This window comes from Nannobrachium achirus (assembly GCF_963921795.1).
Source record: "Nannobrachium achirus genome assembly, chromosome: 10".
Taxonomy (NCBI): domain Eukaryota; kingdom Metazoa; phylum Chordata; class Actinopteri; order Myctophiformes; family Myctophidae; genus Nannobrachium; species Nannobrachium achirus.
In genome coordinates this window covers 18,906,383-18,978,471 of record NC_137819.1, presented here as the reverse complement: position 1 = coordinate 18,978,471, position 72,089 = coordinate 18,906,383, and the positions used below count along the sequence as shown (strand labels likewise).

Here is a 72,089-nt window from a genome sequence, read left to right as displayed (position 1 = left end):
ATAGTATACCTCAAGTAAAAGAAGAGTGCAATTCAAGCGCACTGCAGGTAAAAGAGTAGTGTACATTAAGTTCACGCACAGTTTGTTTTGAGTATATAAATGGTACGATTCAAGTTTAAAAGTAGTGCAGTTCAAGTATGACCATAGTATACCTCAAGTATAAGAAAAGAGCAATTAAAGTGCACTGCAGGTAAAAGAGTAGTGAACATTAAGTTCATGCACAGTATGTGTTGAGTATATAAATGGTATACCTCGAGTATGGAAATAGTGCAGTTCAAATATAAACACAGTTTACGTCAAGTATAAGACAAGTGCACAGCAAGTAAAAGAGTAGTGTACATTAAGTTCACGCATAGTATGTTTTGAGTATATAAATGGTATACCTCGAGTATGAAAATAGTGCAGTTCAAATATAAACGTAGTATACGTCAAATATAAAACAAGTGCAGTTCAAGTAAAAGAGTAGTTTTAATTAAGTACACGCATAGTATGTGTTGAGTATATAAATGGTATACTTCAAGTTTTAAAGTAGTGCAGTTCAAGTATGACCATAGTATACCTCAAGTAAAAGAAGAGTGCAATTCAAGTGCACTGCAGGTAAAAGAGTAGTGTACATTAAGTTCACGCACAGTATGTTTTGAGTATATAAATGGTATGATTCAAGTTTAAAAGTAGTGCAGTTCAAGTATGACCATAGTATACCTCAAGTATAAGAAAAGAGCAATTAAAGTGCACTGCAGGTAAAAGAGTAGTGAACATTAAGTTCACGCACAGTATGTGTTGAGTATATAAATGGTATACTTCGAGTATAGAAATAGTGCAGTTCAAATATACACATAGTATATGTCAAGTATAAGCTAAGTGCAATTCAAGTACAATGCAAGTAAAAGAGTAGTGTCCATTAAGTTCACGCCTAGTATGTTTTGAGTATATAACTGGAATACTTCAAGTATAAGAAACGTTCAATTCAAGTACACTGCAGGTAAAATAGTAGTGTACATTAAGTTCACGCATAGTATGTTTTGAGTATATAAATGGTATACTTCAAGTTTAAAAGTAGTGCAGTTCAAGTATGACCATAGTATACCTCAAGTATAAGAATAGTGCAATTCAAGTAAAAGAGTGGTGTCCATGAAGTTCACGCATAGTATGTTTTGAGTATATAACTGGTATGGTTCAAGTTCAAAAGTAGTGCAGTTCAAGTATGACCATAGTATACCTCAAGTAAAAGAAGAGTGCAATTCAAGTGCACTGCAAGTAAAAGAGTAGTGTACATTAAAATCACGCATAGTATGTTTTGAGTATATAAATGGCATACCTCGAGTATGAAAATAGTGCAGTTCAAATGTAAACGTAGTTTACGTCAAGTATAAGACAAGTGCACTGCAAGTAAAAGAGTAGTGTAAGTTAAGTTCACGCATAGTATGTTTTGAGTATATAACTGGTATGGTTCAAGTTTAAAAGTAGTGCAGTTCAAGTATGACCATAGTATACCTCAAGTAAATGAAAAGTGCAATTCAAGTGCACTGCAAGTAACAGAGTAGTGTACACTAAATTCACGCATAGTATGTTTTGAGTATATAAATGGTGTACTTCAAGTTTAAAAGTAGTGCAGTTCAATTATGACCATAGTATACCTCAAGTAAAAGAAAAGTGCCATTCAAGTATGACCAAAGTCTTCCTCAAGTAAATGAAAAGTGCAATTCAAGTGCACTGCAAGTAAAAGAGTAGTGTACATCAAGTATGTTTTGAGTATATAAATGGTATACTTCAAGTTTAAAATGAATTTAATTCAAATATAAACGTAGTATACGTCAAGTATAAGAATAGTGCAATTCAAGTAAAAGAGTAGTGTCCATTAATAATAATAATAATAATAAAACTTTATTTGTATAGCACCTTTCATGACATGAAATGCAGCTCAAAGTGCTTTACAGAGCATAAAATGAAGCACACGTGCTTAACAGAGAAAAAGTAAAATAGAAATAAAAAATACATAAAAAAGAGATAAGTAAAATGATTACAATAAAGCAAGAAAAAATAAAAGCATAGAACATTGAAGAACAATTTCAGAGCCGTGCGGACGTCAATAGCAGCATAGGGATTAAAAAATTTAGCTAAAAGCAAGAGTAAAGAAATAGGTCTTGAGCTGTGCTTTAAAGCTATCCACCGAGGCTGCCTGTCTTAGGTGTAGTGGTAGTTTATTCCAAGCTGTCGGTCCATAGAAGCAGAAAGCTGCTTCACCATATTTTTTATATGTCATTGTTGGCACCTCAAGTAGGTCTGCACTAGAGGACCTGAGTGGGCGGGTTGGAACATATCTATGCAGGCAGTTATAGAGGTACGAAGGTGCCAGACCATTTAGAGCTTTATAAACAAGTAAAATAATTTTAAAATCAATCCTAAAAACAACCGGGAGCCAGTGTAGCGACGCTAAAACTGGAGTAATATGTTCTCTTATCTTAGTTTTTGTTAAAACTCTGGCTGCTGCATTTTGAACAAGTTGTAATCTGTCAGTTGTTTTCTTTGGCAGACCAGAGAGAAGTGCGTTGCAGTAATCAAGCCGAGAGAAAACAAAAGCGTGGATCAGCGTTTTTGCATCGTTCAGCGACAGATAGGCTCTAATTCGCGCAATATTTCTAAGGTGAAAGAAGGCAATCTTCGTGACATGATTAATGTGTGTATTAAAATTTAATTCAGCATCAATGATCACCCCCAGGTTCTTAACAGAGGTGTTATTTTCTTTAGCCAGGTTACCAAGTCTATTTATTATTGATTCTCTCTGGGCAGTAGAACCTATTATGAGAACTTCTGTCTTGTCCTCATTTAGCTTGAGAAAGTTCTCACTCATCCAGCATTTTATGCTGGACACGCACGTCAGCAATGGGTCTAGAGCACAGGGGTCGTCCGTAGCCACCGAAAGGTACAACTGGGTGTCATCAGCATAGAAATGGAAATTCACACCGTGAGCGGAAATAAGTTCTCCCAGCGGCAGTATATAGAGGGAGAATAATAAAGGACCAAGAATCGAGCCCTGTGGAATACCAGAGCAGATGTTGTGTTTGTTTGACTCGAAGTCAGCTAGATTAACAGAGTAGCTTCTGCCTGTCAGATAAGAGCAAAACCAGGACAGAGCTGTACCTGACAGTCCTACCCAGTGTTCGAGACGTTGTATTAGAATTGTATGGTCAATTGTGTCAAAAGCCGCCGATTGGTCCAGCAGTAGGAGAACGGACACATCTTTGTTATCAGCAGCCACCCTAAGATCATTAATAACTTTTAAAAGTGCAGTTTCTGTGCTGTGTCCTTTCCTGAAGCCGGATTGGAATTTGTTGTGCACCTTATTGTTCTGCAGAAACACATCCAATTGATGAAAGATAATTTTTTCTAGGACCTTGCCCAGAAAAGGCAAATTAGAGATGGGTCGATAATTATCCAGCACGGACGGGTCAAGGTTGGGTTTTTTGAGTAAGGGTTTAACTACAGCCGTTTTCAGTGAGTCTGGAAAGACACCTGATTGTATAGAGCTGTTTACTATTTTTAGGATATCTTCAATAACACAGTCTACAACCTCTTTAAGAAACGGCGTCGGTATTGCATCCAGCGAGCAAGAAGACGATGTCATTTGCGATATGGTTTTACGAAGTTCCTCTTCATCAATTGCACAAAATGATACTAGGCTCCCCCTAGATTTATCGATGCTTTTACACATGGCACCATTAACCGCATTTGCATTTGTGACAGTATTATTCGCAATACCAGCTCGAATGTTAACAATTTTGTTGTCAAAGAAGGATGCAAACTCATTACACTTTGCTTTAGAGGCAGGGAGTGACTGCTTGTAGGACTGGGGGGGGTTTAAAAGGCGTTCAATGGTAGAGAATAAGACCCTAGCATTGTTCTTATTCTCATTAATAATTCCGGAAAAATAGGCCTGCCTAGCCAGACGCATGGTTTTATTATAGGTGGCTGTTGACGCCTTAAATATCTGTAGGTGGATAGTTAATTTATTTTTTCTCCAAGCTCGCTCTGCTCTGCGGCATTGTTTTTTGAGTGAACGTATATGATCGTTTATCCAGGGTGTTACTTTGGAATTATATTTCTTTTTAGTTTTCATAGGAGCCACTATATCCAGAGCTGACTCCAATTTAAGATTAAAACGTTGAACCATATCATTTACTGAGGGAATATCAGGAAGGCGGGGTGCACACGCAAGAAGGCTGGCAAACTCTTCTGCTGCCGAGGAACCGAAAAATCTCTTTTTTATAGTATATTCTCTATTGTTTTTTTCTAGATCAGAGACAGTCATATTAAAACACAGTAAATAGTGGTCTGATAAATCAGGCTTAGCGATAATCCTGTCCATAGAAATATTTAGCCCTTTAGAGATCACAAGATCAAGGGTGTGGCCTTGATTGTGGGTTGGCCCGGTAACATGCTGATCAAAATCAAGGGAATGCAGTAACTGTAAGAAACTCATAGCTGTAAGATCAGTAACAGTGTCCACATGCAAGTTAGTATCACCAGCAATAAGGGTTCTCTCATAGTCCGTGGAACAGATAGATAGAAGTTCAGATATTTCTGTAAGAAATAAGGCTTTGCTACATTTTGGTGGGCGATATATCGTAATCATTAGAACAGAGGATTGACTCTCAAATAAGTTAGCTTGATATTCAAAGGATGAAAAACTTCCAAAGGACAGGCACTTGAATTTAAAAATGTCAGAGAAAATGTATGCCAAGCCTCCGCCTCTTTTTCCTTCGCGCACTGATTGAATAAAGTGATAGTTTGGTGGGCAGGCGACGCCAAGTGCAAAAGCTCCATCGTTGCCCAGCCATGTCTCTGTTAAAAAGATTATATCTAATTTCTCTTCACAGATTATATCATTTACAGAGGAGGACTTGTTTAAAAGTGACCTGATGTTAAAAAGTGCCAGGTTTATTTTATGACATTTTACTGTACTATAGCCCCTACAGGGAATGTAAGTTAAGTTAGCTAAATTAGCAGAGCCACTGCTTATCCTGGACTCTCTATTTGAAATTACAGTAGAAATGTTGTGAGCCTGCTTAATAAAAGCGCTTGAAGGAGCATCGGGTCCAGATACGTTAGTTGCTGGGTATAATGGACCCAGCTGACATCAACGGCTAAACGTATTGTCCAGCTGGGAGGCCTGGGTCTTCTGTCGTTGTGGTCGTGGAGGGATGGGTGGGGGCGAAAGCACCCAGGCCACAGATTTCTGGGGCACGGCCGGGGCAATTTCAGGCGTTTTCAGGGATGGTGGTTGTGGTGCCGGGCGTTTGTCCTGTGGTGGTTTTGCCGCCGGGCCATTGACCGTGTGTCTGGCCGGGGTCATTTTTAACGCAGTGTTAATGAGTTCATTCATTCCATTCGTGAATTCTAGGAGAGGCATTGGAGATAGGGAGAAAGAGGAGGATTGGGGTGATGGGGCGGTTGTACCCGCCCCCTCCTCTTCCTCTGTCAACTCTCCGTTGTCAGTTGCCAGTTCACTTTGCTCACTGTTCGGGCCAGCCACGGCTGAAGCAGGGAATCCACAAAACTCTTCTTCATTACTGTCCTCTTCGAACATTTCCCTGAGTGACTCCAACTCTGCATTCATTCGTCTACTCCACTCTTCAGCGGAGATGTTGTCCATATTCAGTTCCTCGTCAGGGAGGGCAGGGACAACAACGGTAGCTCCTCCGTTCACCAAGGCCGTTCCCCCCTCGGCCGAGGGGGGCAGTTCAGTAACCATACTGTCATGCTCGTCAGGGAGGGCAGGGACAACGGAAGCTCCTCCGTTCGCCATAATCAGTTCCTCGTCAGGGAGGGCAGGGACCAAGGCCGTTCCCCCCTCGGCCGAGGGGGGCAGTTCAGTAACCATAACACTATCTCTTGTTATGGATTCTTCGTGGGTTGCAGATAAGAGTTGTTCATCACAATCTGTTGTTTTGGATTGCTGTGTTCTGGCCAAGGCCAGAGCATGGAGAACATTCTGCAAAAATATCTTTGCTCCTAGCTTATTTAGTTGCCGTTCATCAGCAAATAGGTGTCTTCTGTCGAAGAAAAAACTGAAGTTGTCAATAAAATGCACATTTTTGTCGGTGCATGCAGCTAAAAGCCATTTGCTCAGAGAGAACAGTCTGCTGAAATTCTCGTCTGTGCCTCTCATAGGCGTCCACGCATAGTATGTTTTGAGTATATAACCGTTATACTTCAAGTATGAAATAGTACTGTTCAAATGTAAACGTAGTACAATTCAAGTACACTGCAGGTAAAAGAGTAGTGTACATTAAGTTCATGCATAGTATGTTCCGACTATATAAATGATATACTTCAAGTATGAAAAAAGTGCTGTTCAAATATAAACGTAGTATACCTTATGTATAAGAAAAGTGCAATTCAAGTACACTAGAGGTAAAAGAGTAGTGCACATTAAGTTCATGCATAGTATAGTTTGAGTATATAAATGGTATACTTCAAGGTTACAAGTAGTGCAGTTCATATGACCTTAGTATACCTCAAGTACAATAAAAGTGCTATTCAAGTACACTGCAGGTAAAAGAGTAGTGTACATTAAGTTCACGCATAGTATGTTTTACGTATATAAATGGTATACTTCAAATTTAAATGTAGTGCAGTTCAGGTATGACCATAGTATACCTCTTGTATAAGAGAAGTGCAATTCAAGTAAATAAGTAGTGTACTTAAGTATACATCTGAGTATATGAATGGTTTATTTTAAGTAAGGGAATAGCACAATTCTAGTGTATGAATACAATAATTTAAGTATACTCATATATACTTCATGTATACTTTAAGTAAACTTGGAGTTTACTCGAGTATACTCAAAAGTGGGCCAATTCAGATTACTTTTAGTACGGTAGGTATACTGTAAGTATACTAACTAGTACACTAACTAGTACATTTGTTAGTATACTACTTGTACATAAATATCAGTATACTTGTACTTAAAGTATACTTAAGAAATATACTCAAAGTTGACTTAGAAAAGTAAACTTGAAGTTTACTACTTTTTGGTAAGGGAAAGACTGGCCAGTCCATTGATTCAAAACAGTCCTGTAAAATAAAATCAGACTCTTCTGACCAGCACTGGACTGTTTTTATCATCGGTGGCGTCTGTTTGATCTTCTGTTTATAGGCAGGCAGGAGAAACACAAACAAATTATCAGAGTTACCAAAAGCTGGGCGCACCAGTGATTTGTATGCATGTTTTATAGATGTGTAGCAGTGGTCCAATATTTTGTCAAGCCGAGTATTTACTGTAACATGCTGGTACAGTTTGGTGATTCAGTGATTCAGTGTTGCTTATTAGTCGTGTATAACTCTTTACACACAAGCTCTGTGTTAGCTTTAGGATGAATGTAATATTATTTGCACACAGCAAATAATATTACAGATGAAAATTCTCTCTGTGAAAAGTATGGTCTACAGATTTTGTTTGTTCTACTTTATTGGTTAAAATCAGGGGTTTCAGTTCATGTAATTGTATTCTGTGTATCTACATTTTTAATCTAATTAATTACAGGGTGGCCTGTTGCTGCGTTGTCAGGGTGGCCTGTCTGCTGCGTTGTCTGGCTGACAACGCTTGCCTTCAGCTCATTATATTTTTGGTCACCAACAGTGTTGTCATACATCTTACTGACTGGCTTTGACATTGTGTGCATTTCTGTGGTGTCTTTCTGCTGCTTCTCGGTCCTCAGAGCTCTGAAACAGCCTGGACCAGGAGAGGGACAGAGGGACAGTGGGGAGGGAAACAACATGAAGAGAAGGGCTTTTAGAATCATTCTGATCAGCTTGATAGTAATGGTAATTACTACAATGAGCTATATTCCTTATGTTCTGTCTATTAGACTACTGAATTATTTGAGCCCAGTTGCTATTTACACCACATATACAATAGCCATGATGTCAGTGTTTGCTCATCCTTTGCTATACATCCACAAAGCTGGGAAACTGCTGTGTTTCGGGGGGCTCTGAAAGCGGTGCCATGCAATTATTCTGTTCTTTATTCCCACGTCCTGTTTGTCCGGGCCCCATTTATCCCTAACCCTAACCCAAACCTCAAACTAACCTAATTGTCAGAATAATGGGAATTTTAAAAGCAGCATAGATCACTTACCCGACCTGTGTCAAATGTAATATTTTAAATCTAATCGAAAATGTTCCCTGTGTTAGAGAAACGTAGCCTTTTAAAGTTATTCAGCTATTTGTCATGTTGTAATGGAATTATTCTTCGTGTAGGCCTAGAGAAAACTGCATTTTGAAAATTACAATATAAATATATATTATTGTTCATCATACATTTTTGATTGTATTCATGTAAACAAATTGTTTAATGTGCGTGTTTAATAATTTGTAAAAGTGTACTCCTCAAGTTGACTCTTTTAGCATTATCTGAAATGATTGTTTGTGAAAATGTAACCATCAGATCCTCTGTGTGTATTGGTCAGAGGTGTGATCAAATGCTTGTAGCTTTCAGGTGGTTAAATTTAGACATGGGTTTGATGTGGTTGAACTACCGGTACTTCACTTTATTTAAGAGTTAGTGTCGTGTTTGGTACAGAATCCACCAAGCCTGACACCAATTAATAGCATTTCCCTTTATCAATGATGCGATGGCCCCATAGAAATAGGTTATATGCACAGCATCCATATTGGAAAGAAATTAGCCCTTTTCTTTTGCAAAGTTTGGCATGGGTAGGGGCAACGGTGGCAGAGATATGAGTAGGGCAAATGTGTGACGTGACGTGTGACAGACAGACCGACAGACTGACAGACAGACAGACAGCTGGTGGAGGTTTTGATAGTAACTGCGACCTGACGGTCGCAATAAGTGAATGGCACAGCCTATCCCTAGAATGTCTGTGATCATTTCATATACACTTGAAGAATATTCCATAAACACAGCCATAGATCTGTCCTATTGCACAGCGTTTAGCAGAGAATCTCCGTGGCGCTAAAGCGCTGCACGTTACTTCTGTACTCACCCAATAATGAATTCCTCAGCCTTGGAGACAGACATTGTCCTCTAGTTTTATATCCTGTTGAAGGTTCTGGCTGAAAACGTGTATTTAGTCAAATATCTCCACTTTTCCACAAGCTTTCCACACGGACAACATTCTGTCCGGGCGAGGGGCAATTCTATTCAGTTTCTGTAAACCTGTTATTGTTAATAAATGTATTGTTTCCTTTAGTTGTATGTCGTCATTTAAGTTAATCATGTGCTGCTGTCATGTTTTCCCCTATAGACCACAAAAAGGGGTCGTAACAAATGCTGCCTGTTGGATTAACATCCACTGTCTAAATAATTCAACCTTTCCGCAGAATATGAATGCTGGGGTTCAAGTGTTTAAAATGCATGCTGGAGTCAGGCCTGTATTGTATATGATGTAATGCCTCTCAGTACTGTGTAGTATCATCTGTATGCCAGGTGGTACAAAATATTGGGAAGCGGTAATGAAACACATTATGAAAAACAAAAACTATCAGACTTATTGACCTCAGACATTACACGTCAGTGCAAGCCTTTTTGGTGAAAAGGGGGGACTGGTGTGCATATCATTCCTGTGAACTTTGATGACGACGACAACAACAACTCAAATGAGCCTTGCTTCAGTTCCAACATGTTGATGTCAGGGATGAGTTTTGCATTGAAAAAACATTGTGGCTTCTGCATCATGGAGCTGCTGCACATTAAACATCATTTGAATGTCAGTTTATTTGTATAACATCTTTAAACAACAAAGCAATTCAAATTGCAATTAAGCAATAGGGTGTGAGTGACATACGGATGACCCTTGCTGCATCACTGCGTGTCACTCCCCTCTCTCTCCCCATTTCCTGTCACACTACAAAAATCTAAAAATCACAGGCAAAAAAAAGGTGGATCCCAACTTTTTAGAGGAAACAGTTTCGGCATTGATATCCATCCCAAAAGAATGGTTTGGGGGTCTGGCATGAGAATAGTCACACCGTTTTGAGGCGCTCCGTTGCTCTGAACAGTTCAATACTGCACCCCACCCCCATCAGTGGCCAACTACACACAGGAATGTGGTGCAGGTTAATCTGCGAGACATTCAATGTACAATCTGTTCTTAGTGGTATATCTATTCAGTCAGTGCACATTGACTAACCAGTGCAAGCTGGTTAGTCACACTCTCATTAAAGGCTACATGGGTGTATGATAAACAAATGATCACAGCGTCGTTGTTGCCGGAAGTTATCAAGCCAAGGGCAAAGTGTGCATAATGACTGTACGGGTGATTGAATACATTTTCATGGAATAACCATCAAAAGCTATTTGAAAATGCTTATATGTGCAGGTGTACAACAGGGAACACAGTTGAAGGAGGAGGAGGGGAAGAGTAGCTGCTGCTCAGGTAGTAGCTAATGGGGATCTAAACAAAATAAACAATAAAGGAATGGTTAGAGGAGGTAAAGCAGAGAGGACATCATTTGGAGGATGTGACATCAGGTAGACAGAGACTGTCTGAAGAAGAGACTTCACCAAAACACTCAACTCAGAGACACTCTGCTGGCATCCAAAACGTGAGATCACTTTAACCTTGTGTTCTTTGTTAAAATAATTGTTTTCTGAAGAACGTTGAGAAAGGTTTTTAACATGTTTTGGTGGTGTCATTGTCATATTTATTCAACTGCACTCAAATCCAGACATTATGTCTTGCTCTCCTGAACAGGTTACAGGGCGAACACAGAACCTTAGGATGAATGGCACACTGGGAAATGGTACCAACTCCTCCATCCCCTTCATATCCCCAGTAGATGACACCTTTCTGACGCTACGAACTGCTATCAACTCTATCTACCTCATCATGGTTTTCCCCCTCAACAGCTACGTTGTGTGGCTGATCCTGAGTGGAGCTGGTGGGACGATAGCCTCCGAGTTCTTTTATCTCAACTTGACTGCATCTCTGATCATCTTTTCCCTGACCTCTGGCTCCTACTTTGCATGGTTCTTCACAGGCATCTTGGTTTTTGACATGATATGTGTCTTTGCTTTTTTATTTTTTTCTTCTCTGTTCCATGGTTCCATTGTTGTATCTGTGTGGAGCGTTACATAGCAGTGGTTCACCCTGTGGTATTTCTCAGGTACAAAGCTCTTCGGTACAAGGTGGCCTGTTGCTGTGTTGTCTGGCTGATGGTGCTTGCCTTCAGCTCATTATATTTCTGGTCACAAACAGTGTTGTCATACATCTTACTGGGCTTTTGCATCGTGTGCATTTCTGTGATGTTTTTCTGCTGCTTCTCGGTCCTCAGAGCTCTGAAACAGCCTGGACCAGGAGAAGGACAGAGGGACAGTGGGGAGGGAAACAACATGAAGAGAAGGGCTTTTAGAATCATTCTGATCAGCTTGATAGTAATGGTACTGACTACACTGAGCTATATTCCTTATGTTCTGTCTACGCTACTGAGCAGCCGAGTTGCTATTTACATCACATATATAATAGCCATGATGCCAGTGTTTGTTCATCCTTTGCTCTACATCCACAAAGCTGGGAAACTGCCTTGCTTCAAGGGAATCTGAAAGATGGAGATATATCTTGCCAGACCTGTGTGTAATGTTATATTTTAGATCTTATCTAAAGCCTTTGCTGTGTTAGAGAAACATATTAAAGTTATTCAGCAATTTGAAATGTTGTTTCTTGAATTACTCATGATAGGTGATTCTAATTACAATAATTATATATTATTTTGAATCATAGTAGTATTTTTTATACATTAAATCATTGTTTCTCAGGCTAAATGCATGCATGTTTAATAATTACAAGTAAAGTGTACAAATCTAAAAATGATCACTCCTGAAGTTGACCTCTTATAACATGTGATTTGAAACGACTTTATCTGAAATTATTGACAGTGAATATTGAACCATCAGATCATCTGTTTTCTGTCTATTAATCTGGGGTCGATCAAATGGTATATCTTGCAGGTGGTAGACATGGGTTTCATGTGTGTTTTTTTTTTACTTCACTTCATTTCAAGGTTTACTGTAGCGTTTGGTTCAGGATCCACCAAGCCATGCTCTGACACCAGTTTTGTGATGGAACATCACACAGCAACGGTGGACATTATGTTACTGTGTATTGTCTGAAATGTACAGAGAACCAAACATAGCAAGACAACTAACATCACAAACTAACTCACTAGTTATATGAATACTGAAATGATCAACATAGATGGATTTATCTTGGAAGTGAAACATTGTTTGAAGTTTCCCATTGGGGAAATAGTGTTTCAACAAATGGTTGATCTTCCCTGGTTGTGGTGAAAGTGCCACCCTGCTATATATATATATATATATATATATATATATATATATATATATATATATATATATATATATATATACTATATAATGTATATATACTAGCTCCAATGAGTCTTGCTTCCGTGCAAACATGTTGATGTCGGGGGCAGGATTTGCATGGTCAAAGCTGCATGCCTGCTTGTTGTTTTAACAGGTAGGCTGTGAATAGGTGGTTTTTGCATCATAGACCACCACACCAGTAATTATTTGACCAATCTGGGAACCCATCGTTAAATGAAAAACAGCCCCCTCTCTATTTTGTTCAGAGAATCTGCCTTGAGAGATTATGTTTTGATGTACATAGTGACAAAACAAAAAAACGGCACACTCACAGCAAGTTTATTTTATTTTATTTTTAGCACATTTCAACTGACTAACCAGTGCAAGACGTACTCCTAATACATGGCAAATACAGGTCACATTGATTGATTGATTGATTGATTGATTGATTGATGTGTTACCCATGTTCTAACTACACTACTGGTTATATTCATACATAATACCCACAATGTCAGGGTTTGTTCATTTACTCCTCTCTCTACATCCACAAAGATGGTAAACTGCCATGCTTCAAGGGGCTCTGAAAGCAGGATAGACCTCTTTACCAGATCTGTGCAATAGCATGTTTTAAATATAACCTAAACATTCCACAGCGAGGAAGCTGCAGGTGTTGACCTTTTTGCCTTCGTGCTTCCGCCTGTGGTCAGAAGAGAAAGCTAATTTGGAGGTGTACAGTACTCTGTAGAGACCCTTCAAGGTGTGATTGGCTATTGGTGTTGATTCATTCCTCAACACAGGGCAAATAAAGGCTATATGGGTGTGGGATAAACAAATTATTGGCACGTTGAAGTGGCCTGAGATTATCCAAGCAAGGGCCGGCGCTGATGAAACCCAGCCAAAGTTTTGACAAGGACTGTCAACCTGGAAAATAATGGATTCAATATGTAAATGCATATTTGTGTAGGTGTACAACAAGCAATACAGTGGAAGCAGGAGCAGAGAAGGGAATGATTAGAGGAGGTAACGCAGAGAGGACATCATTTAGACGAGAATATGTGGCATCAGGAAGACAGCAATCTGGGAACCCATCGGCAGAATAGGCGACTCATTTTGATTTGGGAGCTCAGAATCTGTATTTGAGAGATTAGGAAGACAGTGACTGTCTGAAGAAGAGACTTTACAAAAACACCCAACTCAGAGATCTGAGACACTGCTGGCATCCAAAAACGTGAGATGACTTTAACCTTGTGTTCATATTTCATTAGGATAGTTGTTGTTTTCAGAGGAATGTTGAAGAGTTGTTTAACATGTCTGGTTGTGTCATTACCGGTAATCGCATTCAAATCCAGTCATTATGTCTTGCTCTTCTGAACAGGTTACAGGAGAAACAAAGAGTCTTAAGATGAATGACACACTGGGAAATGGCACCAACTCCTCCATCCACTTCATATGCCCAGCAGACATCGCAGATCCGGTGCTACAAACTGCTATGAACTCTATCTGCCTCATCCTGGCTTTCCCCATCAACATACACTGTGTGGCTGATCCTGACTGGAGCTGGTGGGACGATTGCCTCAGAGTTCTTTTATCTCAACCTGTCGGCATCTGTGATCTTTGTTTCACTGACCTCTGTCTTCTACTTTGCATGGCTCTTCACACGCAACTGCAATTTTGTAATGGTTCATTACTTTGCCAATGATTTTGTCCTCTTCTCTGTTCCATCGTTCCATTGTTGTATCTGTGTGGAGCGTTACATAGCGGTGGTTCACCCTGTGGTATTTCTCAGATACAAAGCTCTTCGGTACAAGTTGGCCTGTTGCTGCGTTGTCTGGCTGATGGTGCTTGCCTTCAGCCTTGAATTCTCACTTGATTCTTCAATAGAACTTGAGTTTATCTGTTACATCATACTGGGCTTTGACATTGTGTGCATTTCTGTGGTGTCTTTCTGTTGCTTCTCGGTCCTTAGAGCTCTGAAACAGCCTGGACCAGGAGAAGGACAGAGGGACAGTGGGGAGGGAAACAACATGAAGAGAAGGGCTTTTAGAATCATTCTGATCAGCTTGATAGTTATGGTACTATCTACACTGAGCTATATTCCCTTTGTTCTAACCCTACTACAGATGTATTCCAACCCAGTTGCTAATAACATCACATATGCAATAGCTGCTATATCAGTGTTTGTTCATCCTTTGCTCTACATCCACAAAGTCGGGAAACTGCCGTGCCTCAAGGGGCTCTGAAAGAAGGAGAGATCTCTTACCAGACCTGTGTGTAATGTATATTTTAAATCTAATCTAAAACATTCACTGTGTTAGACTTATTAAAGTTATTCAGCTATGTGTTATGTTGTTGTTAATTGAACTGTATTTTGACTATTACAGTACAATGTAATAATGACCAGGAGGACAGAGGGACAGTGGGGAGGGAAACAACATGAAGAGAAGGGCTTTTAGAATCATTCTGATCAGCTTGATAGTAATGTTACTGACTACACTGAGCTATATTATGTTCTGTCTACAATACTGAGCAGCCCAGTTGCTATTTACATCACATATATAATAGCCATGATGCCTGAGTGTGTTCATCCTTTGCTGTACATCCACAAAGCTGGGAAACTGCTTTGCTTCAAGGGAATCTGAAAGATGGAGATATCTCTTGCCAGACCTGTGTCTGAGTAGAACTAATCTAAAGCATTTGCTGTGTTAGAGAAACGTGTTAAAGTTATTCAGCAATTTGAAATGTTGTTGTTTATTGAATTACTCATGGTAGAGAAAACTGTATTTTCATAGGTGATAAAGGTGATTCTAATTGCAATAATAGGCTGGCTGGATGCATGCATGTTTATTAATTACAAGCACACAAATCTAAAATGATCACTCCAGAAGTTGATTCTTATATAATTTTCTGAAATGATTGGCAGTGAATATTGCACCATCAGATCATCTGTTTTCTGTCTATTGATCTGGGGTTGATCAAATGGTTATATAAATGGTTAAGATTAGACATGGGTTCAATGTGGTTTAATTACTTCACTTCATTTCAGAGTTTACTGTAGCATTTGATACAGGATCCACCAAGCCATGCTCTGACACCAGTTAATATAATTTCATTTTTGGTAGAAAGCTGTTCATGAACTCAATGTAATCCATTCATTTTTATGATTCATACATATTGTGATGGAACATCACACAGCAACAGTGGAAAATAAAAATATGAACATTATGTTACTGTGTATTGTCTGACATGTACAGAGAACCAAACATATCAAGACAACTAACATCAAAACTAGCTCAATAGTTATATGAATACTGAAATTATCAACATAGCTGAAATTATCTTGGGAGAGAAACATTGTTTGGAATTTCCCATTGTCTGAATCAACATGAAAAGGGTGCTGCTGAGTGCAGGTCTTTGCCAGATTGTGTGGCCTACCCAGGACTATGTCAGTGTGAGTCGTGGGTTGCAGCCGGCGGGGATGCAAGGAAGCTTTGGGGGAAATAGTGTTTCAACAAATGGTTGACCTTTTCGCATTTGTGGTGAAAGTGCCGCCCTGCTATATATGGAGCTGCTGCTGTGGTGTCATATGTTGTGGTGACAACAATAATAACAACAACTCCAATCAGTCTTGCTTCCGTGCAAACATGTTGATGTCGAGGGCATAATTTTGCATGGTCAAAGCTGCATGCCTGCTTGTTGTTTTAACAGGTAGGCTGTGAATAGGTGGTTTCTGCATCATAGAGCACCACACCAGTCATTATTTGATCAATCTGGGAGCCCATCGTCAAATTAAAACCAGCGCCCTCTCTATTTTGTTCTACTGCACAGCATCAGAGAATCTGTCTTGAGAGATTTATCTTTGATATACACTGTGACAAAACAAAAAACAGGGCACACTCACAGCAAGTTTATTTTGTAGCACATTTCAACTGACTAACCAGTGCAAGACTCTTAATACAGGTCACATTGATTGATTGATTGATTGATTGATTGATTGATTGATTGATTGATTGATTGATTGATTGTTTGATTGATTGTATTAATTTTTGTATCATGTGTTCACAATTATTGAAACAGTACCAAACGTGTATTCAAAGGCAAGAAGCTAAAATGGCTTTAAAAGGCCTCTACCCAAGTGCATTAATAAACATGATTGCAAAAAAAAAAAAGAATAAGCCAACATAGTTGGCATGCATGATTATATGTTTACAAAAGACATGATTATGTTGCAAAATGTAACATTTGGCCACATATAGTTGATTTTGATTGATTGATTGATTGATTGATTGATTGATTGATTGATTGATTGATTGATGTGTTACCCATGTTCTAACTACACTACTGGTTATGTTCATCATATACAGTATAATACCCACAGGGTTTGTTCATCTACTCCTCTCTCTACATCCACAAAGATGGTAAACTGCCATGCTTCAAGGGGCTCTGAAAGCAGGATAGACCTCTTTACCAGATCTGTGCAATAGCATGTTTTAAATATAACCTAAACATTCCACAGCGAGGAAGCTGCAGGTGTTGACCTTTTTGCCTTTGTGCTTCCTCCTTTGGTCAGAAGAGAAAGCTTCTTTGGAGATTTACTCTCTAGGATCTTCAACGTTTTCAGGCCAATAACCCCTTAGTTGAGAGAGAGATGAAGCAGGGACCCCCACAACCTTCTCATAGATTCCATAGTTTCATTGTTTGACAGCACAATCATCAACGTATTTTGGATTCATGTCAATTTGTGTTTTCAGATATTTAACCACTTGAACCGTCAATTAAGCAATATTACACGAGAGGTGTGCATATAACACGGTTATCCTGCACGACAGCCTTGCCGCAGGAACGAGCCGACAGGCGAGTTCCGTAGGTACGGCTGGAGTGCTGACCAACGCAGCTGATTTCTTTACTTGATGAGAGACCGTGCATCTGTGCTCGTTATATGCACGGTTGGAGAGCCTGTTTTCCATTGAGAGCCCGACTACCTGTACTAATACTTAACCAGTAAGACTCCCTAATCGGGAGATAAGCGACCGTAGGTGGCTTATCTCCACAAATAGGGCAAAGATTTGTTTTTCCCAAATCTTCCTGATCCATGTTGATGACATGAGTGTAGACATGCTGTGTAGTGATATTCGTGATTTTAGGGCCAAAACTGTAGGAGCAGTGTCCAAAAATGTGTTTTAAAAATCGGCCTGAAGGTGGCGGTAGAATAGGGCCATGTGAGAAATGAGGGGTGGGGTCTCCGCGTTGCCTTGGCGGACGAATAGGTACCGGCCCCGGCTCTCCCGGACGCTCCTAGCCCGAGTTACGGCATTGTATGTGCGCTGCAGTGGCAGGGGGTCCTCCACTGGGGGCGCCACCACTTTTGCATCCGTTCTGGAGCACCAGGAGTCGGTGGTCCCCGGGAAATCCCCGTGAGCAGCCCCGTTGGGGTGGTCATTTGGTCATTTTTGCACATGTGGTCATTTTTTTCATCCGGGGGTCCTTGGAGGTTGTAGTTTGGCAGGCAAGGAGTGTGTCTGTAAAATCTGGCATGGATCGGGTCAACGGGTGCGGAGATATAAGCAGGGAAAAAGTGTGACGTGTGACGTGTGAGCACATTTGGTCATTTTTTACATCTGGGGGTCCCCCAGGGACCTGGGGGTCCCTGGGGCTCCGGGGGTCCTTGGAGGTTGTAGTTTGGCAGTCAAGGAGTGTGTGTGCAAAATTTGGCATGGATGGGGGCAACGGTTGTGGAGATATGAGCAGGGCAAAAGTGTGACGGACTCACTCACTGACAGACAGACAGCCCGGGGAAGTTTTGGTAGTAAATGCGACCTACGGTCGCAATAAACTTGACCTTTCACTCTGTACTTAGAGTGCTCTTTTCCCCCTTACACCAAAGCTCTTTGCCGAAAATAGCCGATCTACAAGCTCACCGCGAGGCATTGTGAGCTTGTAGATCTACAATTTTTGGCTAAAGTTCTCAGAATATGGATGCTAGGTTTCTAGTGGTTAATTGCGACCGTAGGTCGCATTTACTATCAAACCCTGCACAAAGTGTCAGTCCGTCAGTCCGTCCGTCAGTCAGTCAGTCTGTCCGTCTGTCTGTCACACCTCACACGTCACACTATTGCCCTGCTCATATCTCCGCAACCGTTGCCCCGATCCATGCCAAATTTTGCACACACGCTCCTTGGCTGCCAAACTACAACCTCCAAGAACCCCTGGAGCTCCAGGGACCCCCAGGTCCCTGGGGGACCCCCAGATGTAAAAAAAAAGACCAAATGTGCAAAAATGACCAAATCACCACTCCAACATGGCTGCTCACGGGGAATTCCCGGGGACCACCGACTCCTGGTGCTCCAGAACAGATGCCAAAGTGGTGGCGCCCCCAGTGGTGGACCCCCTCCACTGCAGCTCACATAAAATGCTGTAACTCGGGCTAGGAGCGTCCGGGAGAGCCGGGGCCGGTACCTATTCGTCCGCCAAGGCAACGCGGAGACCCCACCCCTCATTTCTCACATGGCCCTCTTCTAGCGCCACCATGAGGCCGATTCTTGCAAAACACATTTTTGGACACTGCTCCTACAGATTTTGCCCTAAAATCACGAAAATCACTACACAGTATGTCTACACTCATGTCATCAACATGGATCAGGAAGATTTTGGCAAAACACATTTTTGCCCTATTTGTGGAGATAAGTGACCTACGGTCGCTTATCTCCCGATTAGGGAGCCTTACTGGTATAAAAAAGGAGAAAAAAGGTTTCTATCGCACAAAGATTTGGAGGACCCCCTGTACTAACACTGAGGACCCCCTAGGGGTCCCAGACCCCCTGTTGAAGACCCCTGCTCTATAGAGACCTTTCAAGGTGTGATTGGCTATTGATGTTGATTCATTCCTCAACCCTTAACCCAGGGCAAATAAAGGCTACATGGGTGTGGGATAAACAAATTATTGTCACGTCGAAGTCGCCTGTGATTAGCCGGCTGATGAAACCCAGCCAAAGTTTTGACAGGGACTGTCAACCTGGGAGAAAAATTGATTCAATATGTAAATGCTTATTTGTGCAGGTGTACAATGGAAGCAGGAGCAGAGAAGGGAATGGTTAGAGGACAGAGAGGACAGAGAGGTGACGCAGAGAGGACATCGTTTAGACTAGAGCATATCAGGAAGACAGCAATCTGGGAACCCATCGGCAGAAAAAAGGCGACTCATTTTGATTTGGGAGCTCAGAATCTGTATTTGAGAGATTAAGAAGACAGTGACCGTCTGAAGAAGAGACTTCACCAAAACATTCAACTCAGAGATCTGAGACACTCTGTTGGCATCCAAAAACGTGAGATGACTTTAACCTTGTGTTCATAGTTCATTGTTTTCAGAGGAATGTTGAAGAGTTGTTTAACATGTCTGGTTGTGTCATTAACCACATTCAAATCCAGTCATTATGTCTTGCTTTCCTTAACGGGTTACAGGACAAAGACAGTCTTAAGATGAATGACACACTGGGAAACGGTACCAACTCCTCCATCCCCTTCATATGCCCACTACACGTCGCAGATCCGGCGCTACAAACTGCTATGAACTCTATCTGCCTCATCCTGGCTTTCCCCATCAACAGCTACGCTGTGTGGCTGATCCTGAGTGGAGCTGGTGGGACGATTGCCTCAGAGTTCTTTTATCTCAACCTGTCTGCATCTGTGATCTTTGTTTCACTGGCCTCTGTCCTCTACTTTACATGGTTCTTCACACGCAACTGCAGTTTTTTACTGATTAATTACTTTGCCATTGATGTTGTCCTCTTCTCTGTTCCATTGTTCCAGTGTTGTATCTGTGTGGAACGTTACATAGCGGTGGTTCACCCTGTGGTGTTTATCAGGTACAAAGCTCTTCGGTACAGGGTGGCCTGTTGCTGTGTTGTCTGGCTGATGGTGCTTGCCTTCAGCCTTGAATTTACACTTGATTCTTCAATAGCACTTGAGTGTATGGGTTACATCATACTAGGCTTTGACATTGTGTGCATTGCTGTGGTGTCTTTCTGCTGCTTCTCGGTCCTCAGAGCTCTGAAACAGCCTGGACCAGGAGAAGGACAGAGGGACAGTGGGGAGGGAAACAACATGAAGAGAAGGGCTTTTAGAATCATTCTGATCAGCTTGATAGTAATGGTACTGACTACACTGAGCTATATTCCCTTTGTTCTAACCCTACTACAGATATATTCCAACCCAGTTGCTAATAACATCACATATGCAATTGCTGGTATATCAGTGTTTGTTCATCCTTTGCTCTACATCCTCAAAGCTAGGAAACTGCCATGCTTCAAGGGGCTCTGAAAGCAGGATAGATCTCTTGCCAGACCTGTGTGCAATATATTTTAAATCTAATCTTAAACTTGTTAGAGAAACTTATTAAAGTTATGCAGCTATTTATTATGTTGTTGTTAAGTGAGAATTACAGTGCAATGTAATTATAGATTCTGATAGACCTAATTTTTTATATATTTTTGTTCATCATATATATAGTTTTATTTTCTTTTTCATGAAAACTAATTGTTTCTCAGACTAAATGTGTGTTTAATCATTTCAAGTAAAAGTGTACAAAATCTGGCATTATCACTCCTCAAGTTGACTCTCATAGCAGGTGATTTGACACCACATTATCTGAAATGATTGGTAGTGAATATTGAACCGTCAGATCATCAGTTTTCTATGTCTATGCGTCAGAGGTGTGATGGTTGTAGCTGGCAGGTGGTTGACTATAGACATGGGGTTGATCTGGTTTAATTACTCCACTTATCTGGTTTAATTACTCCACTTTGTGTAACGTTTGGTACAATATTTGCCTCTCTGCATCTCAGAGGCAAACCATGTACATTTACATGTATTTGAAACTGGGGCGCCGGCAGGGGTAAAATAGTGAGGGGGCGATGTTGTGGGCGTGGCCAGCCGGTGACGTCATGACCGTAATCAAACGTACACATCAGCTCGGACTTTAGTTAAGTAACTAGCCTATAAGCACTTTAATATGTTGTTAGATGACAATGTAGGCCTAAAAGATCTGGATAAAGAATTTAATTCAACTTTCAAATGTAAATTTCACAATAGTCTACTTGTTATCCTGCTGTTCTTATTTCAATATATTTAATTATAAGCCTAAATGCCCTCTGCAATCTCTGCATCATTGAAAATGAGGGCTCTGCGCAGTTGCGCTCAATGTATTTTCAAGAAAATAAATTATAAAAGTTTAAGTTAATAAAGTAAGGAAAATTCCAGCTTACTGTAGCCTATAGTGAAAGTTAGATGAAGTTAGAACTCAACTGCTCTGCTGCTGCATCGCACTGAGAGTGAGCAAACCGATCGAGGCACGATCAGCAAGGCCGTCAGTGATGAAAAAAGTACTCACATGTTTTCCTTAAGTAAAAGTAGAAATACTCTTTTAGAAATCCCATGTTCAAAATGTAAGCCTTGGCTTGAGTAGGCCTAATGACGTTTTGGTATCAAAATGTAGGCTGTAGGCTATAAAGAAAACGTAGCCTATTAGTCAAGTCATTTCACAAATGTAGCCTACCATTTGTAGATACATATTTGAGCAGATTAAGCAATATTGTGAGCTTGTATTTTCAAATGGCCTAAATGTAGGGCTGAAGTGGTTAATGTATGCCTTTATAGCCTAATAATCGAAATTTGCAAAGTATCTAACTGTTTTCAAAAGATTGTAGTGGAATAAAAATAGCCTACACTATTTGCCTCCGAGATTTAGTGGAGTAGAAGTAAAAGTAGACAACATGGAAATAGGCCTACTCCATAAAGAAAGAAAAAAAAAATAGGCTACTCGAGTAAATATACTCAGTTACTTGTTTACACCAATGAAGCCTGCATGTGCCGTCAATTCAACGCGGGCGGACAATTAGAACCGGTTCAACATGTTTGGCACAGATACTTTGTGTATTGGAAGCAATTAGCATGTCTAGAGGGTCGCCGGTCGCGACTCCAGCAACACAATGGGAACGTTGGGACTACAGCGCCGATTGGGGAAAAAAGACAGACAAAAATAAAGAAAAATAGGTCGATAGCATGAAAAGTGGGGGGACAGTCTGGACCAAACGGACACTGCTCCGGCGCCTATGATTTGAAAACTTTATTGGAGATTTTTTATTATTATTATTACAAAACATACATTAACCATTTCAGCCCTAAAAATGTCCTGCCTGCCATTGGCAAGACAGTAGATTTCCAGTGGATTGGCAGAACATTGAGCTTGTAGATCAGCTATTCTTGCTGTTTGTATTACCTTCTCTGTCATGACTTTGAAGTTTAAATCTAATTCTGCAATATATTGATTCTGCAAATATACGCTCCATTCTCCATAAAAAATGTAATGGCAAAACAGCGAACGGCACATCTGTGTGTGTCATGGACTGTCTGGTGTGTACTTTTATTGTGAAGTGTTATCCCAGTGTTTCCTGTTTTGCCTTGTTGCCACTACCTGTCTCGTCTCACCTGTCCTATGATTAGCACATCTGTGTCTTATTAAGCTGTAGCCAATCATGTGCTAACTGTGTCTATTTAAACCCCCCTGTGTTCAATGTTACTTTGCCAGATTATAGTTAGTGTTATGGTGTGTCTTGCTGTTGTATGTCCCGCATTGTTTCCAGTTTTGTATTGTGAGTTAATAATAAATGATCATTGAACTCCATCTGCTTGCCTGCTATACACTTGAGTCCAACAATCCTGCCTCACACCCTGACACATCTGTACATTTGCACAAGCTCCCAATGCGTCGCGATGCGACACATTGTGTTTTTATTCATTAGAATACTTGGCATGGGACATCCCGCTTAATGAGTACTTTCTACTTTTGATACTTTAAGTACATTTCGATGCCAATACTTTTTGTCAAATACATTTTTAATTCCGGACTTTTACTTGTGAAATATGAGTAGTTTTTCCACCACTGAGGCAGAGAGACTGCAGCTGGTTATCTTGCATTGCCAGGGGAGCGTGTCGCTGTTACTACATGTCACCCGACTCTAACCCTCACCCTAACCCTAACCTCCGTGGAGTGAGTCGCTAACCCTCCGGTCGAAATGATGGTCCATTGCCCATTGCCAGCAGCCATGCATAAAAGCAGGGACGTGCTGGCCATTGGGAAAAGCGGGACAACTCCCGAACGGCCGGTTCATTCTCGGGCCGGTCCAGGCCGGGCCATTAGGAAAAAATTAAACTGTTTGCACAAAAGTAAAAATTAAACTGTTTGCACAAAAGTAGTGAAAACAGCAGATCTACAAGCACACAACGCCTCGCACCGCGAGGCGTTGTGTGCTTGTAGATCGGCTGTTTTCACTAGTTTAAATCATTTTTTAAATGATAAATACAAAACAAACGGTTTTGGACATACAAGGTTTCCACCCGACAACAGCTAAATAAAGGCCTAATTCATGTAATTGGCCCACTGGCTTGTTGGCCCACTGGCTTGTCACTTGTCATGATCTGACATGGCAAATCTTTGAGTAGCAGCAGCGCTATAGAGAGAGATCTCTCTCTATAGCGCGCAATGAGGGCCTCTCCAACTCTTTTTCCCGGGCTGAATCAGGGGCCCAGCATGTCCCAAAAGCCTGGGAGAAGCTCCACTTCAGTCCTTGAGGCTTCCTTCACCCTGTGTGTTGAACACTCAATCATTCCCATACCTGTTTGTGGCTTTTGGCCTTAATAATTCAACGCTTGGCGCTTATTATTTGTTTATTTTCCACTTGCAATACAATATTATAAGGATACACAAAGAATCATTAAAAATGTCCCAGAGAATGCCTAAACCCCTGCAGGGCCTTGAGAAGTGGCATTCTACGGGGGAATGTTTGTACATTTAATTCTAGGATGAAACTAGGAAGATGCAATTGGAAATTGCAAGTGTGGTTGCATGCCGTGACACGAATTTCAAAAATGAATTTCGTCTTACCATTTGAATTGTCCCTATTCAAGTCAATGGGGGAAATGAATTCACTAATAACATTAATGGCCAGACTGTATGGAGATCTCTGTGTCAGTCATTGTCCCTTTTATGCCCATATATGGAGATCCCTGATGTCTCAGCTCAGGTGGGTCTATGATGTCACACATCTATGATATCAGCCATCTCCATATTTGGGAAAAGTTATATTTTTAATTAACGCCAATGGAGAAAATGAATTCACAAATAAATTCATATAAAGTAAACTAATTAACTAACTAATTAATTCTTAGAAAGCCCATATATGGACATACTGTGTCAGTCTCAGGTGGGTCTATGATGTCACACATCTATGACATCAGCCATCTCCATATTTTGGGAAAAGTAACATTTTTAATTAACGCCAATGGAGAAAATTAATTCACAAATAAATTCATATAAAGTAAACTAATATAATCTATATCTTATCAAAATAGTATGCATGCATGTCCCGATGAAGCCTGTCAATTTGACATATGGCCCAAGTGTGTGGTAGTAGCACATGCAGCAAACAAGTGTTTGCTTAGGAGACGATGGAAAATGGAAGATGGAATAAAGTCGGACAAGTACCATGGTCTGGTTGCTCTGCAGGGGCAATCATGTCAATATGGAATACCCATCTATTACAAGTACAACATTAATAGACATGTCATACCATGACATGTCATGCCATTTAGGCCTGAACACAATATGACGCACCGAGTGCCGCGCTGCGAGCTTGTAGATCTGCTATTTTTGAAAAATCGTGAAAATTTGAATTTTTACCCGGTTCTATAAGTGTCTTTGAATCCTTCTAAGGTTTTTTTGAAAAACCTATGTTTCTATGTCAGCAATCTGGCCAGCCATCGTCAAAGAAAAGTCCTTTTCACTTAACCCTTAAGTTCTGTTCAGATTCACTACACCTTCGTTCTGTTCGGGTCATTTTGACCCGGTGGATATTTGGTTTAAAAAAAACAACACTAATATAAATTTTAACTTAACAAATCATCATGATACATTGACTTTGACTCAATACCAAACAATTCATATGATATATTTGGTAAATGTTTGCATTTCTGCTTTGCTATATCACATTAAACACTGAAAGAGCTAGGCGTTTTTACTGATTTAGCTGAAATCCATGTAAAAAAACTACTTCGTTTAATACTGGGCAATATTGCTCATGCTTATAGGAAGGGGGGGAGGGTTTGGAATGGGGCTTCGGAAGGGGGGTGTTAGAAGTGGGGGTGACTGTGTGTCTGTGTTTTGGCATAATACTGTGTATTTCTGTGCTTCCGGGTCAAAATGACCCGAACAGCACTTAAGGTTCAAAAAATATGAGGGGGGTGTAGCATGGGTGTAGTGCAAAAATATTTTTTTTACATGTTCATCTCAGAAGAATCTTTAAGGCCAGTGAGTTTCAGGTGGAAACATTTTTAACTTCTACCTTTTTTTTTCAAATGAAAATGTAAAACGGGTCAAAATGACCCGAACAGCACTTAAGGGTTAACTGGAGCTCAGTTAGTCTGTTCTTGAGAGACTACTATGACAGTAGTTCTCAAACCTTTTCATGTGAAGGACCCCCAAAATGATATGTATTTGGCAAAGGACCCCCATCTCAAAATATTTAGTTCAGGGACCACCCAGAAGCGAAATTTGAGTTACAAATGTTCGCTTTGAATACATATATCCAAAGATTTGCACACATTTTCATGACTTTTTCAAAAATAGCAGATCTACAAGCTCGCAGCGCGGCACTCTGTGCCGCGCTGTGAGCTTGTATATCTGCTATTTTTCACTGGTTAAAGCAGTCAATAGTTTTAGGCCTAAATGGGTTAAATTATCTTTATGTTCTGTGCGGTATACAGACATGGGAAGCTTCTGGTAGGGGTGCCCTCTGTTTGGATTAACCTTTTCTCCTGTTTTTATGTTAGGCAGGAAGAGTAGAATTGTAATTTAACTTGGTGCAAATTAGCATATTTATTAATTATTTAGTGTGGTCTTATGGGTTTGTTGATTTGGCCTTGGCCACCCTGACGTTTTATCCTTCTATTCAGTTTCTGTAGACATTAAAGGGACATGATTTCACACACAAAGAAATTAATAAATTGGGTAATCTCAGTGTCTACTCAGGGTTATGTGAGCACCGACAGTAGGTCTCAGTAGGTCTGTCTTGATACAAGATAATGATCAGATTGATAAAGAACAACTTACAGTAAGCAAGGTAAACACATAAATCAAATGCACATGAGACAGTGTAGTAAAAATAATAATATGTACAGTGAAACTATAGGATGACAGGTAAACAAATGAACCTAGCATCTGTCAAAATAACATGCTATCTAAATTGCATTTTAACACGTTAAACTCTGAAAATGTTATCCCACGATTGTGTAACCCATTTTTCACCCAGTATTTAATCCTGGGCGCTTCACTCCCTCTGCCAACCTGGGGGGAGCAAAGGACTGACCTCATGCTTCCTTCTATAAGTCCAAGTCGCTTCTTTTCACCTGATATGGGGGAGTTTCCCCAGCTGAACGTACGGCGTGGAAGGAACAAGTTATTCCAACCAGTTCCTTTCCCCTCCATTGGCAACGCTGAGGAAGGCCGAAGGGCCGAAACGCGTCCGTACACTGTCCATTGAGGTAAATAAAATCATGTAAAAAGGATATTCCTTGAGTGCTGGCGACTACTTCTTTCTCATATGCTTTTTTTGAGCCGTGCACCTAAAAGCCTTCATCTAACTTGGAGTGTTGCGGGCTGTCTGCTTTATTGCAGATACCTTTCCCTCCATCAGGTGCCCCGGTTGGCCAGGGGGAGGCAGTATAGAGACCAGGATTACTGAATGTTTTTTTGTGCCTTACAAAAAACATAAATGATCAGACTTATCATTGCCGCTGATCCTAAAACTAGTGGAAATGCAAGCCGGTTTCGCGGCCGGTTCTGTGAAAGCACCAAGTTTCCAAGAATCTAGAACAGAACCAGTTTTAGAATCAAAGTTATTTGGGTGAAAAAAGGGGGACTGGTGAGCATAACATTCCTTTTTTTTTTCTAAATTTTTATCCCACGATTTTTGTAACCCATTTTTTCACCCGGTGCCAATTGCCTAAGCTGTGATCCTGGGCTCTACTCTCCCTCTGCCAACCTGGGGAGGGCCCCGACCTGAGCTCATGCTTCCTTCAATGCATGAGGAGTGAGCAGGCCGCTTCTTATCACCTGACAGGGGGAGCTTCCCCAGTTGGACGTAGCGCGTGGAAGGAACACGTTATTCCAACCAGTTCCATTCCCCTCCATCAGGCGCCCCGGCTGGCCAGGGGGAGGCTTTATAGAGACCAGGATTACTGCATGTTTTTGTGAGGGTATCTACCCTAGGAGACACGGGGAGAACATGCAAACTCCACACAGAAAGGCCCTTTTGCCAACCCCACCTAGGGTGTGGGCACTGATGACGCGGAGGAGGGAACACGCCCCCAGCACCCACAGTGTCCCCCATTCCTTTTAACTTTAACAACAACAACAACAGCTCCAATGAGTCTTGCTTCAGTTCCAACATGTTGATGTCAGGGATGAGTTTTGCATTGAAAAAACATTGTGGCTCTCATGGAGCTGCTGCACATTAATCATCATTTGAATGTCAGTTTATTTTTATAACATTTTTACAACAACAAAGCAATTCAAAGTGATTTTACATGAAACATTAAGCAAAATCCTAATAAATCACTCCACAGAACAAAAACTAAAACTGGAAATATGTAGAATTACAACTGAAAAACGTTGAGCATAATATACAATGCAAAATAAATAAATAAATAATCTCAATGGCAAACAAAAAGGTTTTTATCACTCACTTTTTGTATCCACTTAAGGACCTAGCTCAAATATAGTTAAAATAGGCAAGGTGGACGTACACAAGTACTATCCCTTTTGTATGGCAAGAAAGTTCAATTTCAAGTGCTCGTCTTTGCTGGTCGGAGGGCAGGCAGAACGCAGGGAGAGTAGCCTAAAGTAAACAGAACAGTCCCAGTGTGTGTGAGTATGGTATGTCCCTCACATACGGGTTAGTGCGGTGCATTTCAAAACCTATATTATAATTGCCTAGAGTGGCCCGGATGGCTAGGGTAGTGGTCAGGGCGGTAGCATGTCACTAGGTCGAACAACCTTTGGATTGACCACCAAACTCTAACCCAAACCCTAATCCTAACCTCAGTAAAACTATGCCTAACCCTATAACCCTAAACCTAACCTCAGTAACCGTGACGCGGGTGATTATCTAACGTGCCGACGCTCACGGGTGATTATCTAACCTGCCGGCGCTGTTCGACCCAACGGGAGTTCGACCTATGGGGCAGTCCCCGGTCAGGGCACCTAGGCTGCTGATGCAGCCTGACAGCATGTCGCGGGCTAGATTCCCAATCCCGACGACCTGTGCTGCGTGTCACTCCCCTTTTCTCTCTCCCCATTTCCTGTCAGACAGGACAGAAAAAATAATCAAAATGCAAATGCTTATTTGTGCAGGTGTACAACAGGCAATATAGAGGGAGGAGGAGCAGAGAAGGGAATGGTTAGAGGAGGTAACGCAGAGAGGACATCATTTAGACTAGAGCATGTGGCATCAGGAAGACAGCAATCTGGGAACCCATCGGTAGAAAAAAGGCAATTAGTTTTTTTTTTTTTTTTGTGGGGAGCTCAGAATATGTATTTGAGAGATTAGGAGGACAGAGACTGTCTGAAGAAGAAACTTCACCAAAACACCCTACTCAGAGATCTGAGACTCTCTGCTGGCATCCAAAAACGTAAGATCAGTTTAACCTTGTGTACATAGTTCATTAGGATAGTTGTTGTTTTCAGAGGAATGTTGAGAACAATACCTGAGACGAATAACAGTCTAAGTCCGTATTTTACAATTTTGGATAAAGATATTTTTTTGATTTACCAGACTGTAAACCACAAGTTAGAAGTTTTTTAATATCTTAAAGTCTTAATCCCCCCTCATTTTGTTGAATTAGATTTTTTTACTTAACTCATATATATTAGGAATTATAAGACATAATACTTATGGAAAGTGGAAAAACAGTATATCTCCAGCTGTTTGTGGAACAACAGTATAAGTCCGTACAAGCAATATTCAGCAGACAAAGGGAGCAGATAACATTAAAACCGTCAAACAATTTAACAGATTAAAAATGACTAGTTTGTGGTTTACAGTCTGGTAAATCCAAAAACATATATATTCAAAAAAATTCAAATGTGGACTTATACTGTTATTCATCTCAGGTACTCAAAAACATGTTTGGTTGTGTCATTGTCATATTCAGTCAACTGCACTCAATTCCAGTCATTATGTCTCGCTCTTCTGAACGGGTTACAGGACAAACACAGAGTCTTAAGATGAATGACACACTGGGAAACGGCACCAACTCCTCCATCCCCTTCATATGCCCAGTACTGGCAGTACACACAGTTGATCTGGTGCAACAAACGGCAATGAACTCTATCAGCCTCATCCTGGGTCTCCCCATCAACAGCTACGCTGTGTGGCTGATCCTGAGTGGAGCTGGTGGGACGATAGCCTCAGAGTTCTTTTATCTCAACCTGACTGCATCTGTGATCTTCGTTTCACTGTCCTCTGTCTTCTACTTTGCATGGCTCTTCACACACAACTGCAATCTTTTAAAGGTTAATTACTTTGTCATTGTTTTTGCCCTCTTCTCCGTTCCATCGTTCCAAGATTGTATCTGTGTGGAGCGTTACATAGCGGTGGTTCACCCTGTGGTATTTCTCAGGTACAAAGCTCTTCGGTACAGGGTGGCCTGTTGCTGTGTTGTCTGGCTGACATTGCTTGCCATCTGCATTGGATTCACAGTTGATCATTCTTCAGCAGCAGAGCGTATGTCTTACATCTTCCTAGGCTTTGACATTGTGTGCATTTCTGTGGTGTCTTTCTGCTGCTTCTCGGTCCTCAGAGCTCTGAAACAGCCTGGACCAGGAGAAGGACAGAGGGACAGTGGAGAGGGAAACAACATGAAGAGAAGGGCTTTTAGAATCATTCTGATGAGCTTGATAGTAATGGTACTGACTACACTGAGCTATATTCCCTTTGTTCTAAACCTACTACAGATATATTCCAACCGAGTTGCTAATAACATCACATATGCAATAGCTAGTATATCAGTGTTTGTTCATCCTTTGCTCTACATCCTCAAAGCTAGGAAACTGCCATGCTTCAAGGGGCTCTGAAAGCAGGATAGATCTCTTACCAGACCTGTGTGTAATGTTATATTTTAGATGTCATCTAAAACTTTGACTGTGTTAGAGCAACGTATTAAAATGATTCAGTTATTTATGTCGTTGTTAACTGTTTTTTGAAAATTACAGTACAATGCAATTATAGATTATTGTCCTAATTACAATGTAATGAAATATTTTAGTTTTTCTTTATTCATGAAAACAAATTGTTTCTCAGGCTAAATATATGCGTGTTTAATCATTTCAAGTAAAAGTGTACAAAATCTGACATTATCACTCCTCAAGTTGACTCTTATAGCAGGTGATTTTTTACACCACATTATATGAAATGATTGACAGTGAATATTGAACCATCATATCATCTAGTGCAGGGTTATCCAAAGTGCGGCCCGGGGGCCAAATGTTATACCGTCCGCAGCTTGAATCCTAAATTGCATTATAAACGGCCCGCCAGCACCGTCAAAGAATAATATTTTATAGTATAATTTGTCAGCGTTCCTTGTTCCCTCTAATCTCATTCTGAAGGGGTAAAAAAAACAATGTTATACGTTTTACCTTGCACAACTGGTTACATTTGGTAATGTGAGTTATTTGTGTTTTGTTCAGAGCACACACCTGACAAAAGACCATTGATATTAAATATTGATGGTGACCGTTAAATAAAATATTGTAATTGCGATGCATTTCTATGTGTCTTTGTTATGGTCCCACCGAAAGTACATTTTGTCAGGAGATAGAGTCGGCCCTTGAATATTTTAAATATTTTCTAATGTGATGCAACTCTAAGAGTGTCTGGTATTAAAGTCATCAGCTCTGATACCAGGGGTTGGGGATAAAATCAAACGCCTCAAACAAAGAGATGCATACTGGATTTACACTCTCAAGGGCACTTATTACCCGCGTCTCAATGAGGACTTTGACCTCTCATCATTCTTATAATTATTGCTTTCTGAATTATTACATTGTATACAGTACATCTTTTTATTTGTTTGTGTTCCCTTTTTGTCCTTAGTTTAAAGTTTAAGAATTAAAGCTGCTTTAAGAAACTACTCAACTGTGTTCCTATAGGCCTATATCTGTAACTTATGACTCACTTAAGTAGATTCTTTAACTGTTGTATTTTACACTGGTCCTATTTGCCCTTTAATCCTCTATAACCATGGTAAAGTATTTTTTTAACAGACTGAAGGTATACCCTGTTTTGTGCTTTCATTCATGTGTAGACAACACGTGTAGAATGCCATCAGGGGGCCTAGGCTGCAGACTGCAGGTCCTCACTGTGGACACATCTGGTAGGCCTATAATTGGGCCTACATGTTGTCTTTGTTCAGTAACACCCTGTAGAAGTTTTTTGTCGAAACACGTTGGTGTTTTTTAATGTTCTAGCCCGTTGTCCAAATAAAGGCATTTTATTTCTAAATCCACCTGAGTGCCTGGACCACCACTGCGGCAGAGTGACAGCACCTGGTCATTCTGCATTGCCAGCAGCCATGCATAAAAGCCTGGGAGAAGCTCCACTACTGTCCTTGAGCCTTCCTTCACCCATGTGTGTTGAACTCTCATTGTGTTTGTGGCTCTTTGACATAATATTTCAATGCTTATTGCGACCGTCAGGGAGCAGTTTACTATGAAAACCTCCACCGGCCGTCCGTCCGTCCGTCCGTCCGTCACACGTCACGCGTCACACCTTTGTTTGTGTACGGTGTGATGTCATATATCTTCAGTATGACATCACACCACATGTGTACACAAACCTTTGTGTACGTTGCTGTGGCAACAGTCTGTTGTTGCTGGTCTGTTAGTGTACGTTAGCAACCACCTTAGCAACCATGGTTTTACCCTAGCAACCAACTGTTTACCCTAGCAACCAACTGTTTGCCATAGCAACCATGTTTTTTTACCCTAGCAACCAACTGGGCATAAAAGGGATTCTGTTAGGGATCTCCATATATGGGCATAAAAGGGATTCTGTTAGGGATCTCCATATATGGGCATAAAAGGGATTCTGTTAGGGATCTCCATATATGGGCATAAAAGGGATTCTGTTAGGGATCTCCATATATGGGCATAAAAGGGATTCTGTTAGCTGTTAGTGATCTCCATATATGGGCATAAAAGGGATGCTGTTAGGGATCTCCATATATGGGCATAAAAGGGATTCTGTTAGGGATCTCCATATATGGGCATGAAAGGGATTCTGTTAGGGATCTCCATATATGGGCATAAAAGGGATTGTATCCCAGATGATGCCCTGTTAGGAGATCCACACTAACAGAATCCATATATGGTCCTACCGACAGCTGCTATAAGCCAACCCTGGCGATAAGGTCTGAGTCGAAGAAATGCTTCTTTCCTGGCAAGAATTGCCCCTTTATACTGTAGGGCTCGTTTGTGTATTGTATGACATCACGCCACATCATCGGCTGAGGACTGTGTGATGTCATCATATCTCCATATATGGAGACATAAGGGTGTTTTTAATGAATCTATCATGGTTAAAATGGAGTTTGAAGTTACAATGAGTGTGTGTGGGGAGAGACAACAAAAAGCAGCAAGAACACAAAGCCATTGACAAGGCCCTGCAGAAAATGCATGACACGCTGCTGCGCCACACTCAGCACCCCTAAAAACCAGTACTTGGGATTTGTTGATGTAAATGTTCACATAGAGTGTAATAATTGGTAAAACAAACTTTTGGCCTATTTGTGGAGATAAGCGACCAACGGTCGCTTATCTCCCGATTAGGGAGTCTTACTGGTTCTCTCTAATCTGCTGGGTGTGTATGTAGGTGTCCCCCTTTTTTGAAGACCGTAGCCCTGAAACGTCTGGTGATGTTAGCAGAGTTTGGTATATAGGCCTATATTGTGTGTGTGTGTGTGTGTGTGTGTGTGTGTGTGTGTGTGTGTGTGTGTGTGTGTGTGTGTGTGTGTGTGTGTGTGTGTGTGCGCGCGTGTGTGTGTGTGTGTGTGTGTGTGTGTGTGTGACACAATATATATGTCTATATATTTTTTTAGACACGCCTCAGTGTGCTACTCAAATTTAAACAAATTATTGTCATGTCGTTGTGGCCTAAAGTTATACAACCAAGGGCCGGCACTGATGAAACCCAGCCAAAGTTTTGATAAGGACTGTCAGCTCCAGATGAAATATGAATTTCCACAGATCAAATATCAAACAAAATTATGAAAATGTCTGCAGGTGTACAACAAGCAACACAGTGGAAGGAGGTGGAGGGAAGGGAATGATTAGAGGAAGCAAGCGTAGAGAGGATCATTTGGAGGATGTGACATCAGGTAGACAGCAATCTGGGAACCTGGAAATCTTTGTTTTGCTCGGAATCTGTACTTGTCTTGAAAGATTAGTGAAGACTGAAGTCTGAAGAAGAGACTTCACCAAAACACCCAACTCCGAGATCTGAGACACTCTGCTGGCATCCTAAACGTGAGCTCACTTTAACCTTGTGTTCATTGTTCATTAGGATAGTTGTTGTTTTCAGAAGAATGTTGAGAGGAGTTGTTTAACATGCTTGGTTGTGTCATTGTTATATTCAGTCAACTGCACGCAAATACAGTCATTATATCTTTCTCTTCTGTACGGGTTACAGGGCGAACACAGTCTTAAGATGAATGACACACTGGGAAACGGCACCAACTCCTCCATCCCCTTCATGTGCTCAAACACCCATCTACAAACTGCTATGAACTCTCTCTGCCTCATCCTGGCTTTCCCCATCAACAGCTACGTTGTGTGGCTGATCCTGAGTGGAGCTGGTGGGACGATAGCCTCCGAGTTCTTTTATCTCAACTTGACTGCATCTGTGATCATTGATTTACTGTTCTCTGTCTTCTACTTTGCATGGCTTTTCACACGCAACTGCATTTTTTTAATGGTTAATTACGTTGCCATTGATTTTGCCCTCTTCTCTATTCCATCGTTCCAGTGTTGTATCTGTGTGGAGCGTTACATAGCGGTGGTTCACCCTGTGGTATTTCTCAAATACAAAGCTCTTCGGTACAAGGTGGCCTGTTGCTGTGTTGTCTGGCTGACGGTGCTTGCCATCGGCATTGGATTAACAGTTGATCATTCTTCAACAGCATTTGGGTGTATGTGTTACATCATACTGGGCATTGACATTGTGTGCATTTCTGTGGTTTCTTTCTGCTGCCTCTCGGTCCTCAGAGTACTGAAACAGCCTGGACCAGGAGAAGGACAGAGGGACAGTGGGGAGGGAAACACCATGAAGAGAAGGGCCTTTAGAATCATTCTGATCAGCTTGATAGTAATGGTACTGACTACGATTAGCTCTATTCCCTTTGTTCTAGCCCTACTACAGATAAATTCCAACCCAGTTGCTAATGACATCACATATGCAATATGTGTGATGACATTGTTTGTTCATCCTTTGCTGTACTTCCACAAAGCTGGGAAACTGCCGTGCTTCAAGGGGCTCTGAAAGCAGGATAGATCTCTTACCAGAACTTTAGAGAAACTTATTAAGGTTATTCAGTTATTTGTCATGTATTTTTTTTTTAATTGAACTGTATTTTTGGAAATTACAATACAAATGGTTTCTCAGACTAAATGCGTGTTTAATCATTTTAAGTAAAAGTGTCGAAAATCTGACTCCTCAAGTTGACTCTTATAGCCGGTAATTTGAAACCACATGATCTGAAATGATTGGTAGTGAATATTGAACCATCAGATCATCTGTGTTCTATGTCTATTGATCAGGGGTGTTATGGTTGTAGCTTGCAGGTGGTTAGGTTTTGACATGGATTTTACTTCCCTTTATTTAAAGCTATACTGTGTAAGATGCTCAACTAGTGGTCAGTAGCCCTATAGCAAACCGCGGTCGCGTTCGCGTCTTTCGCCCGTTTTTCGTACCTTCACACCCCCGCGTCTGCCTCCACAACGCCGAGAGCTATCTTTAGAGGGGTCCCTGGTTCCTGTGCGTTCAGGCATTCCGGAGAAACGGACTACTTCACCCTGCCTGGTAGGCGAGATTACCTTATGAGTAAAGAGACACACGGGCGACTACAAATATGGCGACCCCACTTCAAGATTTGCTGTGATTGGCCGGTAGTGTACCATGTGTGCATGATCGGCGATGTGATTGGGCAACGTATACACAACGTATACAGATGATGCAGATTACGTCATCTTGGCGCGAAATCCCGCCCCTGTCACTGCTAAGAAGAAAACATATAAAGAGAAGGCTTCAGAAGCTGAAAATAACGGAGTGGGTGTTCTAAAACTTTAGCGATTTAACAGTTAGGACAATTTTAAGATTTGTTTTATAAAAAAAGTTACATGGTACAACTTTAAGGGTTTCGTGTAGAGTTTTGGTACAGGATCCACCAAGCCATGCTCTGACTTCTAGGGATGCACCGATATGGAAATGATTGGCCGTTGCCGATGTTTAAAATAACAATTTAGCCGATAACCGATACTGATATTTGTTATATTTGCTTCCCAAACAAATATCAGTATCGGTTATCGCCGCTAAATCCCCAGGGCCCTGGCGCTTCACCAGATCAAATTTCACTTTTTCCTCCTGCATGTTTTTGTGTTAGTCACGGAGACTATAGAATTGAATTAGTGTATTTATTCATTATTTAGTGTGGTCTTTGGTTTGTTGTCTTGGCCTTGACCCTGAGGTCTTATGCTTCTATTCCGTTTCTTTATACCTTAACCCATTTAGGCCTAGAAATTATTGAAAGCTTTAACCAGTGAAAAATAGCAGATATACAAGCTCACAGCGCGGCACCGAGTGCCGCGCTGCAAGCTTGTAGATCTGCTATTTTTGAAAAAGTTGTGAAAATGTGTGCAAATCTTTGAATATGTGTATTTTCAAAGCGAACGTTTGTAACTCAAATTTTGCTTCAGGGTGGTCCCTGGAACTAGATATTTTGAAATGAGGGTCCGTGGCCAAATACATATCAGTTTGGGGGTCCTTTACATGAAAAGGTTTGAGAACCACTGACATAGTAGTCTCTCAAGAACAGGCTAACTGAGCTCCAGTCAAGTGAAAAGGACCTTTTCTTTGACGATGGCTGGCCAGATTGCTGACATAGAAACATGGGTTTTTCAAAAAACCTTAGTACTTATAGAATCGGGTCAAAATTCTAATTTTCACGATTTTTCAAAAATAGCAGATCTACAAGCTCGCAGCGCGGCACTCGGTGCCGCGCTGTGAGCTTGTATATCTGCTATTTTTCAATAGTTAAATCATAAAATAATGATACACAAAATGTGTTCCCGTTCTGATTTTTCACAAAGATTGGGGTAGTTTCATTGTCTATACTCAGGATTATGTTAGCACTGAGGACAGTTTTTAAGTTTCTCGATTCAGTATTGAGACATTTGATATTCATTTGATCAGACACGCCCCCTTCCTATACAAACCCATTGTAACCTCAAACTCCATTTTAACCATGATAGATTGAAGCAATAAGCCACAAGAGGCATGTGGTTACCTGGTATTTTATAACGGCTGAGAGGCGTGGTGATCGAGACGCGTGGCTTATTGCTTTTCTAAAACGGTTACAATATGGCAACATGAAAAACCATGGACATGTACAATTAAAACTGTTCTATTTCACTAATAATTCACTACACGGTCTGCAAGAAAGTAGTTCCCAGCTACAAGAAAGTAGTTCCCAGCTACAAGAAAGTAGTTCCCAGCTTTTTTTCCATACACAGGTGCAGATAATTGGTGCACTGTGGAACACTGTGGAAAGAAATAACGCACTTGGGCTTGATATAAACTGATTCAAGGTGTGGATTATACCGTAGTCTCATATACCACAGCAATTAAAAGGAAACCAAACCAGCCAATGAGAATCAAGGAATGGAACTAGCCGTGACTCATACTACCCTCCTAATACAAGAGGGGGGCCATGTTTTTTTTTCTTCAATTCCCTTTTCCATTTATTTTTAATAATTGGCCTATATTTGGAAAAAAATAAAAATAAATAAGAAATACATTGAAAAATATGTATGTATGTATGTATATATTCTTTTATTATGGAGACACAGTACAAGTACAGACTGTACGAAGAGCACAAACGGAAGGAAATGTGCGTGAACATCCCGAGTCATACCATGCAGTGCCACCGCTTGTAACACAGTTTTCAATTGCGGCCCCATTTGGCTGACTGTGATGCCACGAGGTGTAACCCACTCTGGAGCCGTCCGACCACATCCACACACCCTCCTGTTGAGTGTCGCTGAGACCAACCCAGGTGGCTCCTTGATACGGATCAAAGTTCCGGATCAGGGTTTGAACAAAGTCGTGCTCCGCCTCGCTGTGGACGGACACCAGGTTGGCGTCTTGAGCCAAACAGTTCTGCTCCGCCGTGGCCCAGCTCATGTGAGAGGCTACGTACTTGTAGCAGCGGCCGTTGAAGCCGAACCAGAACACTGGACAGTTGCCACGCTCTAGATTCATCTCAGCCGAGGGAGCAGCCTGCGCGGTGCCTACACACACGCACGCACGCACGCACGCACGCACGCACGCACACACACACACACACACACACACACACACACACACACACACACACACACACACACACACACACACACACACACACACACACAGACAGACAGACAGACACAGATGAATGAAGGTGGCAATCAGGGACGTGCTGGCCATTGGGAAAAGTGGGACAACTCCCGAACGGCCGGTTCATTCCTGGCCGGTCCAGGCCGGCCATTAGGAAAAATAAATAAATAAAATGTCGGCCTTCGTTCCATTTTGGGGGCTGGGCGACCAACAAAGTAAATCATCACTGTCGGGCAGAAACCTTGTATCCCCAAGTTTCAAATTTGTACAAGTAAAGCCCTGCTTAATCAGACAAGGCCGTTGCACAAAAGTAGTGAAAACAGCAGATCTACAAGCACACAACGCCTCGCGGTGCGAGGCGTTGTGTGCTTGTAGATCGGCTGTTTTCACTAGTTTAAATATTTTTTAAAATGATAAATACAAAACAAACGGTTTTGGTCATACAAGGTTTCCACCCGACAACGACAAAATATAACTCATGTATTGTCATGATCTGAAATGGCAAATCTTTGAGTAGCAGCAGCGCTATAGCGTGCAATGAGGGCCTCTCCAACTCTTTTTCCCGGGCTGAATCAGGGGCCCAGCACGTCCCTGGTGGCAATGGAGATATATCCGTGTTTCTGCAGCCAGCCCTATTCCATTTACACCAAATCTCTGATCTTTGTTGAAAATAGCAGATCTACAAGCTCACAGTGGGACACATAATATAGTGACCTACTGCTCTACTAGATCTACTGTACTGTACCATCTCTGGCAAATGCTCAACTAATGTTCAACATTGGTATGTTAGGGTTTAAGTGGTAAAGTATTTTTTTTATCAATTATTACTCACCTCATGAAACCTTGAATTCATGGAGATTTATGTTTAGTTTTTTGTCTCATTCCAGATGCAATATTCCAATATTGAATTAATTGTAAGTAAATATGAGGCCAATCTTAACAAGTAGGCGCCTTGTGAGCTTGTAAATCTGCTATTTTGTAAAAAGATAATACGGGTAATAATAATAATAAAAATCCAAAATCATTACAATGAAAATCTTGTATGGGGATCCCTGGCACAAAATATCTAATATTATTTTTCTGTACCTAGTAGAGCCAGGCCCAGCAGGCATAGGAGTTGAGGAAGAAGCAGCAGCATGTCAGCCAGAGGTGGTCTCTGTGTCAGTGGATCTTGGATTGGGGTCTCCTTGAAGAGTGTGTGTAGCTGTCTCTGTGTCTCGCAGTTTTATTATGCTCCTGGGCGTCTTCACAGCTGCCAGCATTTGATTGGTCATAATGCAGTGACAGCTGCACTCTGTGTAAACAACACTCTTACAGTGTCCCTGAGTTGACTGTGTACCCAGGGACGTGCTGGCCATTGGGAAAAGCGGGACAACTCCCGAACGGCCGGTTCATTCCCGGCCGGTCCAGGCCGGCCATTAGGAAAAAATTAAAAATAAAATGTCGGCCTTCGTTCCATTTTGGGGGCTGGGCGGGCAAAAAAGTAAATCATTACTGTCGGGCAGAAACCTTGTATCTCCAAGTTTCAAATTGATCATTTTTTTGCAAAGCAAAGCCCTGCTTCATCATACAAGGCTGTTGCACAAAAGTAGTGAAAACAGCAGATCTACAAGCACACAACGCCTCACGGTGCGAGGCGTTGTGTGCTTGTAGATCGGCTGTTTTCACTAGTTTAAATCATTTTTAAAATGATAAATACAAAACAAACAGTTTTGGACATACAAGGTTTCCAACTGACAACGACGAAATATATCTCATGTACAGTAATTGGCCCACTGGCTTGTCACTTGTCATGATCTGAAATGGCAAATCTTTGAGTAGCAGCAGCGCTATAGAGAGAGATCTCTCTCTATTAATGCATTTCTAGTCCATGTAACACTGATAAAACCCTAGATGCGCGCGCAGGTCGGTACCAAATGAGCCAATGAAACCAGCGCTCCCCAAAACAACAGGTTTGGGGATTGGTGGGAATTGATTAGATGATACAGTCACCTGTGCATTTAGTCTCAATCTGGTCTCAATGTTTGTAAACAAGAAATGAGTCTATAGCGCGCAATGAGTGCCTCTCCAACTCTTTTTTCCCGGGCTGAATCAGGGGCCCAGCATGTCCCTGTGTGTACCTACAGCCAACTTGACTATATACCTACCACATCAGTGTCCCTGAGTTGACTGTGTACCCAGGGACGTGCTGGCCATTGGGAAAAGCGGGACAACTCCCGAACGGCCGGTTCATTCCCGGCCGGTCCAGGCCGGCCATTAGGAAAAAATTAAAAATAAAATGTCGGCCTTCGTTCCATTTTGGGGGCTGGGCGGGCAAAAAAGTAAATCATTACTGTCGGGCAGAAACCTTGTATCTCCAAGTTTCAAATTGATCATTTTTTTGCAAAGCAAAGCCCTGCTTCATCATACAAGGCTGTTGCACAAAAGTAGTGAAAACAGCAGATCTACAAGCACACAACGCCTCACGGTGCGAGGCGTTGTGTGCTTGTAGATCGGCTGTTTTCACTAGTTTAAATCATTTTTAAAATGATAAATACAAAACAAACAGTTTTGGACATACAAGGTTTCCAACTGACAACGACGAAATATATCTCATGTACAGTAATTGGCCCACTGGCTTGTCACTTGTCATGATCTGAAATGGCAAATCTTTGAGTAGCAGCAGCGCTATAGAGAGAGATCTCTCTCTATTAATGCATTTCTAGTCCATGTAACACTGATAAAACCCTAGATGCGCGCGCAGGTCGGTACCAAATGAGCCAATGAAACCAGCGCTCCCCAAAACAACAGGTTTGGGGATTGGTGGGAATTGATTAGATGATACAGTCACCTGTGCATTTAGTCTCAATCTGGTCTCAATGTTTGTAAACAAGAAATGAGTCTATAGCGCGCAATGAGTGCCTCTCCAACTCTTTTTTCCCGGGCTGAATCAGGGGCCCAGCATGTCCCTGTGTGTACCTACAGCCAACTTGACTATATACCTACCACATCAGTGTCCCTGAGTTGACTGTGTACCCAGGGACGTGCTGGCCATTGGGAAAAGTGGGACAACTCCCGAACGGCCGGTTCATTCCCGGCCGGTCCAGGCCGGCCATTAGGAAAAAATTAAAATAAAATGTCGGCCAAAATAAAAATTCGTTCCATTTTGGGGGCTGGGCGGCCAACAAAGTAAATCATTACTGTCGGGCAGAAACCTTGTATCTCCAAGTTTCAAATTGATAATTTTTTTGCAAAGCAAAGCCCTGCTTCATCATACAAAGGCCGTTGCACAAGACATTTTTATTAAGACATTTAGATTGTGTCAAAGGTCACGTCTCACCTAGACTGACACTAATTTGACACAGATTTTGTAGACTGACACTAATTTGACACAGATTTTGACCTGATGGTCAAGATTCAAATTATCCCCTGATCAAGTGGCAGTGTAGAAGATGAAAGTTATTAAGACACACAACAGTGATTTGAACAGTGCTAGCCACAGTGACCAGCACACTGTAGAACATCTGGACAAAGATCATCATTAAAAAACATTGAGAGCATAGGCAATTTTAAGGGGTGTCCTAGGGTGCATGTGCACCCCCTGGCCGCCAGGCGGCCATTTTGATTTTTTTGATCATAATAAACACGCAATATGATTAAGAAGAAGAACATCTCAAATTCGCCTTTTTTGACCCTTTGAAGCACCCATAGCATGACTTCTAAACCAATCACAGCAAATGGGGGGCGGGAGGTAATAGGACTACTGGTTTCTCAACCAATCACAGTGACTGTCTGAACGTCTCTGACAGCACCGCTGAAAAACAAACGGCAGATGATGACACCTGCAGATTTATCTAAATAACAGAATTAAACAGTTGTTTCACAGTGGAATATGCTACCTGGGGTTAACTACAGACATCCATAGGACATGTGGATAGCTTTTACATTTACCATACGTGAACTAAAGTTTTCGGTGCTGCTCAAAGAGGCTGGATTACACAATGTGTTCTGTGCCTCCAAGGAATAACACTTTCTTCTGGGCACCTCAATATAACATTGGATATTTTCTTGTCATTTTCTTAAGGTAAGACATGGCTTTATTTAACTATCTGTTCACTGTGGAGTTAGCCAGCCTGTTTCTTCTCCTCCGTGTGTGTGTGTGTGTGTGTGTGTGTGTGTGTGTGTGTGTGTGTGTGTGTGTGTGTGTGTGTGTGTGTGTGTGTGTGTGTGTGTGTGTGTGCGTGTGTGTGCGCGCGCGAGCGAGCGCGCATGCTTGCTTCACTTGCTTGTAAATATTGGTAGCTGCTGGTTATGGATCTTTGGTGGTGTGGTTGTGCCACACCACCAATGTAAATGACTGCTTGATTGCTTGATGAATGATGATTAACTTGATGTTTGGCTTTATATGTCCTGGCTGTGCTGCCTCTGTCTGCAAAATAAGTAAATAAATCCTATAGACATATGCTCATGGTGTCTAGGAAAAGAAGCACCTGTTTTACACTTTTTTTGTTTATATTGTGTTACATTTGGGTACAAAATTAACTGCAGAAATCCGCTAAAACAACATTACAAAACAGCTAAGCGCGCGCGCGAGCGTCGTGCACGCGCGCTGCGCGCGCGTGCATGAGGTAATAGAGGTCGTGCACCCCCTGCTGGAAGAGGCTAGAATCGCCTATGATTGAGAGCATATACTGTACATCCTACTTTACACATTTAAAGTACAATCTTCTTCTGTGTCCCTACCCCTAAAATGCAAATATGGATGTCAGTGTTAATGTGATTAAAATAATAATACAAAATAAAAAATAAACTACAACAATACGTTCAGGACCAGAGTACAGATCATGCCTCGTATGCATGGTGTTATAATAAACAGTAGATGCAATCATTGAACATAAGTGTACTGTATAAATGGAATAGAAAAAGTTATGTTGTATGAAAACATTATTTTCAATAAATGACTATAAATGATAACTGTCACATCATCTGGACAAAGATCCTCATTAAAAAAAACATTGCGAGCATTATATACTTCCTACTTTACACATTTAACCCTGCAAGGCCCAGCGTTGCTTTTTGGCAACATTTTTTTTTTAAAATTATAATTAGTTTTCCTGTTCTTTTTTCACATTAACATCACCATTAAATCCTATTGTTTAGTATTATAATGCCATTGGCCACGATTTTGCATATAAATACCCCCCACAGAGACTGACATTCACACCTCCCAGAGAAGTTCAAATTCCAGCGTCTGGACGAACAACATCTCACTTTTTAACTGAAGCTATTCCTCACTAAAACATAAGTAAAATGTCTGTAATATTTTTTTTCGTGATCATTAGAATGTCTAGAACACGTGCATATGTTAATATTGTGAAAAATATCCTCAAAATGCAAATTAGAGCATGATTTAAGATTTATGATTTATGGCTATAAAATCTTACAAAAACATTATTAGTTTTTTTTTCTGATTTTTTATTTTATTTTTTTGGGCCAGTAGAAATTAATTCGGGTCTTGCAGGGTTAACCCTCTAAGGCCCACGGTTGTAATATTACAACGTTTGTATTTTATCCAAAAAAAGGTTTAAATCATTTTATTTTAGCTCCCCCTACCACCTAAACATCACCATTGGATTCTATTGTCTAGTATTACAATGCCATTGGCCACAATATTTGCATATAAATACCCCCCACAGGGGCTGACATTCACACCCGCCACACCCGCTGACATTCCAGAGTTTTGACGAACAACATCTCACTTTTTCATGGAAGCTATTCCTCACAAAAACATAAGTAAAATGCCTGTACTATTTTTTTTGGTGATCATTAGAATGTCTAGAACATGTACATATGTTATTATTGTGAAAAATATCCCCCATATGTAAATTAGAGCATGATTTATGATTTTTGATTTATGGCTATAAAACCTTACAAAAACATTTTTTTTTTAAAAACATTACATTTTCCTCTTAATAGGACTCCTACAACACCATCTGATTTTTTTCAATTTTTTATTTCAAGTATTTCTATATTCGGGCCTTAGAGGGTTAAAGTACAATCTTTTTCTGTGGACCTAAAAACATGTCCCTACCCCTAAAATGATAAAATTCCAGGCCTGATTATTAGTCATACTGCATCTACCGTTGATGTAGAATCCAGTTTGTACAGAGACATGCAGACATGGTGGTTGCAGAGGTTTCATATCTGTTATTTCTCATCACTAAACATGTTGTAGGCCTATACAGTACTTTCTACTCTGTGACCACATCCTCTGCTCTATCTTGTTATTGTTCTCTACACCCCTGCTGTTTCATAATCCACCACAATCCTCAGCATTTAGGTCAACTGTCATTTCTGGAGTGGAAAAACGAATGTGTTTCAATAACTTTAAGACCTGAGGCCGATTCTACAAATGCCTTCTGAATCTGTAGTTCTCACACTTTTCAGATTTCATGAAGTGACACACCGTGAGCTTATATATCTGCTATTTTTTTAATAGCCAATGCAAAAATATAAAGTGACACAGAGGCTCTCCCATTTTTAATAGGATAATAAATACTTACTAGGAGTGTATCTACAAAGGAAAGGTTATTTCCCCGCAAGGCACTTTTCAGTTTTTCTTTTAATAGCAGTATAGCAACCACAATTTGCCCGTCCAGATGGGACCAATATGTTATATTCTGAGTCTTGCCCCATGAACAAAGTATAAAAATCTTCCAGTGGAGACAGTTTCATAATATAGTTCCTCTTCTTCTTCTTCTTCTTCTTTGTCTATTATTATTATAAATAAATGATTGCTGCTGAATGTTTGCATGCTGATTTCTCTTTGTTCCCCTGCATACAGTACAGCACGTCTGACATGACGTCAGACACAGATACCGGTATATATTTGAGCTCCCCTGCCTCCCCATGCAGCTTTCACTGAACACAGTTTGAAGAAGACACTTCACCTCAACACATCGTAACAGGTATCTATTCTGTTTTCATAGACAGTCTATATAGCAGTGATTGCTATCGAAATATAGTTACGTTGAACACTTGTTTAAAATATCACTACCCTATGTTAAAGGAGCTATAGTCAACTTCTTCTTGAGAAACGGACACTAAAATAAAAATAATGTTTCGAAAATATTATAAGAAAGATTAAGCTTCATATATGTGTTTCTATTCAAAAATTACCTTGTCAATCCATGTAAAAGAATAGAAGAGGGATGTAAACAAAGTCAGTCTGACAATGGCCAAAATGATTATTTTATCATTATTTTACGCTTTTTGTGGTCATTTTTGAATAGAAACATATGAAGCTTAATCTTTTTTATAATATTTTCGAAACATTATTTTTATTTTAGCATCCGTTTTTCAAGAAAAAAGTTGACTATAGCTCCATTAAGTAACTGCATTTAATTATAAATGATTATGGCGTCATACTGGCTGATAATAATGCATGTAGGTAGTGTAAGTGATGTTCTTTGGGTAAAACATAACAAGCTATATTTTTGTCCATAAAGATAAATCTTTGCCTTTTTTTTTACTATTTGAAAAAAGAAAAACTGTTTAAAATACTTTAAATAGCTGATCTACATCGATGTTCTCCTGATTGGATACAATAAGCATCCTGAACTAAAAATGCTCTGTTTACTAAAAATCAGGAGAGACTGGGAGACCACTGTTACTGAAAAAACACATGCGATGCGAGAGTGTGGTCTAGCACGTTTGGGGAGATGGTAGGGTGGGGGGGGGGTCGGGGCTACGACATATTTTTTATTTTAAACATGTACAAGTTACAGCGAGCAGGGTGGGCCGTACCACTAACATTTCTAAACATAGGCTACTACTTATTAACTGAGAACCAATGTCAATAATATCAACAATCTGTCAATTGCATAGTAATCATGTATTCAAGCTATTCAAAATGGATAGAATCATGATTTATTTTTTAACATAAATGTGAAAAATGAAAAATGAAAAAAAAAAAAAAAAAACATTTTTTGAAATCTTTTCTTTTCTTTTTTTTTTTTTTTACCAATAATTTCGCGGACCCCCTGCAGTACCTCCGAGGACCCCCTAGGGGTCGCGGACCCCCTGTTGAAGACCCCTACTCTAGCCAACACCAACTCTGGACTCCTGAATCGTTGCCCTCCACACTCAACTATCTAGCATCAGGGTCTTGAGCAAAGAGTAGAGCCTACTATCAGAATATAGAGCTATTTGACACTTATTTTAAAAACAACAACAAAAAACACCTACTGCACCTGTAAGACAATTAAGAAATTATTACAATTCACTTAACTTTGTTTTGTTATTTTATGTTTTAGGACGATGGAGATTTTGGATACAACTGCTGTCCATCACAATGAAACCATGGATCTGTCTGATGGAAATGACCCTTCATGGGAGGAACTCAACAAATCCCTCAAGATCGCGTCGCTCACCATTTTCAGCATAGTCTTAGTGCTCGGTGTGCTGGGGAACGGTGTTGTCATCTGGGTGACAGGCTTCAGAATGAAGAAAACCATCAACACTGTTTGGTACCTCAACCTCGCTGTGGCCGACTTCCTCGTTGCAGCGTTCCTGCCCCTGAGAATCACCGAAATGGCTATGGACTTCCGCTGGCCTTTTGGCAAATTCATGTGCAAACTGAACAGTACCGTTCTCATCACAAACATGTTTGCCAGCGTCTACATTCTGATGGTCATCAGTGTTGACAGATGTGTATGTGTGGTGTGGCCAGTGTGGGCTCGGAACCACCGCAGTGTCAGAAAGGCGTCTTTTGTGAGTTTGGGTGTCTGGGTTCTGAGCTTGGCTCTCAGTTCTCCTCGCTTCATCTTCACAGAGTACTTACCATCGTACCATAGGGATAACATCGGGTGGTGTGATGGCGAGTTTCCATTTGGGTTCTTTAGGGCCCTGATCATCACACAGTTCATCATGGGATTCGTGGTCCCTTTCACCGTCATCGTCTCCTGCTATTCTGTCATCATCTACCGGCTCAGGAGGTATCACTCGCTGGCCAGCCACTCTGGTCATTCCTTCAAAATCATAGCAGCTGTTATCACTGCATTTTTCCTGTGCTGGGCGCCCTATCACATCATACACCTAATTGTGTTGGTGGATAGCATGGTGGAATATTACATTGAAACGGTATACGGTGTGATCATCATTGGGTTTGTCATAGCTCAGTGCCTAGCATTTCTCAACAGCTGCCTGAACCCACTGTTGTACGTGTTCATGGGTCAGGATTTCAAGGATGTGTTTCGCAGGTCTGTCCTGAAAGTGATGGAGAAAGCCTTCAGTGAAGAGCTGCCTCAGACCAACACTCCCACAAACCCAGGGAACACCAGCCATAGCAAAGAGAATTCATTTTCTGAGGCACAGGTGTAGAGAGAGGTGGTCAAAGTACCAAATCCCAGTACTTGAGTCAAAGTAAAGATACTCCTGGTTAAATATGACTTATAGCTACATGTGAAAGTTGTTCAGTCAATATACAGAAAATGCTTTTAAAAATAAAAAAATACAGTTTGTTGATTACTTTTGATGCAGTTAACGGTCTTTTTTCTTTTCTTTCTTGAGGTAATAAAAAGGTTTTAAATTGTGACTTTACTGTCAAATTTCAAAGGGCACATCAAAGCATCTCATAGGCTTCACCAATTGGTCCACGGCACAGTGGTTGAGAAACACTGCTCTAAACAAGATTGAGTCAAAAGCAATTTCACCCACAGGATGTCACTGTTTATGTGGCCAAATCTTGAAAAACTGAATATTTTTGAAGGATTTTAATGAACAAATATGGATTTCAGTGTTAATGTGATTAAAATAATAATAATTTAAAATAAAATAAAATAAAATAAGCTACAACAATACATTCAGGACCAGAGTACAGATCATGCCTCGTATGCATGGTGTTATAATATACAATAGATGTAATCATTAAACATACTGTATAATGTAAATGGAATAGAAAAAGTTCTGTTGTATGAAAACATTATTTGTCAATAAATGATGATAACTGTTATCAACACCATTCACTTATAGACATTGACCATACTGCCTCTAAGTTGACATTCTGGGATATGAATGCAAAATATTATATTATGTTTTTTCAAGTTTATTCTTGTTTCTGTCTTCCCTCCCACACACACATGCACATGCACAGCCCACAGCCTTTCAGTCAACTGTCATTTCTGGAGTGGAACATTTTACAAATAAATGAAAGAACATATGATTCGATTACCGACTCAATGACGTAACAAACCTTTATGACTGCATTATGAATTGGTGAGATCCTTGTAAATTTGTGCCGAAAAACACAAAAGTAATTCTCTGAATGTGTCTAATGTGTCTGTTTTCATCAGAGGAAAAGAAATCTGAGGAGTGTCAAGAGCTCAACTGATCTCAGATCTTATAATTTGTCACGGAATTATGAGATCTGAGATCTTATAATTTTAGTGTTAGTGTTCTAGTGCTTGTTGGGGTTTTCCACATAATTATGGGGAATCCAAAACCGTATTCTGATTTGACATAAAATGTGAGGAAACATATTTTGATTATAGTAATTTAGTCGGGGATATTACAAAAACATTATAAAAATGAATTCCTTACCAAGGGATGTATCCAAGGGATGTATGTGTTTGTAAAAGTGTCAAGCAACACATTAAAAATACATTTGAAATTCAGCTCCCTTATAGCCTCTAGGCTAGGCCATTGTTTCTCAAACAATGGGCCGGGACCCATGTTTCGGTCACATACCCATTTACTGAATATGGGTCTGATTGGAATGATCTTCCTCCACCTCTTAGATCCATTTCATCCTTTTGTCACTTCAGGACCTACAGTATATTCTTATCTTGATTCAACTTGTTTAATATGCTTCTAACATTGACTGTACCTGTAGGGACATACACACTGATGTATTTGCACTGTGCCCTTCTCTCCTCGGTTGTGTAACAGCTGATGCTGTGGTGGTTGGTGCAGGTGGGTGGGTGGGAGAGGGTGAACAAGCCTCTGTGTATGAATGTATCTGTATACTTCTACTAACTGTTCATGTTTTTTCATGGGACCCCCTCGTCATCAATATTATGCCATATTGTGTCGGTCTGTTTTGTTTCAGTGCAAAGGCGAGGTCGTAACTCGCCCTTAGGCTGTCTTACTGGTATACTGTGCATGTGGCCTAAGACTACATGTCAGGGCCACACCATACACGGACAAATGTGTTAAGACTTGGCCTTGTCCGTGGCAAATGTTAGATTTAGTTTTTACGCACCATTTTAATGTTCTTATTTAGATAATAAGACGCAGTTACTGAATGTCAGTCTCCAGGTTTTCTTCAGAATATGCATGACACTGATTCACCATGACACCGTATGTATGGCACACTAGGAGTCCTCTAGTACAAGTGGTTCCCAAATGTTTTGTTTGCAAAGACCCCCTTAACTCTGAGATTGAACAAAAGGACATGTTTGAACACTCTCAGAGTTACACCTGTAATGGTCATTCCGGTCTGTTCGGACTGCACTGTTCTATGTTGTCCCCCACATTTACCATGACATATTGTATAAGGTATAATAACTGCTTTAATAATCATTGTAAAAGATTGCATTACTCAACCTTAGAGCTCCCCCTGGGTCTTGTGGTTATCACCCTGTTTTGTTTTTCTGTGGGAAAATTGTGTGTGTGCGTGTGTGTCTGTGTCACAGAGTGTGTGTGTGTGTGTGTGTGTGTGTGTGTGTGTGTGTGTGTGTGTGTGCGTGCGTGCGTGTGTGTGTGTGTGTGTGTGTGTGTGTGTGTGTGTGTGTGTGTGTGTGTGTGTGTGTGTGTGTAGGGTTAATTGTGTAGGGTTAATTCTAACCCTAACCTCAGTAAACCTAAAGCCAACCTTAATACTTAACACACACACATGGGGACTCCTGCACACACACATGGGGACACACACAAACACACCCACATTCCATCTACAGGAAACATTTAAAACAGGAAGTTGATGATCACATTGACAGCTTTTGTAACATACTGTAGTTACAATATACGTCTCTTTCATGTGTTTGCAATCGGTTTCCTCCCGCAAAATGAAAAACTGCCAGTAAAGATAGTTACATAATCCTGTGCAGTGCAGCACACATACATAAATATAGACGTCAAACACTTCATCAGACCTTCATAGAGATAAGAGCTCCTCACAGCATTCACTGACCACAGTCTGAAGAAGACACTTCTCTGGCTGACATCACTTCAGCACATTGATACAGGTATCTATTCTTTTTGGGGTGTTATTTATCTAGACAGTTTAAGTCAATGATTGCTATGGGAATATAGAGCTGTCAACACTTATTTTAACATAATTATATAATTTCCTCTAATTAAGGGTTATAAATGTCGACGTGTGAAATTACTCATCAACTGTATTTATAGGACATGCGTATGGAGTCTTACTAAGCCATATGTAGGATGATATTCAGACACTTAAAGGGGGGCCACATAAAATAAATAAAAATTCATAAATACAATTTATTAACTCTAAGCCTTGGTTTTCAATTTTCATTTCTGTGATTTTCTGAGTGGGTGTGTCCGAATGGTTCTCTCCTGAAAAGGGGACTGGTGTGATGTCACACCAGGGCCCATTTCCATAGTACCGCCCCTCCACGTCAGTTTCCTGGCAACTGAAGAGAAGGAGGCGGTACTTTTGGGGAGACTATATGGGGTGGGCAAAATTGGAACGATACATCCTATCGTTCCAATTTTAGCCCAAAGACAGTGCCCCGTTGCCAACAAAGGGCATTTTGGTTTTGCATCTGAAACGGCTTGGAATTAGAAACAGACAGACATGAAATTCCAATATCCAAGTGTTTTTTTAGGCTAAAACCTGTATAAAACCGATTTATGGAACAAATTTATGTAATATATATATTTTTAAAAGCATGGTGTGGCCCCTTTAAGACATGTTGTGATGAAACAAGCACAAACCTTTGATTTGTTATTATAGTTTTTTTTAGGACAATGGAGATCATGGCTGCAATGGCTGTCAATCACAATAAAACCCTGGATCTGTCTCACCCGTCTGGTGGAAACAGCTCTTTCTTGGAGGGTGAACTCTACAAATCCCTCAAGATCGTGTCCCTCGTCATTTACAGCCTAGTCTGTGTGCTCGGTGTGTTGGGGAACGGTGTTGTCATCTGGGTGACGGGCTTCAAAATGAAGAAAACCATCAACACTGTTTGGTACCTCAACCTTGCCGTGGCCGACTTCCTCGTTGCAGCGTTCCTGCCCCTGACCATCACAGAAAGAGCTATGGACTTCCGCTGGCCGTTTGGCAAATTCATGTGCAAACTGAACTTTATCACCCTCCTCACGACCATGTTTGCCAGCGTCTACATTCTGATGGTCATCAGTGTTGACAGATGTGTATGTGTGGTGTGGCCAGTGTGGGCCAAGAACCACCGCAGTGTCAGAAAGGCATCTTGTGTGAGTCTGGGTGTCTGGGTACTGGCCTTGGTTTTCAGCTCCCCGTACTGGATTTTTAAGAACGCGCAGGCCTCCTTCCGTGATAAGGACATCATTGTGTGCTTCGACAATTTTGCACTGACCGATGACTACAGTACACCCGCAGCGATGCAGTTGAGGACCTTTCGACTTGGGGCCCTGATCATCACTCGCTTCATCATGGGATTCGTGGTCCCTTTCACCGTCATTGTCTCCTGCTATTCTGTCATCATCTACCGGCTCAGGAAGAATCGCTCGCTGGCCAGCCAATCAGGTCGCCCCTTCAAAATCATAGCAGCTGTTATCACTGCTTTTTTCCTGTGCTGGGCACCCTTTCACATCATGGAACAAATTCTGTTGGTGAATCTCAGAGAGGACAGTAAAATGCTGGATAAAGTGGTCGACATTGGGTTACCCTTAGCTGTCAGCCTGGCATTCATCAACAGCTGCCTTAACCCAGTGTTGTACGTCTACATGGGTCAGGATTTCAAGGACGTAGCTCGCAGGTCTATCCTGAAAGTGTTGGAGAGAGCCTTCAGTGAAGAGCTGTCTCAGACCAACACTCCCACAAACCCAGAGATTACCAGTCCTAGCAAAGAGAATTCTTTTTCTGAGGCACATGTGTAGGGTTATCTTTGTATTTATTTGAGCACAAATTGTAAATACCTTTTTTTTCTCCATTACATTCTCAAAGATTGAAACAATGGTGAAAAATATAACAACACATTGAAGAATGATATTTATAACTAAATATTCTACTAGGCAGGAGTGCAGATCTCTGCCAGGCTGGGTTGTCTACCCAGGGCTGTTTGCAGCAGTCAGGACATGGACCAATAAGGGTCCATTTGGTCCCATGTGTATGCTCTCTGAGGCTGCACTCAGACTGGAACGCACAAGTTGAGTGAGAGTTGTGTGGGGGAGGCGGGGGGCAGAGACAGCACAATGCATTGCGGATGGAAGTCGAGTGGTTTGAAGTCTAGTGCGAGTCGTGAGCAAGTTGGACGCAACCACACAACACCACACGACTCGCACTCGACTTCAAACCACTCGACTCCCATCCGGAATGCATTGTGCTGTGTCTGCCCCCCGCCTCCCCCCCACGACACGCACTCGTTTTTGTGCCTTTAGGTCTGTAGCCGGCCTGAGGGTAACAGGGAGGGTGGGCACCAAAACAAACAAATAATTTCAGGCATGCAAATTAATGGAATGCAACTACATTTGGATGATATTTTTCCCCTTTTCCAAAACATTTTAACAATTCTTTTTATATTAGTTTGAGTTTAAGGTTATCGGCATAGTCCTAGTTCTGTGAGTTTGTGGTTAGGTTTAGGCATATATATCAGTTTTACTGAGCTTATATAGGGTTCATGGTGACTGCTTGTAGATCGGCTATTTTCAAATAGCTATAGATATACATGGGGTTAAGTTATTAATGTATGTTTTATATAATATAATTGTATATCTGTAACTAAAGTCTTCTAATAATTGTAGGAGTAAAAGTACAAAGCGTTACAAATGAGGCAGCTCTCCCATACATTGGTGTAGCCGAATTTAATATTCTTTGTTATGCTAAAGAAAACGACAAGCAACAAAGCTTAATATTGAAATATTTCTGGCTAATGTTCAGAGGAAACGTTGTGCAAAATTTGGTGCTTGTATCACAAAGTGAACGATTGTGTCACTATAATTTCCCGAGCTATATGTATATCTTTTCCTCTCAGTGTGTGTGTGTGTGTGTGTGTGTGTGTGTGTGTGTGTGTGTGTGTGTGTGCGCGCGCGCGTGTGAGTGCGCGCGTGTGTGTGTGAGACTGCGTCAGGCCTGAGGCGTGCTGATTGAGTGATGGTTGCCAGCTGGTGTGAGTGGTGGCTGAGTGTGATTGTGAGTTTTAATTAACAGGTGGAGCTACTGTTGGTGATTGGCTCATGTGACCAGGCTGGTGTCTATAAAGATGGCTGCCACCAGTCCCTCTGATGTCTTCCTCCTAACCAGTCTTCCAACAACACCAGTGCTGTGTGTAGTGGTTTTAGCTTTGTAGTGTGTTGTTGAGTGGCTAGTTTTAACATGGGTTAGTTTTACAGCCAATGGGTATGGTAGGAGTGGGTGGCCTTTGTTTTGGTTTTGAACTGGGTCTTTCTGTTTTCCACAGGTTATCATAGGGTTTTTAAAGGTGATACACCATGAAATTTCACTTTTCCTATTTTAAAACCTTTTTTTGGGGTCCCACTAGCACCTTCTATCCTCACAAAGTCCCATTTCTGACCATTGTGTTTTTCTCTGGTTTTGAGAAGGCGAAGGTTAAAAGTATCCCACAGGTTCTCAAAACTGGCTATCCAGATTTGCTGCCGATTGTGACGTCATCATCGGCCGTTTTTTTTTTTTTTTTTAATTTTTTTCATAAAAAAAATTTTTTTCGTAAAAAAAAATTTTCAAAAAAAATTTTTTTTCAAAAAGATTTTTGGGGGGTGGCGCAGTTCAGGCCAAAGGTGGTACTGCAGCTGAAAATGCTCTAAGAGCCATTCAAAAAAGGCTCTCTATTCAGGAGTGGTAATTAAGCCTCAAACCTTTTGAAAAACGTTTTTGGGACATAAACAATATGACATAAATACTTTTTAAATGCATGGTGTATCACCTTTAACTGAGTTTTATACAGGGCCCTCCCTGAGGTAATTTTACCCATGTTTTTAACCTTTTGTGAATAAACCACTGGTGGTGATGTCTTTGTTTTGGGACTGGGAAGGAGGGAGTCCATTCTTTTTGTTGCGGCATAGGCTCCCCTAGGCCGGGCCATAACAATGGTCATGTTTGTTGTATCTACAGTAGTTAAAAGACAAACTAAATAAATCTGTCATTTATAGAGCCATTGTCCATTGGAATAATTTACCACATGATAAAACAGAAATAAGCATTTAAGAAAGCAAGAAAAAGTGCAATGCAGATGACCATAGTTGAAGGAATATCTTTTTTTAATTTTGCCATATGTTTTTTGTGTGGAGCCCAATAAGACTAGCTGATTGCCATGGCATCAGTGATCCTTTTTCAAATAAACAAATAAATAATCACACTGACTTCTTGGATGTTGGAGGCAGCGAGTAAAGAAGCAAAAATGTGGAAGCCACTTTACAGTCCCACGCTAGAATGTACAGTAGCAATGGTTCTGTCTTCCATGTTCAATGCTATTACTTTTGTTTTCTTGCCATTGCTCTTGAGGCCGATCTTCATGCACTCCCTTTGTACTGCCAGTTAGTTCTCTCAACTCTCTCTACTGTGTCTGAACCTCGGTCATTTGCATAGTCAAGCTCGCTAATCGTGATGGGATGCAGGCTACTCGCTCAGTCTTTCTTGTTTCCTCCCTGCCACTGGTTACAGGCTCGGGGCATGCTCCATACTGAATATAATGGTATTATGGGAGACAGGAAGTATTGGGGGGAGGGGGGGGGGGGGGGGGTATACAGAAAATGGTCCGGCAGGTCCGGGATTCTAACCACTCCGCTGTCAGGCCTAACTTGCTAATATACGGCCAATACAAATAGTACAACATCCACCCCATATAGTGGATTATTTTAGGAAAGCAGTCTAACATAAAATGGTTTCGCATTTGCTTGGCTTTATTATTATTAATATTATTATTAGTAGTAGGCTAGGGTTATTTAACACCAATTCTTGGATAATTGCATAAGGTTTGCATAAGGACATTATACTTTCTCCTGACAGATTTCTGTATAGTAAACAATGGGGCATGTTCGTTTTTCCCCCTCGTCATTCCAGAGCTATTTAAGGAGAGTTGCGTCACCTCTGTTGACTTCATCAGGCCAGGTCTCCTACATACAGTAGCCTTCTATTGGTGAATAGTGACAAAGCCCTGAACCGGAGGTCACTATTTCCAGTTACATGAATCACGCGACTGTTGGGTTAAAAACATTTTAACATCTATTATATTTAAAACACCAACTTCAGTGTTACAAGTGACAAGGTTATTTTGTTGTGATCTGATAACTAATGCACGAAATGAGAATGTCTCCACTGCAGGATGTCAATCAGGTCATATTGTTCAGGACACTGGATAAAGCCAAAACATTCTACATCCTTGGCTTCTGAGTCCACGAGACTCAGTCACAACACCATCTGATATCTTGTTATGTTTAACTGTCCAATGAATGCTTGACAAGTCTATTTTCCCTGTGCCTACTGAAGTATATTTGTAAAATGATGTTACATTGTATTCAGATTCAGATTGAGAAAGAAAAGAGACACATGTTTATTGTACTGTACTGGACATCTATTTTGTATGCTCATTGATTTAATATACAGTAAGAGAAAACCCGGACTTACACTGTGTGGTCTCATTTATTGTGTGGGAGTGAATTCAATCATTTTGGGGGAAACTGTCTATTCATATGGAATATAATAATAATCCTTCCATCAAATGGTCACTTCTTGCGGATTTCTACTGAGTTGACGTTTATGGATTCGATACAGCTGCTGGACAGTTTGTTTTGGAGTCTTCGTTCATCTCTGCTAGAGAAACAACCAGCCGAGGATATTATCAGACATTTCCCCTGACTCCCACGGATTATCACGGAAAGGACTCTCTCCCACATGTTTTTTTCCTCCTGCGCGCGGAGAAATTACCATGGGACTTGAGAAGTGTGTATAAAGCACACAGTGTAAGTTTTGATTTTATTCATGCCTTTTTGGACTGTAAATCACAGATGTGTCAAGTACTTAAAGATTTGTAGCCTACCTGCTAAGTTAGAGAATTGCTACCTCTAGCCCAAGCTGCGTTTTTATTGTTTAATGTTTTGTAGTCTACGTTTTGTCGCTTTTTGTTACATGTTTTGAGGACATAGCAGCCGTTTGGCCGCGGAGAATGCTTGTCCAAGTTGGGTTTGTATCAGTACGAGACTTCAATATAGATTTCATTTTATGCTCCAGAACGGCTGTTTCAAGACGTTCTGACGGAAATCTTTTTATTTGGGGCCAGAACGTATTTTGTTCTGAAGGAATGTCTCTTCGGCCAGTACGATAACCCAATACGGCTGATTAGAGCCACTTAATCACATAACAAATAGCGTGATTATTTTAATTGGTAGATTTCCTTTATGTTCCAGAACAGAACGTTCTGACGGAAATCTTCATGCTTTACGCTTACATGTCTTCGTTTTTTAGTCTTATTATTTTTTATTCCGTCTATTCCGCCAGCTGAGGTGGAAAGCAAACTAGCTTTGATTTCATCCTCCTCCTATCCGACCAGCTGGAAAATGGGGAATGCACAGGGAGGTAGAAAACACCTGCCGAAATCTAAACAACCTCTTTACAAACTCAACAACACCTTTGAGCTTGAAGCCTCTCTCCAAAGCTTGGAGAATGAACTGATAACAGCCGTAACGGCTAAGATAGACGATGAGGAAATGAAACAGATTGTTTCTAGGTGCCCTACAATTGCACCATTTTTGCCCATATGGAGAAAGGAATTCGGATATGATGACTCCCTCACGACTGAGGACTTGACAAGATTTTCTGGAGTACTGTATCAACATATCGATAAAATCTGACAACGGAAAAGTCTGAAGAAAGCCGAAAAGGAAGTGGCCAGGCTTGGCATTCTAACTCTGGCGCAGCTGCGCTGGGCGGCTGCAGAAAGAGAGGCAGCGAGGGAGAGAAAAGAAAAGGAGAGGCCTTCAGAATCGGACAGCCAGCCTCTGCCTTCCTCACACCGTGCCACACCAGGGGCGAACAACAGCGAGCTCGGCCCAGCTGGACGACACCGTGCCACACCAGGGGCGAACGACAGCGAGCTCGGCCCGGCTGGACGACACCGTGCCACACCAGGGGCGAACGACAGCGAGCTCGGCCCGGCTGGACGACTCCGTGCTACACCAGGGGCGAAGGACAGCGACGTCGTCCCGGTTGGACGAACACCATCACCACAACCTCCCCCATCTGTGGCTGTGACTCACGGGCCTCCACGCCAGGGGGGTATCAATGCACGACATCACATTGACATGCAAACCTCATTACCTACACTTCTATCTGATAGGAAGGGGGTAGAGAGAGGGGGGAGGCAACATGAAGGAGAAAGATGTGACAATGATTTAAATAACTCAGTTGTTTTTTCTCCTCCTTGTAATCAGGTCGAGCTGGGAGATCCCGCTGACCACACGAATCCGCCCCTCCCCGGTGTTCCACGCAAACCACCAAAACCAACACCCACTAAGAATGGCCATACACTCACTAAGGAAAAAGTTTACACAGGTGAGCGTCGGGAACAGGTTCACACACCCACACCTAGTCAAATTAACGATTCTCTTTTGGCGTACCCAGAGGATGGCGAAATTACATTTGTGTACCGTAATTGGTACCCAGTGGATGCTCGAGACACGGCTGAACGTTTACCCGATATCCACAGCAACCCTGATGAGTGGGAAAAATCTGTAAAGGCAGAAATTGTGGAGCTAAGACTAGACACCGGGGAAGTTAAAAAACTAATTACTATGTGTTGCACACCTAAAACTTTTCCTTATCAGATTTCTGCTACAGGCAGACGGTCTTGGCTACAGGCAGACGGTCACCCATACCAGTGTATGCGGCCCGTGCCGGCCCAAGGTAATAACCCTGCAGGTGAGGTCAGGAACGCCCCACATGAAGCCGCAGTACAGGTTATGATTAACCAGGCTAAGGACCTTGTTAGGGGTAACGTGGACTTTTCCTTAATCACTAACATTAAGATGAGGCAGGGTGAGGACGTCTCTGATTTCGTCCATCACTTCACCACTCAGTTTGACCGCCACTCGGGTTTCACAAAAGGGCTGCCAGGATATGCTAGTGTGCTTAATCAGCTTTTGATTGACGCTTTACGCCCCCATTTGAGACAGGCGATCATTATGCATGACCCGCTATGGAGAGTGAGAACGACAGATAAGATCACAATACTAGCCAGGTATTACAACGACATCGTTCCAGAGCCCAAGCCACTAGTTAAGTTGCGAGCCGTAATGTCGGATGATGGACACATGACACTCCACCGAACACATAACCCGAAGAGGGGTCCCAGTGGTGATCAGCGGGATCCCCCAGCCGGGAATGGACCTGAAGGACTGAGTCAAGGTAACAACATCAACACAAACACTAACAGGGCCCAGAACAATACACACACAATCACCTGTTTCAGCTGTGGAAAGAAGTGGCAGGCCCAACAGCAGCAGAACCCTGCTACACAGGGTCCCCCAACCGAGTCAGGTTAGGTACAAGTACAAGTACAATCATGACTAGATAAAGGCCCATTGGGCCACCCACGTTACGTATGCCACCCATGCCAGATAACTTGGCTATTGTTGATGATTATGATAATGACTACTCTTTCCCACCACCACCAGACTACTTACTACTGACACTGACACTTCAGATGTGTGGCACCCCGTTGATCGGCTGATCACGGTGCCAACCCTAGTAGTTGTATTTCATGCCTAATTTAGTATTGTTGTCAGTTCTCCACTCATAGAGCCTGCAGTTGTTGGAGTCCAGGGCGGAGCAGAACCATGGCTGCCTTTCCCTGGCCTTTCTGACCCTGATGGAACTCTATGGTGACACGCCCGCTGCAACCAGACCACATCGCTGCAGCCACAAAGTTTCTAAGGGCGGTAACCTTCATTCTAATAGTATTAATTATTGTTAATAATAATAATAAAAAAATGGGCTGGTTTAGTACAGTTTTGGCGTTTAATTTGTCAGTTTACCTTCTTTGATTTATTTTGGGTAGGGTATGCTGTCTGCGGGGACGACGGGCACACAGTGTTTGGCCCTAGTAGACAGCCCACTTTTGATTATTTTAGCCAGCCCATCTTAGGCCATGTTAGGATTATACAGTACAGTAGTTGGATTCATTATTAAAAAAAAAAAAAAAAAAAAAAAAAAATCATTATTAAAGATTATTAATTCATTGTATGATTATTGATTATTAAAAAGAAAAAAAAATCATTTCATTTAAAAGTTAATTTATGCTTTAATGTTTTCACACACAATGGACATTGTGTGTTCAAGGGGGGAGTTTATCTGATTGCCTATTATCTGTTTGTCTGATTTTAACATGATTTTACATTGATTTTGATTTTACATTGATTTTCTATTACTTAAGATTTTACATTAATTGATTTTAACTACCTTATCAACTTCCCACTTTCTCTCCCACTCTTGTCTCTGCTTGCGTGAACGTGCGTGTGACTGATTCATGCCTGTTGAGGTGTGTGCGTACGTGTGCGTATGTGTGGCTAGAAGACATTTGTAGCCTTCAAGGACAGATGGTCTGTGTGTGAGAGATTATTTAGACCTGCTCTCTTCCAGTTAATAACAACATTCCCTTGTTTAATGTTTGATACGGTCTAAAGTATTTTGTAAAGTATTTTGTTTAATTTCTGTTCTGGGAATCATTATGATGTTAAACATTTAAAAAAAACTCTATTACCCACAACCTACTACTTACAGTATTGATTGATTGTTTCCTGTCTTTTCTTTTCCTTTGTCTTACAGATAAGATATTTTGATGATAATTGAGAATGATTTGACAGACACCCGCCATTGTCTGTCCAAAGGAGAAATGTCAAAAGGAAGTTGAAATTCTATATGGTATTTCGTGAGTATCAAAAGACATTACACACGTTTTTCCCGCTGTAAAGTGTTTTCTTACAGAAATTGACTCGGACAAAAGCAGCCAATAACTAACCTTAAGGGTAAAAAGGAAGGAACACTTGGCTTAAGGAGGTTCCGGTTCCTGACATCTCCACATGAACACCTTACATAAGGTAATTGGGGATGGATGGGAATTATGGCCCCCACGGCTGGTTCTGCGTCAAACCTAGCCCCGTAGACAGAGGAGTCTAGTTTACTAGGGTAGGACAAACCTTGAATGCTGTCTCCTTTAACCCAAATTCTTTTGTCTTGTTAAAGTCAACAAATGATGAAGAGTCAAGTTCGTCTTGTTTTGACTGTAAGACCCTAAATTATAATTATGACTTGGGAACGTGTTGATGTGTTTTGACTCGCCTGATGGCATGGGGAATTTTTCAACAAACCTTGGGACATTGAACCTTTGTAAAAATAATAATTAATAATTAAGAAAATACAGCTCTACTTTTAAAAGTTATCAAAATATTTGTACCTATTGTGATTCAATTATTAGATGTTCTGATTTAAATACCTTTGGAAATATACAGTTCTTTGACTCTGCTATCGAAAAGAGTTTAATTAAATATTTGGCTGATAGTGAACCATAAGTTCTCTGTCCCTTTGGCAGCATTTGTTTGGGGTTCTAGGGTCGACACTTTAACTCCTTCAGCTGTTGTTTTAGGGGGGAATTGTTGGGTTAAAAACATTTTAACATCTATTATATTTAAAACACCAACTTCAGTGTTACAAGTGACAAGGTTATTTTGTTGTGATCTGATAACTAATGCACGAAATGAGAATGTCTCCACTGCAGGATGTCAATCAGGTCATATTGTTCAGGACACTGGATAAAGCCAAAACATTCTACATCCTTGGCTTCTGAGTCCACGAGACTCAGTCACAACACCATCTGATATCTTGTTATGTTTAACTGTCCAATGAATGCTTGACAAGTCTATTTTCCCTGTGCCTACTGAAGTATATTTGTAAAATGATGTTACATTGTATTCAGATTCAGATTGAGAAAGAAAAGAGACACATGTTTATTGTACTGTACTGGACATCTATTTTGTATGCTCATTGATTTAATATACAGTAAGAGAAAACCCGGACTTACACTGTGTGGTCTCATTTATTGTGTGGGAGTGAATTCAATCATTTTGGGGGAAACTGTCTATTCATATGGAATATAATAATAATCCTTCCATCAGCGACCGACTCTGGGTCATACTAATCATTAATCAATGATGGACTTAAGAACTACCTCCACATCGCTAGTCAAAAACCTACAGTAGCTGAATTTGGCTAAAGTGATGATAATATCATGACACATGCAAGTATCTGACATTCTGACAATATCCAAAGTCACAATAGGCCTATACCAACTTTGCTGGGGCAGTATCATGTTGTTTTAAGAACAACACAAAGTTTATCATTTGGACGTAGTTGGTTTCGACAGCAGATAAAAAATAACTCTCGCAACAGCCTTTCTTTGAGTAAAGGCTTAGCCCAGGGGTCAGCAACCTTTTTGAAATGAAGTGCCATGTTTTTATTTTCTAGAGTGTCTGTGTGCATGTCAACATACATTTTAATCACAAATATACATATTTTGATTGGCAGGACATTGTTATAACGATCATTAGACCCGAGCAATAAACCACCTATCTCCCTGACTCCCTCCCCACGTGTCCCCAGTCAGAGTTCAGAGTATAATGAATGCAGAATTGTGTGCAAGATGTATTTAGCTAATTAGCTAACTTCATTCAATTGACCATGTTTAAAAAAAGATTTGTTTTTAAAATAAAAACCCTCTGTCACACTTCTGCCAGTGTGCCAGTGATCACCCTCCCCTGTGCCAATGTTGGCACCGGTGCCTAAGGTTGCCTACCCCTGGCTTAGCCTATATGGCTACCTGACCTGACTATGTGTAGATTCCTGTAGCATTTTTTTTTGTGTGATAGCTTAACAGTAATAATCATCACTACACAGAATAAATAAGGACACAGTGACAAATAAGCAGGTCAAAGTTCAGCGCTTCATCATCTTTAGCAGGGGTCAACAACACACCATTATGTTGTTCTTATTTTGATCATAATGCCCGATTAATCTCAAGTCTCCATGTAAGTATCCATCAATATGTTTGACACTGATTTATACTGTGATACTGTGACACTTACCGGTATGTACTGTATGGCAACTCGACCGCTGCAGATAACCAGCATTGATGCTAAATATAAAGGTTGCATACATATGCAGTCCTTTCATTTAGCTTGATTATCTGCCTGAAGCTGAGAGGCATTCTTCTCAGTGAGTGAGTGGGGGGAGTCTATAAATTATTAAAAGGGGACGTCTTCCCTTCCTTGTCTGTCTCTCAGCAGTCTGTGGTGAGGTGTCTTCACATTAGGAAGGTGAGTAATGTACTGCTGTACTTGTCTTTCTATGAAATCTTTTGGCTAAGTTGTCTCATTTGTCTCTACAATTAATTGTCTTAATTGCCTGTTAATTGCCTGCTGAAAATAATTGACTTTCAATTAAATAGGGCAAGTGATTTTCTTTAGCTATAGTATGTGTTAAAAAGCTTTATATTCTGATACTCAAGTAACAGAATGTCTCTCCAGCTCTTAATTAAAAGGGAAATGTATTTTCAGTTCAGGATACAGAGAACTCAGTCAGAATACAGATTAAACAAGTGACATTGGAAGTGATGACACAAAGAAATGATCAGACAATGTTGGAACTGTAACTCTATATAAAGTAAGCTGATAAACTCTCTCCTGATTGGCTGGTTAGGTTAATTTTGTCACCTATCTGAACATTTATTTTCTGTTCATTAAAGAGGTGGAGAGACCACACTTACCGTGAGTAAGTGTGTATAGAGTAACACTCTATACTGTAGCCATGATTACTATCAAAATATAATACTTTTAACCTTTATATAAAAAAGAATATCACTTAACCTACCTTTTAAAAATCAAATCAAATCAGTTACAACTAAGTTATAACCAATTAATTCGAATTGGTTATTTTGTCATCGTATGGCACAGATATTTATAAGTTTTCCTCATGACATTCTGTATTTTAGGGGGAAATATTTTCATATTTACAGATAGTGTTAATATGGCAAACGATACATGTAAGGTACTGTAAAGTAACAATGTAATTCAGAGTTGCCATGGATGAAAACATTATTTACAGGGGTTCCCTGAGCCCAAAATGTTTTGAGAACCGCTGCGCTAGATTGATAGGATTGTTTAGTTAACAGTGAGTGAACTATTGACTGATGGGAACCTTTTGAACCTTTGCCTCAGGTCACCATGATGCAAGGAGCCGTGGGGGTGTTGATTCTATCAGCGCTGGTATGTCTGGGTTCAGGTCTTCACCATAAAGGACACGATCATGGAACCAGTTCAAATTATGCTGGGCATAAAGGTAACAGAGCTGACCAGGGTTGGATTTGGCCGTGGCGATATGTTTTATCCCTTACTTTAGAGATACTGTGTACTGCTTTGCGTGATTTTAGGCCAAAATGTGTAGGAGCAGTGTCCAAAATTGTGTTAAGCAAAAATCTGCCTGATGGTGGCGCTAGAAGAGGGCCATGTGAGAAATCAGGGGCAGAGGGTTGTGATTTGCCATCCAAAGAGTTTGTGTGCAAAGTTTGGCATCGATAGGGCAAACGGTGGCGGAGATAAGAGTAGGGCCAAAGGTGTGACGTGACAGATGGACAGACAGGCGGTGGACGTTTTCATAGTAACTTGCGACCTGACGGTCGCAATTAAACCCTGGCTTCCGTACTTTTGTCAGATTTGCAAACATAGATACAGTATACAGGCCAAAGTGTTGTGAGCTTGTAGCTACTTGTTGTACGAGGAAGAATAGCCTAGGGTTTAAGTGCTTGAGAAAATGTCGCCCCTCTGTTTTTTTTCATTTTTTTTTTCACACATTTCAAAACCATCACCTTCAGGTCATGAAGATAATGACAACGCTGCAAACATCCTCTCCATGGTGACGTCAGCAAACAAACATTTCGCCTTCAACCTGTACAGGAAACTGGCTAATCAGACGGACAACCAAGGCAAGAACGTCTTCTTCTCGCCCTCCAGTGTCAGCCTGGCCCTGGCAGCCTTGTCTGTAGGGGCCCGGGGCCAAACCCACCAGCAGCTCTTCACTGGTCTGGGCTTCAACAGCTCCTTGCTGAGCCAAACTGACGTAAACCAGGCCTTCCGTGGACTTCTGACCGGAGCGTCAGAAGACATCAGTGCAGGAACTGCAGTGTTTGTGAGCAATCGGTTCACACCGCGGCTTGAGTTCCTGGAGGTCCTCAGGCACTCCTACCTGGCAGACGGGAAGAGTGTGAGCTTTAGAAATGCCACAGAGAGCGCTGCAACCATCAACAAGTATGTGGAGGAGAAGACCCACAGCAAAATAGATCAACTAGTGAAATATGTGGATCATGACACCCTCATGTATCTCATTAGTTACATATACTACAAAGGTAAGATGACATCTCATGAGCTGGGTCATTTAATACACCAGACAGAAATTAAACTGGTGTTGTGCAAGGGATCATTATTGAGAAATAAACCCAGACAGGATGATTAGACTCTGACATGATAGTGGAGGGATCTAATCACCCTGCACAGGTTTATTTGTCAATATGACCCGCTCCCCATTGATTATCCTGGTTATTACACAGCTACTTAAATACATTGACCCAAAAGTAACAACAAAATGAAGGATTTCATTGCTTGCAGTATTCCTTTCATTTTCGGTGCTCACTTCAAATGTTTTCCGAAACATTCTTGACAGCAATGTTTTAGCTGACACACTGTGTGTTTGTTGACATGGCTGCCATGTTGGATACGGCAGAACATCTATCAAGCAACACAGAATGATAAGACTCTGCTCTGATTAGACAGTGGTCTGGTACAGTGTTCAGTGGTCATTATTCAAAAATAACACACCACTGGATTCAGTAATTTAGATCAGCGTTCCATTTTAGCAGTGTAATGATTGTTAACCGAACCATGGGTTGATCTCTGTGTTGATCTCTGACTCAGTGATTCTCAACCTATTTCAAGGACCCCCAGTATGTCATACATTAGGCCACACCCCCGTGTGATAACATTTGTTTAATCTCTGGGACCAGAAAATGGTCCAGACCCAGCATTGAGAAACTGTTTCCTGCCAGTCACCTTCACACATTTAAGTTACGTCTCACTTTTGTTTTATGTCAAACAGGAAAATGGCAGACTCAGTTTGACCATAGAATGACCAAGGAGGATGTGTTTAATGTGGATGAGCAAAACCAGGTAACACTTACTAAATGGCTTTTTATTAGCTTGTCTCAAAGGTAACCACTAATTGTACCAATGTTTGTATAGCATCATATGCTACTATTCTTATGCATTACATGAATGTGCAACCCTGGTCACACTTGTTTGAAATACTGGCAATTTACTGGTATGTTTAATTTGGGGCGTCATGTGTGAAATCGGAAACAACATTGGACCCAAAAACCTGTCATGGGTCTTTCTTTGGCTCTTCTAATGATCCACATGGTGATGTTGTTGCAGGTTCCAGTCCAGATGATGAACATGGTGGACAAGTTCCAGGTTTACTATGACAGGCAGCTCTTCACCTACATCCTCCGATTACCCCTCAGCAACTCCTACTCCATGCTGCTGATGCTGCCTGACAGAGGCAGAGGTTTGGCTGCAGAAATAGTACAGGACAGTACAGTTCAGATACAAGGTCTACTAAAAAGGATTTAGACCACAAGAAAGTGCAATGGCTTGTTTACATTGGGGTCCTTTTGTACTCAATTCATGAGAATTCATGGGAGGGCGGGCACAGTCTTTCTAACAACTAAGGTACTATCTCCTGATTGGCTGAACCTTTGTCCCCTATACCGTCCTGAACATATGTATTAAAATAGACTCCTGTTACTGAACAAACACTCTATAGCAGTGATTACTGTGGTGCTTTAACCTTAAAAAGAAGATAAAAAAAAAAAAAAAAAAAAAAACGTTTTGTTTTAACCAAAAAATATCACTTACCCAAGTGTTTTATGTTTCCTTTTCAGGTTCATTGAACCAAAGTACAGTATATTGATTCCCAAGTTTACCATCAAGAGTAATATGAACCTGAATAGTGTGCTGCGTCAGATGGGGATAACGGACATGTTTGGTGCTGAGGCTGACCTCAGTGGCATTTCACGCACACTGGCTGTGTCCCAGGTAAGAGCTGTCACAAAGGATGATGGAATGACTCTCTATGTGTCCCTTCTTTTATATCACAACAAAGGACAGACACCGTCCATCAGTCCAGCAGCCATCAGACTCCTCAACCAAGCCCATGTGTTGTGTTCTATTCTTGGATTACTGACTCATGTTTCACTCTGACACATTCACACATGGACTACTGGGATGTGCACTACACTACATCACTGGTTCATGTCAGGGACCCCAAATTGATGATGTATTTGGCTGTGAACCCAATTTGAAAAGGTTTTCTGCCAGTGACCCCATAAGAAAAATAATAGCCTAAGGGCTTAAACATGTTTAAACTGTTCCTCATTTTACTGGGGACCTCCTGGAACCCCCAAATAATGAATGAATGAATGAATTCTGAGAATCGCTGATCCTAATCATTGATTGTTTATTTATGTACAGGTTGTGCATCAGGCCACACTGGAGGTTGACGAGTCTGGAGCTACTCCTGCTCCAGTCAGATTCTTCGGGTTCCTGCAGAAACCTTTCGCCCGCAAACTGAAGTTTGATCGTCCCTTCATGGTTCTCGTCGCTGACTCCTCTGACAACATCCTGTTCGTGGGGAAGATGGTCAATCCAAACATCTGATGAGTCAAACATGTCCGTTCACGTTCAAGCATCGCACATGTTGACAGACGTTCCTTCATTTTATAACCCTGACATCTAATATTATAGTTTGCACTGTATGTGTAGTTCTGAACTTCTTGGCTTGCTGAGTAGTTTTACATGTAAAGTCAAGTGCAGACCAGGGATAAAAAAAAATACTAGGTTCCTATAATACAAATGTACAGGCAATAAGCATACCTTCATGACACGTTGAAATGTTTAGCTTTCCAGGCATTTCTGCTACAGGATGGGTCAGTGCAGATAGTCACGGTGAGGGACTATCACCTTGATTCAACAAAATACCCTCATGAGGGAGAAAGACAAAGAGCAGATTTTACAGTTCAATTGGACCTCATTTCTGATCCCTTTCAAGGATTCAAGGATTCAAAAATAGCATATCTACAAGCTCAAAGCACGTGGCTTCATGCTGTGTTGCGAGCTTGTGGATCTGGTACTTTTGATGCTTTTGTGTGACGCTGTAGTATGAGGGCATTCATTCACAAAAAAGAAGGTAAAATATGGATAAGAGGGGTTTCAGCTCGACGATATACAAGCTCACGTGTGTTTTCACTACTTTTGTATTTGTTAAAATGTTCCCCTATGATAATGTGACGTATAGAGCAGTAACATTGGAATAGAGGCTCCTGACACATAGGCCTATAATAAGAATAGACAATAAATTAAGCTTCATGTATTAAACAAGGCAGTGATGTATCGTTAAAACGTTATATTTAGTTAGCTTACCTTGTTTAATGTTTGGACTGTCTGTTGGATGTACATTTTGTTTGTACATGGATGCATATCATTTATTTGGAGTGTTGTTCACCACAGTCACCAGAGAGTAATAGTTATGCTCATGTAATCAGTGGAGTTATGTGACGACCAAAGTCTTACATTTTCTGTTGTTGTTTTGTTCTGTTGTAATGTTGAAGTAAGTTTTAATTCGATTGTGGAGTGTGAATGTTTGGACGCCAGGAAGAGTATATAGCCTTCACTGCTGTTAGGACTAATGGTGAGCATAATGTACGATCATCTTGGCGTTTAGAGTTTGTTTATTTGTTATTTCATACAACCATCAGATTCAGCTTTGCTTCACTGTAGATAAGAAGTAAAAAAGATCACATTAGTTTTGATAGTGTGCAAACTGAAGATTGGCGATTGCTTCCTAGATAATATACCTCAGTAAGGTTTGAGTTGAATTGTGAATAGACTGTTTGTTGTTTTCATCCAGCTACATTTCTGTATTGTAACCAATGGAAAAAGTAGTCGTACTTAGACTTAAACTGATGAATTAAAGTTGAATTAAATGCGTCTTGTTCTTACCTTGTTTTGTGTTGGTAAAATCAGTTAAATTTACAATATTATTAACAGAAATCATACTGACTTGACTACTTGGTTGCATTAGCTCTATGGGCCTATCACAGCAAAAAAATACAAGCAATTATTTAATGAATATACAGCAATTTACTGTAACTCTACAGGTCTCTCATATAGCAGACTGAGGAGCTCCCTCTTGTGTACACATGTGGCCATAGCAGGCTGCAGGTTCCTCCTTGTGTACAGTGGCCTTCAGAGGAAGACTTCAGTGTAAAGACACCTTCTTAAATGGCTATTGAATTGGCCTGTTGACAGGCGTCTATCCACTCACTGAAAACATCCACCGGCTCTGAGAGATCAGTACGATTTGAGGTCCCTCTGACTTTTTATCAAAATCAACATTTAAAAAGCTTTTTATGATCAATTGAAATGTTCCCTTTATCATTGATTGTGTAAAAATGATCTTGCTTTTTTTCCAGTAGAATCCTTAAATTAAAATAAAGAGGCGTCTGTTTCCTTTTCATGTGAGACATTCTCAAACATGGATTATTTTGTACACTTTAGTTACATTTAATTCATTCATTCGTGTAATTACTTTGGGTAATTATATTGCTACTTTTAGTCCATGTGATATGATCTACAGGACACATTTAAAACAGGAAGTTGATGATCAAATTGACAGCTTGTGTAACATAGTTATACTTCTCTCTTATCTGTTTGCAATCAGTTTCCTCCCGCAGAATGAAAAACTGCCAGTAAAGATATAATCCTGTGCAGCACGTAGATATAAATATAGACGTCAGACATTTCATCAGGCCTTCATAAATAAGAGCTCCTCATAGCATTCACTGACCACAGTTTGAAAAAGACACTTCTCTGGCTGACATCACTTCAACACATTGATACAGGTATCTATTTTTTTTTTTTTTTTGGGGGGGGGGGGGGGGGGGGGGGGGGGGTTATGAACATTTATTTTAACATAAATATATCTGTATAGGCCAAGCTTATGGTGTCTTACGGATAAAATTCAGACATTTGTGTGGAATCCTTCAAAACTGCCCATCAACTGAAGTGATGAGCACCCCCCCCCCCCCCCCCCCCCCCTTAGCCTCACCCACTTGTTTCCCCTATCCTGTACATAATGTTTTTGTAACTGCGATAGTATTGAATGTTTCCTTTGCTTGCTATTTATTATGTCCATGAATTAAATACTGTGGGCTTCCAACGTAAAAAAGACGTTACAAGGTCTTATTTGGGCTGTTCCATAGGCAGGGTGTTTAACTGTACTTGTACTTTACTACATTTTCAATTGTATTGACTATACTTGTACTGTTCTCCGTTTTGTCTAATAAAAGAATCAATCAATCAATCAATGGTGTGATAACACCAAAGCACAAATCTTTGTTTTGTTATTAGACTTTTTTAGGACGATGGAGATTATGACTACAACTGCTGTCTTTTACAATGAAACCATGGATCTGTCTGGTGGAAACGGCTCTTTCTGGGAGGATGAACTCCTCGTTGCAGCGTTCCTGCCCCTGACCATCACCGAAAGAGCTATGGACTTCCGCTGGCCATTTGGTAAATTCATGTGCAAACTGAATTTTATCACTCTCCTCACGACCATGTTTGCCAGCGTCTACATTCTGATGGTCATCAGTGTTGACAGATGTGTATGTGTGTGTGGCCAGTGTGGGCCCAGAACCACCGCAGTGTCAGAAAGGCATCTCGTGTGAGTCTGGGTGTCTGGGTAATGGCCTTAGTTTTCAGCTTCCCTTACTGGATTTTTAAGAACGTGCAGGCCTCCTTCCGTGATAAGGACATCATTGAGTGCTTTGACAATTTTGCACTGACCGATGACGACAGTAAACCTGCAGCGTATCAGTTGTGGACCTTTCGACTTGGGGCCATGATCATCACTCGCTTCCTCATGGGATTCGTCGTCCCTTTCACTGTCATCGTCTCCTGCTATTCTGTCATCATCTACCGACTCAGGAAGAATCGCTCGCTGGCCAGCCAATCAGGTCGCCCCTTAAAAATCATAGCACCCTTTCATATCATGGAACAAATTCTGTTGGTGAATCTCAGGGAGGACAGTAAAATGCTGGATAATGTGGTCAACATTGGGTTACCCTTAGCTGTCAGCCTGGCATTTGTCAACAGCTGCCTTAACCCAGTGTTGTACGTCTACATGGGTCAGGATTTCAAGGACGTAGCTTTCAAGTCTATCCTGAAAGTGTTGGAGAGAGCCTTCAGTGAAGAGCTGCCTCAGAACAAAACTTCCACAAACCCAGGGATTACCAGTCCTAGCAAAGATAATTCTTTTTCTGAGGCACAGGTAGGGTTATCTCTGTATTTATTTGAGCACAATTGTAAATAACTTTACCTTCTCAATTGAAACGATGATGAAAGATATCCAAAAGAACATGTTAAAGAATTATATTTTGAACGCCTATATTCTAAATATTCTACTAGACATGTGTGCTCCTTGGAGTGCATATCTCTGCCAGGTTGGGTTGTCTACCCAAGCTTTGAAGAGTGAGCGCTAGGGAAATCCAGACACCAAAACGAGAATACTTTCAAGCCTGGCATGCAAATTAGTGGAATGCAACTACATTTGGACGATATTTTTCCCCCTTTCCAAAACATTTCCACAATTTTTTTTATATTAGTTTGAGTTTAAGGTTATTGGCATACTGTAGGCCTACAGTAGTTCTGTGAGGTTACGGTTAGGTTTAGGCATATTTTACTAAAAGGTGCACAATCTTTTGAGGTCTGGTGCCAACTCTGTATTGGTGCCACTCTTCTTTAATGCCCAACCTGAATCCCTCACTGAGTTACAAACCTGTAAGTGTCAATTTGGACCCCTGGTAGTCCCCAGACCAGATGTTGAGAAACAGTGATTTACTGTATGGTTTAAGTATTATTTTGTTTACTGGAATCTTATACATTTCTTGTCATCATTATTTAGTTTGTCCTCTTTATGGACTCTTGTCTGAGACTGTTGCCTGTTATTGCTATGTTGTCAAACCTTGTGGTGGTCACATATTTTAGTACTTATTGGACTGTGTACTGTTGATTAGCCTATTGGGCCTATGTGTTTTTCTATATCCAAGGAGCTTCCTTTTGGTATAGCCTATATTTCTATGTTGTACGCTCTATACTATGTTGTCCCCACATTTACCATGACATTGCATAATGGTATAATAACTGCTTTAATAATCATCACTTGTACTGTCTAGCTCTCAACCTTAGAGCTCGCCCTGGGCTTTGGGTGTGTTATAACTTATCACCCTGTTCTTTTTTTCTGTCTGAAAATGATATTCCTGCATGCACACACGCGTGCCACACACGCACGCACGCACGCACGCATGCACGCACGCACGCACGCACGCACACACACACACACACACACACACACACACACACACACACACACACTATTCATTTTGTGTATTGTCAACTGCATCTAAAACCAGTCTTGTTAAATTACAGGTGGCACACAGCAGGGCTGCTACTTGTTCTGTTTTGTTCTATTAGAACTAGCATTGCAAAGATTCTCAATACAAGATGTGCTGTTAATGGTCATGTTGTTGTACCTAGTTCAAAGACAAACTCAATCAAAAAAGCCATCGTTCATTGGAATAATTACCACTTGATGAAACAAATCAGCCTTTAAG

At 41.0% G+C, this 72,089-nt stretch overlaps 3 protein-coding genes and 1 long non-coding RNA gene across 4 annotated transcripts; 3 read left to right on the top strand and 1 right to left on the bottom strand.

The window, feature by feature from the left end:
• Positions 1–37,535: 37,535 nt before the first annotated feature.
• LOC308293427 lies at positions 37,536–39,355 on the bottom strand. Its single transcript, XR_013962465.1, has 2 exons — positions 39,193–39,355; positions 37,536–38,018 (listed from the first exon to the last, which is right to left on the bottom strand). It is a non-coding gene; the product is annotated as an uncharacterized lncRNA (long non-coding RNA).
• A 7,091-nt stretch (positions 39,356–46,446) lies between these two features.
• Positions 46,447–47,466, top strand: LOC308292892 (N-formyl peptide receptor 3-like; the record flags this gene model as incomplete). Its single annotated transcript, XM_080735315.1, has 1 exon — positions 46,447–47,466. The coding sequence occupies one exon, from the start codon at positions 46,447–46,449 to the stop codon at positions 47,464–47,466; it is 1,020 nt and encodes a 339-aa protein (XP_080591441.1).
• Positions 47,467–50,229: 2,763 nt separating this feature from the next.
• Positions 50,230–52,185, top strand: LOC308293420 (chemerin-like receptor 1; the record flags this gene model as incomplete). Its single annotated transcript, XM_080735936.1, has 2 exons — positions 50,230–50,327; positions 51,062–52,185. Exon 2 carries the CDS (start codon positions 51,076–51,078, stop codon positions 52,183–52,185), a length of 1,110 nt encoding a protein of 369 aa, XP_080592062.1. The 5' UTR covers positions 50,230–50,327; positions 51,062–51,075.
• Positions 52,186–64,216: 12,031 nt separating this feature from the next.
• Positions 64,217–67,074, top strand: LOC308292891 (alpha-1-antitrypsin-like protein GS55-MS; the record flags this gene model as incomplete). Its single annotated transcript, XM_080735314.1, has 5 exons — positions 64,217–64,709; positions 65,456–65,526; positions 65,791–65,940; positions 66,382–66,453; positions 66,889–67,074. 5 exons carry the CDS (start codon positions 64,217–64,219, stop codon positions 67,072–67,074), a joined length of 972 nt encoding a protein of 323 aa, XP_080591440.1.
• Between the last annotated feature and the right edge of the window lie 5,015 nt (positions 67,075–72,089).